Here is a 72,089-nt window from a genome sequence, read left to right on the forward strand (position 1 = left end):
ATCTGATCCAGTGGTGGTGAACAGCTGCAATCTTGTTTTCTGCAGTTATTTTGGTCACGTTCTCCAATGTTCTACTCTGTGCAACACTGGTGCCAAGGAATTCACAATCAGTCAAGAGAGATTACGGTACCAGCTTGCTTCGAGGGGGTTAATAGAAGGCAAGAGTAATTTCACCAGGGTCAGTATCTTGACTTGTGTGTTGTCATGGCGAATCACCCCAGGAAGTTGTCAGTGCGTTGTTTCGGTTCTTCCCAACGCCCTCTGTGTTGTGTGTGAGGCATGCAGTTTCTAATTGATTCCACACCACTGGACCCCCTCAGCCAAGGCAATCCAGTCCCTCTGTGACCACCACTTACATATAAAACAGCTAATCAAGTCAAGGTTTCTCATTACGCCATCCTGCGCATTTGGCAGAAGATAGAGAACAATTCCTTTCTTACAATCCCTAGTATTTGTTGTGTTCCCAATAACAACCAAATAATGAGGTTATACAAAGTGTTCGGAGTCTTTTCTTTCAGTAACCTTGTTTTTCCATTGCAAAATATTTGTGAGGTTTAGGTTAATGTCCCACCTGCAAAGCAGCAGCAAACAGTTGTACACACACACACACACACACACACACACGCATGATTGTTCCCCCTGGGTAACCCATTTCAACTAGGATCTAGTATTTACCCAGTGCTCTGTATTTGGGCAATGAAGTTAAAATAGATATTTGGGCTCTACACTCCAAGAGGATTATAACAAAGATACCCAAAGATTAGGATTCGGTCAAACATTCCTTAACGTTTTTTTTTGTTGTAATCACTGGCCCATACTGAGCTCAGCACTTTAAGTTACTTGGTCCAAATACTTTCCCGCCCAATCGGCAGATAAATACAAGCTGTGCTCTCATTTATTTATGGTGAAAGTCAAGAGATACATAAACATAACCTAAAGGGTGACATTATGGAACTGCTTAATAAGATACTCTGGGCTCTGTTCATCAACGTTCTCTGACACACACACACACACACACACACACACACACACACACACACACACACACACACACATGACGTTCGCACAAGAAAGGACAGCAGGCTGAATGATCCACATATAATGCCCTGGGCTTTATTGTCTTATTTTCGTGAGAGTTGTCACATTTTTTCTTTTTTTGTTTAATTCTTTTCAGCCTCCAGGTGGGACAAGAAAACCTCAAGGATAAATCCTGCCATTGGACTGGGCATTCAGATTGACACAGACAAGAAGTACTACTTGTAGCACTGTCTTTGTGCCTCACTCTTCACAGAAGAGAGCACATAATTCCCAAGGGAAGGCACCCGATACTTGTGGTTTTTGGCCTTGCAGCCATCTGGAGATTATTTTCTTTTTCAAAAAAAGAGAGGAAAGGGTAGCCTTTTTGTCCCTTTAAGCATTTTTTTTTGTCAAAAAATTGGAATGATGAAACACTTACAGCAATTACTGCCATTCACCTCCCTTATCACCTATGCATGAACAAGTAACAAAAGAATGAAGTCTTTCAATACGAGAAGCTTACAATCTGTTTACCACAAGAACAGGAGAAAATACAAAAATAACTCAAATCTGTTTTACAAAACAAAAGTAGGGGGTGTTAAAAAATTAATTGAGGGGACTCCCATTGCATGAAAACCAGGGACCAAAAAAACCATACAAAAGCAGCATTAATAACCATCAAAAACATATAAAATAAAGATAGTGCTTTGAATCAGAAGCAGCAGAGGCTTCTGGGAAGAGACTTCATCCCTATTTTGTTACTTGTATGGGGACAATGTAGAGATTTACCTCCCGGGAGTGAACCAGAGCCAACCTCCACCTCCACCTCCAGCTCCCCGAAGAGTCTGTATGTATGTCACCATTTAATTCCATATGATCCACAGAGAATGGCAGGGACCCAAAGGGGGAACCTGCTTTGTGTTCACAATATACAAAATACCCAGGAGTCCGTAGCTACCTAACATTTACTACAGCACAGGAACCAATAAAGGTACAGTGTACAAATAAAAAAAGAAAATAAATCTGTAAACACAGCACAATAAATAGATAAAACAGCAGGCTCCGCACCATGCACATGTGATGAAACATTGTCTTGTCTATACAACTCTCACATCTCACACTCTGACCAGTTTGTCGCTTTTTTCTTTCTTTTCATTTTATTCCCAAGTGCAAAACATCACAAATGAACGGTTCTGTATTCAAGTAACGTATATACAAGGGGGTATTACAAATATGTAGTTACTGTACAGATACTAATTTGCAATAGTCATAATTTACAGATGTCAATTTACTCTTATTAACAGTAACAAAAAAACAAAACAAAAAACATTTAAAAAGCATGAGAGATGAGAATTGCAACCGAGTCCCCACAGTTGCCATGGAAATCTGTTCGTTGTCGAAGTCCCCGCCGTCCCTTTTGCATTCCCAATGCTACGATGCACAGCACCTACAGAGCACACTAAGAGCAGAGGGCTGGACCCCGGCCACTACGTCACCTCCATGGCCACTGTGTTGTCCGCTAGGCTGTTCAGAGCTGCTTTGTCTTGATCGTGATTATCCCTGGGAGGCAAACAGACAACGTTAACCTCTGACTGAGTCTCATCCAATAGACCAAGAAGCTTAGGCATGTATACGGTGAACACAATCCAGCTAAAAGGAACTACCAAGACAGAGCAGACCCATCATATTAATCGACCTGTTCTGTGTGAATATGGCCTCACCTGGACCCCATGTCCATAGAAGCTGCCGGGGTGACCTTGGGCATCTGACAGTTAGTGGTGGCGGCCAGCTTTAAGGCAGATGAGGGGACAACGCTGAGGGTCCTGGGTATGTGGCGCGTGCCCAGGGTGGTGGCGGTGGGCATGCTCAGACGGATGTTGTTCCCGATCAGGACCTGAGTGGTGGAGTTGGCGGCGATCCCGAGGTGCCCCAGCGGTGCGTGGGCGTTGGGAGTGGAGGCGAGTGCAGCGGTGGTCGGTGAAGGAGTGCTCGTGTTGGTGGAGGGCTGGAGGAACGTGGGGGCTGTGGTGGGGGTAGACTGGTTGGTGTGGTGGGAGGCAGAGGTGGTGCTGGTGAGGTGTAAGCCCTTATAGACGCCTGCAGGAGGGGGGGGAACAACAAACAAACAGACCTCCGCAGTCAGTACAATCTTACACACACGTTTCGTTTTGTCCCTTCGTTTTCATTTGTAGGTTAACCGCTGGGCAAATACAGCAAAGCGCTGCGCACCTGAACCCGGGAGGACCCCGTTGACTCCGCTCCCGAGCACCACTTCCTCCTTGGCCTTGAAGGCCATCAGCTGCTCCGTCGTCACCAGGGCGGAGGCGGCAAACTGGGCGCTGGCCTGGTCCAACGTCTTAGACACCAGACACTGGAGGAGGGACACGGACACGAGAGAGAACACATTGGACGACCGCTGAGCACATCCACCCGCTGGAGGTGAACAACAGACAGGGCAGCTGGGCGGTGGAGGTGGGTGTGTACAGGTGCTGACCTGGGGGTTGGGTGTTGTTGATACGTCGACGCCCTGCTGCTGCTGGAGGATCTGCTCCAACTGCTGTTTCTGCATGAGGGCCAGCTGCTCCTGGTGCTGCTGGTACTGCTCGGCTGTGAACACTGGAGAGACAGGAGCAGGGTCACACATACAGACACCACAACACACACCTGGACTACAGCAGCGGATGGATCTAAGGTACACCCGGTTGAGTTTACAGTGGGGTCTTCCTTCTACACAAACTCCTCGTTCCATCATCCTCGTTCCATCATTCAACAATGCAGACACCAACAACTAGACTAGACCTACTGGTGCTGGTTGCTATAACAACTAGACTAGACTTGCTGGTTGCTATAACAACTAGACTAGACCTACTGGTGCTGGTTGCTATAACAACTAGACTAGACTTGCTGGTTGCTATAACAACTAGACTAGAGCTACTGGTGCTGGTTGCTATAACAACTAGAATAGACCTACTGGTGCTGGTTGCTATAACAACTAGACTAGACCTACTGGTGCTGGTTGCTATAACAACTAGAATAGACCTACTGGTGCTGGTTGCTATAACAACTAGACTAGACCTACTGGTGCTGGTTGCTATAACAACTAGAATAGACCTACTGGTTGCTATAACAACTAGACTAGAGCTACTGGTGCTGGTTGCTATAACAACTAGAATAGACTTGCTGGTTGCTATAAGACTATGTAGCTAAACTGTGGCTTGTCTCCATTTCTCCACCCTTTTCCCTAAGTATGGGAATGGGAATGGGAATACAATTTGAAAGGGACTGGACTGGCATTAGAGCCATGTATATTGCATGGACCTATCCTATGCTGTTGAATCCATGTGAGGAAATGCACAAGTACATACTTCAGAATAAGGGTGGATAAATGGGTTGCAGCATAAGTCTCTGCTCAATCCAAAATTTGAACCCTGGTATGAATTATCTACATTAAAATAGCTTACTAAGACCTCAGGAATACAGCTTAACGTACTGGACTTAGACAACGTCATTCCCAAGCAAGATCTTACATCACAGATCTGATAAACACATAAAACCCCTGTGTAACCAGTTTTAAGATGCAGCTGTTCCTTCCCTTCCTCAACCTCTCAATCTATCCTCCCAAACAACCTCACTGTATCCTCCTAAACAACCTCTCAATGTATCCTCCCAAACAACCTCAATCTATCCTCCCAAACAACCTCTCAATCTATCCTCCCAAACAACCACAATCCATCCTCCCAAACAACCACAATGTATCCTCCCAAACAACCTCTCAATGTATCCTCCCAAACAACCACAATGTATCCTCCCAAACAACCTCTCAATGTATCCTCCCAAACAACCTCAATGTATCCTCCCAAACAACCTCAATGTATCATCCCAAACAACCTCTCAATGTATCCTCCTAAACAACCTCTCAATGTATCCTCCTAAACAACCTCTCAATGTATCCTCCCAAACAACCTCTCAATGTATCCTCCTAAACAACCTCTCAATGTATCCTCCCAAACAACCTCTCAATGTATCCTCCCAAACAACCTCTCAATGTATCCTCCTAAACAACCTCTCAATCCATCCTCCCAAACCACCTCTCAATGTATCCTCCTAAACAACCTCAATGTATCCTCCCAAACAACCTCTCAATGTATCCTCCCAAACAACCTCAATGTATCCTCCCAAACAACCTCTCAATCCATCCTCCCAAACAACCTCTCAATGTATCCTCCTAAACAACCTCTCAATGTATCCTCCCAAACAACCTCTCAATGTATCCTCCCAAACAACCTCTCAATGTATCCTCCTAAACAACCTCTCAATGTATCCTCCCAAACAACCTCTCAATGTATCCTCCCAAACAACCTCTCAATGTATCCTCCCAAACAACCTCACTGTATCCTCCCAAACAACCTCAATGTCTTCTCCCAAACAACCTCAATGTATCCTCCCAAACAACCTCAATGTATCCTCCCAAACAACCTCAATGTCTTCTCCCAAACAACCTCAATGTATCCTCCCAACCAACCTCCCAATGTATCCTCCCAAACAACCTCCCAATGTATTCTCCCAAACAACCTCAATGTATCCTCCCAAACAACCTCAATGTATCCTCCCAAACAACCTCAATCTATCCTCCCAAACAACCTCAATGTATCCTCCCAAACAACCTCAATGTATCCTCCCAAACAACCGCTCAATCTATCCTCCCAAACAACCTCTCAATGTATCCTCCCAAACAACCTCCAAATGTATCCTCCCAAACAACCTCAATGTCTTCTCCCAAACAACCTCAATGTATCCTCCCAAACAACCTCTCAATGTATCCTCCCAAACAACCTCTCAATGTATCCTCCCAAACAACCTCCCAATGTATCCTCCCAAACAACCTCACTGTATCCTCCCAAACAACCTCAATGTATCCTCCCAAACAACCTCCCAATGTATCCTCCCAAACAACCTCTCAATGTATCCTCCCAAACAACCTCAATGTATCCTCCCAAACAACCTTCCAATCTATCCTCCCAAACAACAACCTCTCAATGTATCCTCCTAAACAACCTCTCAATGTATCCTCCCAAACAACCTCAATGTATCCTCCCAAACAACCTCAATGTATCCTCCCAAACAACCTTCCAATCTATCCTCCCAAACAACAACCTCTCAATGTATCCTCCTAAACAACCTCTCAATGTATCCTCCCAAACAACCTCAATGTATCCTCCCAAACAACCTCCCAATGTATCCTCCCAAACAACCTCAATGTATCCTCCCAAACAGCCTCCCAATGCATCCTCCCAAACAACCTCAATGTCTTCTCCCAAACAACCTCAATGTATCCTCCCAAACAACCTCAATGTATCCTCCCAAACAACCTCAATGTATCCTCCCAAACAACCTCAATCCATCCTCCCAAACAACCTTCCAATCTATCCTCCCAAACAACCTCTCAATCCATCCTCCCAAACAACCTTCCAATCTATCCTCCCAAACAACCTCTCAATGTATCCTCCCAAACAACCTCTCAATGTATCCTCCCAAACAACCTCTCAATGTATCCTCCCAAACAACCTCTCAATGTATCCTCCCAAACAACCTCAATGTATCCTGCAAACAGGTTCAGATCTTTCTGCTATACAATTGAACAGAACTTAGACCATGACATAAAAGGTAGAGATCTCCTGATTGAGACACTGCTCCGCTCCATCTCTCCTCCTTCATAGAGCTCAGCTTCCAGGCAGTTGCAGCATGTTTAGCATTCAGCAAAGCTCTTCTACGACCACTGACCATGACACGAATCAAGTGCTCCATATGAATCTATTTATGCAACACCATTTCTAATCGACTCCCTAAGTCGGAGGGGGGTGAGGATTAATGTATTCTAATAAGGAAACAGCCTATGAATGCAGAATGCTCATTTGGTTTACAGCTAGTGGAGGCAGTCTGGAGGGACCTCTACCTTTGGACGCCTCATGAGGATGGGATACAATTGCAGCTTTAGCTAAAGAGGTAGCCCTCCAAGACATGTCTCCCTCCTTCACAGACATGCAGGCACACACATACACACAAAATCAATGAAACAATGCTAGCTCACAATTTCACGCATGAGGACATTTTCCAATTACATCCCTCTCCACACTCGCACACACAAATTCTGCTTTTCACACCAAAACCTTTAATGCTCCGCCAGAAAAAAACAACAACAACTGCCATTTGAAAGACAACGCTCTGAAGAGGTCACACCAACCACCTTTCCTGCCAACCTCTTATCTTGCTAATTTCCAAAGGGACAACCCTGCACGTTGTAAAAACCCCTAGTGCACAGACAACGAAGTGCGCTCACCGGTTACAGGGGTAGACCCGGTGCGGTTCTGGGAGAGTGTTCCACCGGCCAGCGTCCTGGGTTGTCCTGACGACGTCCGGTTAAATCCCCTAAATCCTCTGCGTGACATGTTACCTCCACCCAAGGGGTGATGGGATAGCGTCCGTGGTCTAAAGTGCCTCCAGCGGCAGGATTTAATGTTCAATAGAATCTCACTGAGGTCCACAGACGACTGGGAGGAGGGGGAAGGGGGGATGGGGTTGGTGCGGTCCGAGGTATTGGTTTCTGAGGTACTGGCAAAATTGCGGAGCGGAGAGCTTGGAGATGAGGCAAGTGGTTCAGGCTCAGGGTCTGAGTCCAGTCCGTGAAAAACGCTGTCCAGGTCTGTATGTGCTCTGTCCAACAAAACCCTGCAACACAATAAAGGACATGTTACAATCTAATCTATGCCCTTACAGAGATGGTCAAATAAGTCCAGGGAAATATTTTTGGAGCCGTGGGAATTAAGTTATCAAACATCGCAGTCCCGTAATAACATCACCATGAAATAGAATTCAAGCTATTCCCCAATATAACCTAGGAAAGTTTTAAGTTTATTGTTACGTCACATTCCACGAGTGTAACAGAGTAAAATTCTTCAGCTTCGGTTCCTGACATTGCATGGCAGGGCATAATAATTCAAGCATAAGGGGCTTGCTTCCAATCTTGTGAGAGCAACACTTTCATCCTCTCTATGACATATACGCCTCAGATACGCCAGCGTAAAGGTTTCTCATTATTTGACACACAAGCACTATTGATTGTATCAGAGGCCCAGGCTCACCTGCCCCCTCTGCCCGTCCGGCGCCGTGCTAGCCCTACGCAGCGCCTGGGCACGGTCAGGGACGTGAGGCAGTAGCGGAAGCGCGGGTCACCTAGCCCGCCCTCCGAGGGGCTGACCCAGGGCCAGTTGCCGCTCTGGTCCAGGCGAGACTGCGGGAGTGAAAGTGAGAGTGAGTAAGACAAAAGGGGGACTGCTCCGTCAGTGCATTGATCTGGCCAGCAGAGCGGGGAAGAGACACAGCCACTGCAGCCAGGTTGGCCCGACGGGCCGTGAGGCTAAAAATAGAACAGAGTCACAGGAGGGCACTCACAGCGTAGTACTGACAGCCGGCTTTCCTCCGGAATGCAAAGCAGCCATCTGGGTCATTCTCCTCCTCTGCCTCAGAGGAACCTGAATGGGTCTAAACACAGCGATGGGGGAGGGGCAGGTATGAGAATTGACAGAGGCAGCAGCAAAACAAAGTGTCCGGTTACAGCAATCATTTAAATGAAATCTACTTCGGTCACCAGCGACCATTACAAATCATTGCTAATCATCATCATCATCATCATCATCATCATCTTGGGTGTGTGGGTACCTGGGAGAAAGCTTCGTCGTCTGAGCTGGGGAAGTCATACTGGTTGAGGTCCTTGGGATTGAACACAGAGGGGCCTGAATGTTGAGGTGCAGAGAGAGGCGGGACTTTCTGCTTCTTTTCGTATTTCCTCTTCGTTCTGACCACCTCCGTCTTCTCAGGCTGGAAAGAGAAACCAAGTCCTTTAAACTACCGTCTATGTGATGAAGGGGATTTGGAGTCCTAAAGCCTCTCTCTTGATGCTGTGTGTGCTGACAACATTAAAGGGATGTTCGTGATAATTTTTTTCTTAGCCTACTTGTCGACTTACAACAAATGTACTTACTTACTAACCCTAATTGGCAGTCCATCGAAGCCAATTCATTGTTTTTTTAAGGTCAAAATTCAAGTCAAATTAACATTCCATCCATTACATTGTGGTGGAACTTTATTCAAAATCGAATTAAATTCGACAGACTGCCAACTCTTTTCTTATGATTAGTTAAGTGTCATGTGGCGTTTATTTGGATGCTTTTTAGACTGATAACTGTGTGTCTTGCAGTAAGTAGCAGTGAAGGCGCTCCATATGAATGACAGCACAGACAGGATCCAAAATAGTATCCATCGATCAACAGCACTGCTGGTAAGTACGATACGCAGATATGGTTAAAATATCCTGACCCATCCCTTTGAGTCATTGACATCCAGATGGAGGCAGGCTTCTGATGCTGCGGCCCAGACAGATGGTCCCCCTCCTCCCTCCCCACGGCCACTCCCTCTAAACACACTACTGGGGGTCAGTGAACTCTCCATCAACCCTCCAGAGTAAAAGGGGAGGGGTCAAATCAATGGCCGGAATGAATGCATAGGGTCCCTAGGGAGGGGCTCAGCATGCGGGCAGAGTTACATCAGTGGAAGAGGGGGTAGAACAACAGTGGAGTAAACAAGCTGGTTGAAAGGGACATGAAACAGATGGGCTCCTGTGGGAGAGGTGTGTGTGTGTGTGTGTGTGTGTGTGTGTGTGGGTGTGTGTGTGGGGGTGTGTGTGTGTGTGTGTGTGTGTGTGTGTGTGTGTGTGTGTGTGTGTGTGTGTGGGGGGGGGGGTAGCTGCAGGATCGGAGGCAGGTAAACAAGAGGGAGGTGACCGCTGTCACAGACGAGCGGTCAGTCAGTCTCACCTTAGTCTTGTACTCCTTCATCTCCATATGGTCTTGGTGTCTGTACTGGTTGCTGTTGGAAAGGGGAATGATGGGTATCGTGTAGACGGGCTTCACCAGGGCCCGCTGGGCCAGCGCCTCGGCCATTACCTCGCTACCAAAGTCAGGCATGCCGTTCCTGAGGAAGACAGGGAGAGGGAGGGCTCGTTTAGAAACCAGAAGTAGGCACAAAAGGTACAGTGGAGACAGTTACCGTCGTCATACCACCACCTGGGTCTCTCTGCCACTGAAAAAGCCATTTAGCAAGGGAGTGCCAAAAACATCTCAGGAATAGAATAAGCCAGAATCTGATAACAAGGGGAAATTGAAATGTCACTACAAATCAAAAGAAAATAAGTCCAATTTAAGCTTGCAGTGACAGCTACTTTCAGAGGAAATCTATTCCATTCAGATGTCATGTTTAGATAGTGGACCCCACTGGGGAACAGCAGAAAAATCGAACCAGAGCTAAAAAAAACACCTTATCATCCAGAAATTTAAAAATGCAACAGCGCAGCTTATTGTTGTTTACAGGCCAGGCTGGGGTTTGAATGGGAAAGCTGGTGAACACATTTCTGTGACCTTGCCGCACAAATAAGGTGAACTTTAATTGCTAATGCACGGAGAACAACAGACAAAACAATGCCCCCAATTACCAGGAGCAGCAGAGCGTGACTCCATAAAATATATATGGATCTCCACTCACTGCAATTACACAGCCCGTCTCCTAATGGGAGTCTCCTTGGGCTTTAAGGTTGACAACTACCACCACGGGCCTAATCAGCCCAGCCACACGTCCACAACCGTCTGTCTGAGCATTCAGAATCAAATCCCAATGACAGCTGCAGCCATTAACCTGCTAATTTACTGAGGAAATTAAACCCATCATCCATTCATTCATTCACATCTACCACTTTACACAAATCCTCCTCAACCCAAACGGCCAGAGAGAGAGAGAGAGAACTTTCCAGGCCTTCTCACCTCTTCTCTACGATTTCAAGTGTGAGGTGCAGGAGCTCCCTCTTGCTCTTCTCCCTCCTCTTGATCATCTCCAGGATGGTGACGGCTCGGCTCAGGTCCCTGCGTAGCTTCAGCATCTTCTCGTACGACGCCTCGTCGTTCTTGCGGTTCTGAGAAATTACATTTGAGGGCACAGACACTTCCTCTTATTCAACAGTACCGCAACAACAGGACCAACGTGTCAATGCGGTATGGATGTGGAAGGTTGTAGGAGCGTAGACCTTCCGCCCCCCAGTCCACCGTGCCCTGTTCCCCCAGCTCACCTTTCGGGTCTGCATCTTCTCCGTCCTCCTGCGGAAGGCCACGTAGGGGTCGCTTGTGCTGGAGCCGTCCCGTTTCTCCTGCTTCACAGTGGGGATGAGGGAGGCGCTCTTGCAGTTTTTCCTCTTGCGGGTCCAGTAGTCAAAAACCTCCTTGATTAGCTCATCGTCCTCTTTCAGCAGCAGCTTGGCCTCCTGGAGGTTCACAAGCTTGGGACAGGAAAATCCACATTCAATCCAACCATTCTCCAGTTCTCAAGTACTACAGCCAGTACCATATGCAGCCCCGCTATACACTCATACATCATGTCAGCTAAAGGGTTCAGCTGGTTAATGAATGACACATTCACAGACTAGCCTCCCCCCCCCCCTAGGTTCTGAGAGAAGTCCTCAGTATTGTTGTGGCAAACTACCTGCTGGCCACTGCCTTTCTCCAGACGATCGATCATCTCCTCAAACTGCAGAGAGTTGATCTCTATCTTCTTCTGCAGCTTACTCACAAACGACTCGTCGTCTGAATCCAGGTCGTAGTCCGGCTGCTCTGTATCCAAACTGAAAGCTGCAAGAGAGAGGAGAAGGCCTATTAACATCTAGATTTTGAGGATAAAAGCACGATCTTGTATGTTGAAAACACAACACGTAAAATGTGGTAAAACAGGAAGTACAGGGTGATAGACTTGTGTTTTAATTTCAGACTGGTATTTTGATTGGGATCCTGTTTGCAATGATTATAGGCTACAAACAATTTCCACTACCATTTGACTAAAATATTCAAGGTTCTTCCCAAAAGAATGTAAAAGGGGTATTTCAGCAGGTCATCTCGCCAGGGCACACTCCGAGAGCTGTTAAACCATTCTAACTTCGTAACGGCAGTCAAACAAAAGTCATCACACCTTTTCTCTACTGAAACTCTCATGAGAATACATGACAACGCAGAGAAGCAAGGGGAAATGTTTCAGCTGTATTCTGACATGAATAAGTGCATCTGTTTTGATAAGTGTAAATGTTCAAAGATTAGGGATGCCCCGATCGATCTGCGAGCAATTGGAATCAGATGATATTCAGTAAAAATATGAGATCGGGGAAATCCGATAATGCTTTATAGACGCCGATCGCGACAACCGATCCATGACGCAAATAACGTGAGCCAATTCATTCTTAGAATGAACGGCACCTGTCACTAAAGCTACAAACACAGCATTGAACGGCGTGGACCTCAATTCTCTGGCCGTCTTCCTCTTATCCGAAATGTCCGTAAGATACATCGCATCAAGGTAGACTGTAAAGCTTTCTATTCATTCCCCACGAACTCAGAGACTCACCGGGCACAGACAAGAAAGGTGCCGGTGGTGGTAGTGAAAATTCAGCCATCCTCGTCGCCAATGTTATATTCCAGAGGCATGAAAGAATTGAGGTCCCCTTCGAGTGAGCGTGTGGTTTGCAAGTTCACCAGTCACAGTCACATATGACAGTAACAATTGTCAAATACTGCAAAACCTATAGCCTGGGCATTTATTTGCTTTAACCACAGAGTGCATACGAGGCGTATTGGATACAGGCTATTATTGAAGACCAGCAGTAACCCCTGTGGCTGTTGCCAAACCACTGCTCTAATACGCAACATGACTGACTGAGATGAATATCCATTAACATTATAAGCCTACATCATAAATCAGCCTACTCCAGATTCACGTTGGATAGATATGGTCATTTATTATCGTTCCCATACAAGACTGCCATAAACAATCTGTCAGACTTGGGTCTAAACAAATACTGTAATGCCACAACAGTGGCTAAAAATCGAATGTGTCACTATAATCATCTGCTAATATCAACAAACAATCCATACGGTTAAACTATTTATTTTGACCCGGCTTTGATTAGGGAGAGGAGCTTATTTGCCGGCTATTAGTCCTATTGGAGACGGGCGACTATTGGAAGTGGTACGGTATGAATAATCAACTGAAATCTTTACATGAAATATTCCAACATATCACTCTTGAACATTGACTGAACCTAGCCAGCAGGCATCACTAAATGTATTAGCTTCTATATAAGACCATTTCATCATGTATCTAATGGGGAATTAAGCTACCACAAACAACTTCACATTTAAATAGATTGCCATAATCGGGGCGGCTGTGGCGGAGGAGGTAGAGCCGGCGTCTAATGATCGCAAGGTCGGCAGATCGGTGGTTCGAACCACGGCTGGCCACATGTCGAAGTGTCCTTGGGCAAGACACTGAAGCCCAAATTGCTCCCAGTGAGCGGGCCGGCACCTTGCATGGTAGCTTTCCGCCATTGGTGTGTGAATGGGTGTATGAATGGGTGAATGAGAGTATGTTGTAAAGCGCTTTGGATAAAGGCGCTATATACGTGCAGTCCATTTACCATAACACCATCCCATAAGCTATTGATGTCAAGACACCTAGATGGCAGGTTACTAATCTAAATATAGTCATGACGTAGCCACTTGTACACAGCTGGCTGCTAGTTAGCTTGTGCAGCTACACAACTGTGCTGCACTGAGCCAGTAGCTCAGAAGTAGGCAGTGTTTGCTAGCTCCACGGGGCATACATAATTAGGAAAACATTTCCATTACAAAATAAAAAACATTGCACCTTTTGATAAAAGTTGTGAAGTTCTCTTATGCTAGCCGGTGGCATACATTTCAACACTGACCATGGTTTGCCTTCCTCATAGTCAGCATTTTCTCTGGGATGTTTTCTCTTTAGATGTTTAAGGATAAACGTTGTGCTTTTATGGAACACCAGAACAACTTATTTCTAGGGATGCTCCGATCTGGATTTTTGGGGCCGATACCGATCACCGATTTTTTTCCTCAAGATCAACCGATACCGATACCGATTTATTTTAAAATACATAACTGTAGGCCTACTGACTGGATAGCCTACATATTTTGTGCTTTTTAGACAAAAGTTTTGATCCATTAGGCACCCAGCAAAAGCAGACCCATTTTTATGGCATAGTAAAAGTCTGGCCTATCACCCAGTTAGGGCCTGAAGCCCAAGTCAGTCGATATGGCTGTATAAAAGACATCATAAACGTGGCCTTCATGGTTTACATACTGTTACGTCCTCCTATGTTTTCTGTTCAGTTATCTGTCTTCCCCAGGAAAAGAAAAAAAAAAGAAAAAAAAAATCGGTTTTTGCGATCGGCCATTTTTGCCGATCACCGATCGAGTCATTTGGAGTGAAATCGGCCGATTTAAATCGGTGGCCGATAAATCGGAGCATCCCTACTTATTTCCATACTTCGAATGACTTTGGTCAGAGATATGGCGCTAGTCCCAAGTGGGGATACATTTCTGACCAATTATCACAGTTATGGATTAGTGTTGCTGACAGCTAGACTAGAGGCTAGTAATGCTAGGACAGAGACAAATTACGAGTATTTTTACAACAACTTCTAACAATCAAACACCCGCACCAAATGTTTCTATCACACTTCTGTGATATAAAAAACGAAAGGAAAAGTTGCCAATTGGTATACTTTTGGTGTCAGCCGAGTTTGTCTGGCTCTCCCATATGTGACCTGTCTAAAAAAAACTATGTTGGTCTCCTTATTGAAAATAAGCTCCAAATATAGGCTAATATTCGATTTATTCAAGTTAATCGATTAATTTTTGCAGCCTCATTTTCAACAGCTCTCTATGACCATGGAAATCCTGATCATAAACAAAGACATCCATCCCCAAGAGGAAAAACAACCGTTGACAATGTTTTGACTGGGATGACAATCAGCACAGTAGTACCGCAGATGCCAACTCTAGAAAGAAGCAGCTTGCACACTTGCCCTGCCCTCTCCTCTGGTTCTACATCTGGGCTCTTTAAAGAAACGGAGCAGGAAATGGGGATGCAAGATAGTCCCATGGGCCTATAAGGTTCATCCAGACAGAGTGCCCCACTCTCTCCATCAGTCTGTACCCTAGCGCTCTCTCCATCTCCCTGGCTGGACCCCCCCCTCTGATGGAGACGATTCAAATACTTTTAGACAGCAGGACACCTCTGGGATCACACTGCTGCTATCAGAGACACCCAAGGGGCTGCCACAATCACTTACACATAACTTGGGCACTGCAGAGTGCATGCACACGCACACACACACACACAACTGATACGCTGCTGCACTCAGACAACAGAGTGAAACCGATCTGCTAACTGAAGGCAGACACAGCGGGCAGAAACCTACAGAACAGCCTACTACTCACGCTGTATGTGAATGAGCTGCTTTGGCATCTTGAAGTCCCCTGGGTAGAGGGACTCGTAGTAGGCGATGTTGCTCTCTGCTTCCGGGACAGGGATCACCATGTTGTCGCGCTTCTCGCCATACACCTGCTGTGCCGAGATGGCCCGCTGAAGATGGTGCTCCTGTGGGGGAAAGATAAAAAAAGACATCCTTTACCTCTACTGTACAGAAAACATGTGAGGCAATAACTTACCACTCCACTAAGGTTGTTTAGCCTGTCTCAGCGGTATAGGATATTTAAGCTTTACATTCCATTAGGGTACAATTTAACTGAGGTCAGACGTTTTCATTGTTTGATTAACCAATCACATATACAATGGCAAATCACAACCGGACTCACCCTAGCATGCTTACTCCCATGAAGTGTAAGGCCGAAAAAGTAATTTCAGTAGCAGCAGATGGACTACTTAACCAAACTGGCTATCATCAGTTAACTAAGAGGACATTTCACACAGAGCAGGCATGTCACCCTACTCTGAGCCAAATGCATCAGCGTAGAGTAGTGAACGGAAAGCACAACAACTGTGAGTCTGCAATGTGTGCTCGTGCCATCTGCCCCAGTAAGCTAATCAACAAGTAGTGTGTGTAACAGCAAATAACTGCATTGTACATTCAAACAAAGCTGACGTGGCATGTTATAGATAGAAATGAGCTAAAGGAACTAAAGGAAAACGGGAAAGCACTCTTGCTCCAGTGCAGATCATTTATTGAAATGATACTCAGCAAAAGCTGTGCCTTGGTCAGGGATTCAAGGCAACTTGCTGCAGAGACAATTGATCTTTCTTTTGATTGATTGATATTTATACAAATTATTGAGGGTCCATCAGGCCAAAGTGTGTGATGAATACAACTTTGAGGGGCCATGCTGTAGTCATTGTAATGTCATTTTCTAATCATCCCATGGTATCTAAAAAGGCAAGGCTTGCTAATTCTTTAGCAGCCTACAATGTCTCTTAGGTGGACTGATGCAACATTTGTGCTTTCTATTTGCAGTTCGCTTACTTTGGCACAAACTTGGTAAAACTGTTAGAAATTCTACTAGGCGTTAGCAAACAGGTCGTTTTTCTAGAGTGCTGCAAAATACACTGATGGATCAAACAAGAACTTCAACTAGCCTACATCACTTTCTTACAGTTGTATCCTGCAGAGTCTTGGTGCGTTTTATATTTAAACCACCCCTGGAGGAAGTTTAGGTTAGGTTTATTTTATGTCAACATGGCTGCATATCTTTTTTGTGACATCATTTTATAGTGATATAATAAGTGAATAAATCAATAGTGAGTTTTCCCAACTGTATAGCTTTACAAAATACTGTTTACTGTCATATACCTCAATGGGAAGGTTGGACCAGCTATAGAAGTGAGAGGAACTCTCAAACACCCTCACAGTTCTGGGGGGCTGCATGTCTACTATTTACATGGATTGTACAGTAGAGTTGGTGGTGCCAGTCGGCCAGCAGTGGTGGAGGAGCGGAGTGAACGGGCAGGTGTATGGGGAGGCTGATCATTGCCTGCTCCCTTTGCTGCCGGGTAGGCGAGCAAACGTTTTTATTTATTTATTTATTTTTATTTTATGTTTTCTGAGTGGGGCAATCCCACTCATATTTTTCATTTTTATTGACAGTTACAGTGAAGATTTAGACAGGAAGGATGGGTGAGAGAGAGAGGAGGGATGACATGCAGGACCCTGCGGTTACATGGTCAGCGCTTAACCCGCTACGCCACCTAAGCGCCCCGCGAGCACAAGGGTCTTAACCTAATGCGAGCTGCTATCGGGAGCCAGTGAAGGGCCCGGAGGAGAGGGGAGAATTTGGGGAGGTTGAACACCAGACGGCCGGTAGCATTCTGGATAAGCTGCAGATGTCTTTTTATACATTTGACAAGTAAGCAAGCTAGCTAGCTATGATTGGAAATTAGTACCGTATATAGTATATATTAGTACAGTTCTGGAATTTATCACCACTTAGGTTGATGTGATGAGGCTTTGTTTGGCTAGTTAACTAGCCGACTTTGTAACATTAGCGTAGCGAATTACTCGTGAAATTAGCATGCTAGCAGCTGTAAATAGCCATGCCAAGATAAAAGCTAGCCTATAGCTGACTAGTGAGGCCGCATACCATAATGCTATTTAAGCAGGGGTGAAAGTGGTTTGAGTTTCTTACAGGAACTATAGGCTACTACCCCAACCTTCATCGTTTCATATAGTTCTCCTCCTGCCCCCAGCTTCATGCATCCCTGAACACACACATTGTGGTGTTGGTGTCGAAATTAGAAACACTTTAGGGCTGCCAAGTTTCACCAAAAGTTTGGAGTGAGAGTTTTTGGTGGTGGAGCGACCCAAAACTGTGCACGTTTTGGTAGCGGCGGCCCCTCTCTCCCACACAATTATTTGTGCTAGTTTCCTGCAATTTTAAAACCAGCACAAGAAATGAAAATAATTGGAACATTTGATAAAACAAGAGAAATTCAGATAATATATCGTAAGTCTTAATAAACAAATACAGTAGGCTACAGAGTCTAAAACAAAATTGGGCCTCATCAAGTGAACTCAACCCCTTGGTCAGCAGCAGAAAGACCATTGGTCATCATCTTATATACAGTGCATTGCTCATAGATGGCTATCATGTTATACAGTACATACCAGGGTTTTTCCTGGGTCAGAATCAAGCCTTGGAGGTTGATGTTGTGCGCGCGCAGTGCGCCCAAATTTTCTTTGAGGGACCCCCAATTGTTGTATTTGTATTGTAAATTGTAATTATTATTATTAATAATAATAATACGATGCGATGCGATTTGAAAGTACCAGTAGGCTACCAGATACGTATGCACATATTTTGCTACCAGGGTTGCCAGATGGAATTGACAATTTCCAGCCCAACCAGTCTAAAAGCTGCCGAATCCACCCGTCCAGTGTGACCAAAAGTAGCCCAATCTGGCAACACGGCTTGCTTATGGAAGCATATAGTGGACTAAGTTCAAATGTTAATGCAATTTGAGATTGCATTTGCATGTTCCACTTTTGCATGCATTCTTTCAGACAATATTCAAATTCAAATGCAATTCTAATGAGCGGATGTGTTTCCTAGAACATATAAATGCAATTGCTAATCACATTATTGCATTACAATTTGAATATTGACTCAAATAACGCAGGCAAAAGTGGCAAATGAATATGCTATTTTGGGATTGCATAGTCATTTTCACATTAGAATGAACATTTGAATTTCGTCAGCTACAAAGAGGATGTGTTTACTAGAACATGTAAATGCAATTGCGTATCACATTATTGCATTACAATTTGAATATTGACTCAAATAACGCAGGCAAAAGTGGCAAATGAATATGCTATTTTGGGATTGCATAGTAATTTTCACATTAGAATGAACTTTTGAATTTTGTCAGCTACAAAGCAGCGCATGACTTTGAAAATTAAATGTCAAATGGCTTTGCATTATCATTTTAATATTGACAGCGAATGTGCACATCAGGTACATGAAAATGCAAATCATTAGAATTGCATTTGAATATTATCTGAAAGAATGCATGCAAAAGTGGAACATGCAAATGCAATCTCAAATTGCATTAACATTTGAATTCTGTCCACTATATGCTTCCATACGGCGCGACTGTAATCCCGGTCGGACTGTCTGTGCCCAGTGCTGCCCACCCAACCACATCGCGTCGGGTCTACTGTAAAGCGGGTTAACGTGTCCTTTTCAAAGGTATTAAAATAGACGCAAGGAAACATAACGTCAACCATGTGTTTCCTTGTTGGAAATTATGGATCGTGAATCGTGATTGCTTCTGCACTCTGCAGCAATCGGATTTTGATTGACAGGCAGCTGCATCTCTTCCCCCAACGGCGTTCCGGCACAGAAAGTCTTGCCGGAACGCAGCACCGGACCGTTCCGGCCCACTTTCACCTATGTATTTAAGTCCGAGACGCTAATTTATTTAGGGGCATATTTATCTAGCCTACAGTGAATTTTACCTGAATCCAAGATGGCGGATACTGAAAATAAACTAATCCAGGATCAAAATGATGTGCAACGTGTGATTAAGTTTAAGCCTGGATTTAATAAACCTGGATTCATTTAAACCATGTTGGTGCAACCCAGCCTAACTGGGGAGGACTGACTGTTGGTTTAGTAAGAACTGCCCGGACAGGATGTCCATATCAGATATGGCATCTTAAAATAAACAAAGAATACAAATTAATGAGCCGCTTTAGCGTGATGAAAACCACATGGGCTGTCTGTCTGCTCATGTGACTGTTCAGCAAAGGCCAAATCAACCCCTCGGACCATGAGCTCAGCATGCAGCATTCGTACACAGTCCCTATGACACTGTGATGAACCCTGGGAAGTGAGAACTTGCATAAGGAAGCAATTAGAACATGGCCTGAGTCAGACTTCCCATTGCACGTTTCTTTGGATAACGTTTGGCTGAGAGCAACTCTAACCTGAACTGGCGTTGACCTGAGGATATCCTAATCATTCACAGCTGCTAGCCTCTCTGTGCATAGTGCAGAGGGCACTTCCATTACAAAGGGTTGTTGGATAAATGGGAGTTAATATTGTGAATGGGATAGCCAGGAATTGAAACAACTTTGAAATCACAAAGACTGCGTGCCAGGCGGTCATACAAGCAGCATTAGCTGAGGCTGGTGCAATTAGGTGGATAGTAAGCCCCCCATATTGCAATGACACTAGGCCTGAAGCCTATGACAGCCATGACAACACAGAAAGCCTGCTGTACAAAGCAGTAAATCAACATGCACCTGTGCAAGCAGTTTGCCTGTAGCCAAGCAGGACACTTGTCACAGGAGAGGTCCAGCAGCCGGGTTAGATCTCCAGACTACCGCCTTCACTGCTGGCCATGGTGACGCGGGTGAAAGGTGGCTACCCTTCTAATCCTGGATTTTCATCTTTCATACAAGCACATTAATTTACTTCTCAATTACGAGTCTGACTACTGGTAACCCATCAACAGAAATGAACCACCCTGATATCTCTCGACACAAAATGTGTCAGGTCCTTCAGCAGGTCTTGTACTTGTGCTGATAAATATGGCCTAAAATTAATATGTCAATATTTTATGACTTTGGGATAGACAATATACATGTTTATATTCCATATATTTCCGTATACGCTGCATTTAAAAATATATATATATTGACACCACCACCAGCAAAACTTTTGTTTGAAATAAGGAAACATACAATTAGCCTACTTTATTTCTATGAGTTTTGCCCTAACGATGTAGATAGTTGAAGCAAGCTCTGTTTTTAGAAACTCATAGCCTACAAAAAGTTGTGTCAGTTACATTGAGGTCTTTATTACTAACAGAACGCGAACACAATCCTGACAGCTGACGCAAAGACATTCTGAAATACTATAGGGCGCAGAGAAGATGTGCAACATCTCTCAGTGCACCAATGCTCCATTCAGTTCTCCCATGATCAAGTCATGCAATCAACTGCGCTCCTCTGAAACATGAATCAGCAGGGAGTGCATGGCCACGGCTCCAGAAGGTCTATGCAAATTAGTTTGGCTTTTCCAAATGTTCACATAAATAATGAAATGCCCGGAAAAACAATAGGAAAATGGTCTAAAACTCACGATACAGCTCATGGCCATTTCATGCATACTCGATATCCCACCCAGGACTCAGCCAGTCCGCTAGTACATGACAACGGGATCCCAAATAGAGGGAGACACACTACCCCAACCCTATTCCCTTGCATTTAAACCAAAGGCAATATATCCAATCCACATATCCAATGCTCTAGTAGGCTTAGTTCAACAAAAAGTAGGCCTCAGATTTAGCCTCCAGCAGCCATTCTTTAGAATATGGTAGATGGTAAGCCTAGGTAGTATGTCTGTTACAGGTAACATGTTCACTTTCAGAGGTAAGCAGATGCACAAAAGAGGTCACACTATAGGCTACATTAAGTTGCTCCTAGACAAATGTAGTAACAAATGACTCCAGCAACAACACTATGAAGATGCTGTTACAGCTTGGTTTGTGTTACACAAGTAGATTAGGAACTGCACCTTATTCCAGCTGTGCAACAAAACACACTGCTCAACTCTATAGGCCATGTAACTACCCACCTATTGAAGGTAAAAACGTTTTGCTGTAAATCATTATCTGTCAACATTATGGTGTGGACGTTTAGTGCAATGGCAAATGGACTGCACTTACATAGCGCCTTATTCCAAAGTGCTTTACAGTGGCCTCTCACTCAGTCACACACCAATGGCGGCAGCCTAACATGCATGGCACCGGCCTGCTCATTGGAAGCAATTCGGGGATCAGTGTCTTGCCCAAGGACACTTCGACTAGTGGCCAGCCGGGGATCAAACCGCCAAACTTGTTATCATTATACACCAGCTCGACCTCCTGAGTCACAGCTGCCCCCAGTAGTGTCAATCTAGACAGCAGCAGTTACCTCACAGCAAAGGTGGAATAAATTGTGGTTTGTGGCCGATGCATCTGCGCCTACTAGTATGAAACATTAAATTGTTATGTGCTAGGCCACTACATCACTCCAATGTGAAGTGCAATGTCCAATGTGATGTTCTTCCAAAGAAAGTAATGTTCCTCTTGAGGGGTTACAAAACTCAGTGTATGAGCTTCGATGTCCATAGGCTTCCACTCACTCACCCTCCATACTTCAGATCATTCATTTCACACACAGAGAAGAAACATTTGCTAAAAAAAAAGAGCAATTATAGCAAATGCACAGAAAACACATAAATGGTTCTGGTCGAGCCACCTTAATTCAGTGACCCTGAGTTGATCCCAAATGTTATCAAAATAAGTCTACCTTCATGATTGAACCCCCACACACACAATCATGGTAGCACAACATAACCATCTTCACTCTAGAGCGTGAAGGGTCTAAGAGAGTCACATACTGCGTGTAATTCAACAAACTGCATAAAACATCAAAGCTCTCTGGTATGAAATATGTATGCTGTTGAGCTCGGCCTAGCATATATGATTTCAGATTTGCTCTCATTCAACCACTCCGAAATTGAGCAACTAGTGCTTGACCAGTGGCAGCAGGCGTCCTTCTAGTCCAGTCTGCTTCCCAGCCCACACAGGAGAGAGGATGTGGGTCAGGAAGCCATGCATATCACTTGAGCCCCTGTAGTAAAATAGCCTCCTTTATCTCCTCTGTCACTCTAGGCGGTTACATAACAGAGCACAGGCGGGGGGAGAGGGCTGCTGGGATCCTGCTGACTGCACCCATGTCTGTCTCTCCCTCCCTCCCACTGTTTGGGTTCCCTGACGCATCACAGCACAGAGGGACGCCCTCCCTGTGCTTAAGTGAGGTAAGGACAGTCCCGTTCACATCACCTTCTGGCAATTTAGCCGTAAGTCACCTCTATGTCTGTCTATGTAGTAGTAATACAAGTTACTCTAGAGACGACTGTAGTAACATGTTGTTGCATGGCTATTTAGGTAGACTAATTGTATGGTATGTATTTGAGCAGTTCATGGTACACTAACCACTCTAACAGCATAACCATTATGCTAATCAAAGCCATTGCTAATGCAGGCATAACAGCATGTGTAGGCCTAGCTACATGATGTTGTTACTGGATTCATTAGATTTTCTACACAGGTATGGGGGACTGGAAACGAAAGGGAAACATCTGAAAGGGAAACATCTGTTTGACAAACATCTGTTTGACACAACTTCTGCTGAAACATTGAAAAGACAGGTCATGACTGAGTTGTCTTTTATGATGCACTACTCAAATGTGTCTTGATCAGATGAAAGGTGATGAAGGGTGGTGGTGTAAGAGCATGTTCCCTTTTTTTATTTATTTTTTTACTTCTAATGCACTTCAAACGGCCTTTTATTTAATTTCTCTGATATGATAAGACATGTGCATTAGAACATTTCATTTCCTTGTATATAAATAGGGCTAGGTCTAATTAACATTGGACCAATCTGTCGAAATGTCATAACCACGTTAACAAACCCATCAGGACTGTCTGAGACGGTGGCTGTAAGTACAGTATCTTGGTTCAAAGGGGTCACAAATGAGACACATGCTCAAAAACTTTGCCGTGGTTTGTTTTGGATTATAATCAAAACTGGGTCACAGTTATTTTCGTCAGGTCCCTTGACACAGCAGACTTAATTAAACGTGTACACACCCACACCCACACCACACACGTCTTTCACATCACATTCATAGGTAGCTAGCTAGCTACTTAATGTCCTTTCACAGATAACTTCACTGCTTCTATGATGGTCACATCGAACAATGTAGCTAGTAGTATGCTAGCAAACTGTATCCAACAAAACATGGCCTTGAAACGTGTCACAATCTAGCTGTGAGTTCACTTTGGTTGGATCTGACAGTAACAGTAGCTCATAGTAGCAGCTATACTACTGATACGAGATGGAGCTGAACTACATGGATGACCGGTGAGCGAGCAAGTTAAATGGCCAATACAGCATAGCAATATACTATGCATAGCATAAGTATGCATGGAGACATCTGTGCAAACTACTCGCTTGCATACAAGCATACGAAGCTAGTCAGTGAAAAGATAGCACACGCGCGCACATGACATGTTTCTCTCGAGCTGTCATTTCGCGTATTTCGCTGTCACAACACACCGAGGAGGTGTCGGCTCAGTGTCGCCCCCTGGCGAACGTTCGTGGCCAGTGCACCGCTCCCAGGCCCATCCCCAACTATCTTTTACCCAAAGAGAAAGTCCACAAAATGGTGGACGCCAAACGAGTCACGTGACTCCCTTTGTGCTTTTCATCGTAATTTCAAGCGATACGACCGCCGACAACACGGTTTATGAATCCAATATCGCACCGATACACCCTCACAATTACGTTCACGGTCAAATCGCCATGTGAAATGGAGAATTCGTCGCGATCTATCGTGTACACGGGAAAACAGACATGGCGTCCATTTTGTGCAACCGTGCGCAGGCAAAGATAGAGGCGAGCACCCCCCCCGTATTGTGCTAAAATATGGCAACAATTTCCAGAGTAGCGGTAAAACATACCGATTCCTCCTCCTTTTCCATCCCCGTTGGCATTTGCGGCACTGCCCGGTTGATCGAGGCGTATTCGTGCAGGTCTGGCAAGTCCTCGCAGCGGAAGACGGGCAGGGGCTTGGTAGCGTCCAGCGCCCGTGCCCGAAACGACAGTTTACTCATTTTATATATGTAAGATGCAGCATAAACCTATCCGATCTCCTAAGGAATAGCGACAGATCTAATGTGAGCTCTCATGGGTGGATCTGTGGCGTTTCTCCAGTAGAAAACTGTTGATAACAGGACAGGTCTGAACGGAGCCGGGGCAGGCCCGGGTCTTGGTCGCTCTCTTTCGGTCTCTTTTCTCCGAGGCTCCGCTCTCCCTCCCTGGATCAGTGCGCCATGGCAAACATGGCGGACATTACAAACTCAGGCAGCTCTCCGTTCAGCTCCTCGCGGCCCCGCCCCCCGATCACACCACAGCCATTCCCACACGGTCTCGGGCGCGTGCGCGGTGCTCGCGGTGCTGTGAGAAGGGGTGTGTACTTCACACGCTCTCCTCTCCCCCCCTGCGTAGCTGAGTGGACTGGAGAGAGGATGGATAGTGGTAGCGATACCAGGGGACGAGATCATGAATAAGTCTCTATATATTAAGCCTACATGTCCTATAACCGGCAGACCTGGTGCATTTATGCATGTATGTATTTTGCACAGACCTGGTGCATTTATGCATGCATGTATTTTGCACAGACCTGGTGCATTTATGCATGTATGTATTTTGCACAGACCTGGTGCATTTATGCATGTATGTATTTTGCACAGACCTGGTGCATTTATGCATGGTTGTATTTTGCACAGACCTGGTGCATTTATGCATGGATGTATTTTGCACTTCACCAAAAGTAAACCATAGAAACAACTCTGATCTTATCTGCGACCTCAAGATGCCGATGCATTAACATCCATATTTTTAACAAAAAAATTACAATATTATTCATAACTGAGTAAAGATGTGGAATTAGTCTATTAAATGAAGAAAAGTAAACTACGACATAAGAAATAACAAAAAAGCATTACTGGCCTACTGACATTTTGTCCATTTGTAAGTGAATGGCGCTCTCTTGTGGCCGTAACGTGTAATAACTCTTGATAAACATAGCCATGATTAACGTCAACCGTGCTGGTCTGGCAAAACAGAAGTTAGCGAACTTCCAAGTTCCCACTGACATGAAATAAAGCATATATAGTCAGCCATATACACATATAAATAATGCTACTATTTTAAACATCTGAAGTGCATATTACGAAATGAATCAATCAATCAACTAGACAGGGTAGTGGTGGTCTAGTAGTGGATAGTGAGTTGGACTTGTGATCGGAAGGTTGTGAGTTCAAATCCCGCCTGAAACCACACCACTACTAGTGTGCCCTTGACTAAGGCACTTAGCCCTCAGTTACTCCAGGGGGAATGTCCCTGTAATTCGTAATTGTAAATCGCTTTGGATTAAAAGCGTCTGCTAAATGGCAAAATTATTAATTATTAAAAATTATTATAAATGTCCTGTTCCAACGACAATACATACAGAGAGCTGAGCAACTTGGCAGTAAGATAATTAAAACAACAGCTTACCTGTATTTAGGGGGTTAATGAGTCCCAACATCAATGAGAGGGCATGATCCAAACGGAGAGTACACATGTTCATGTTAATCATCCATTTCGGGAAGATGACTCTGCGGACACCTGTAAGGCAGAACACATAGGTAGTAAAGACAACGAATAAAAGCCAAAAGGCAGGGTGGTATTTTCTCTTTCTCTCAGGTGCAATGCATTCTCCTGTTGGCTCAGCTGTCTGTGGTATTAGGTCTTAATAAACCAGTGGAGGCTTTAAAAATAAGCTAAAGACCCACCTGTTTTGCGTTGTCTACATGTCATAGGCTGTTTTTTTGTGCTGTTGTAATTTATGTGTGTTTTGAAATTGAAATAGTTGTTTTTAAAATTTGTTTAAATTTGTTGTTTGTACCTATTATATTTGTGGTGCGAAATTGTGTGTGTTTTTAAATTGAAATAGCTGTTTTTATATTGTTTAAAATGTGTTGTTTTTTACCTATTGTACTTGTAAAGCACTTTGACGTAAAGTGCTATATAAATAAAGTTATTATTATCATTATTATACTGAAAAATAGGTATTACCCCCCCCCCCCCCCCCCTTATGATATACTGTAGCCAAGCCACATCTACGGTCCCCCCTCTTGAAAATGATGCAATAATCAAAACTGATATGATATTGTACAAATGAATAGCCATAGGTACATTTCATGTCGATCAGTGAACTAACACATTAGGTCAATAGCGCCACCACCACCACCACCACAGACTGATCACACACAAACCCACAACAAGTATGTTAAGAAACAGTGATCAAGTCAAATACAATTCCTGACGTTTGGCCAGATAAGACATTCCTGATCCAACTTTATTAAAACACCTCGATTATCTATTACCTAGAATGTAATACCCAGAATTACGTCATGTGCGAGGAGAACAACGGGAACACGGTACATTGAGGAAGTGAAGCACAAGGATGCACATTGACATTTTATAACAATCTGAGCATTTAGATTTGACATATCGTGACGTTAGAATTATAAGGTTCTATCTCCATTTTTGTCAAAATTGAGTTTTTTTTACATAATCTGATCCATTAGGTGTTTATTAATGCCTGTGTGGTGTTATTTTTTTAAATGTTGACATTTTTTAGTAAGTAATTCATAAAATACAAAGGTTCCATCTCACAAAACATAATGGAATGTAAAAACTTTGACGCTCAATATCTCTGAACTGCCCTAAACGGAGATAGAACCTTATCATTCTAACGTCACGATATAGCAGCCTGCCTTTCAAATGGTGTGGGGGCCATCGAGCCTCCAAACTAGCCAGCTGACAAACAAAACGCGATATATTTGATAGTCAATTATAGGATTACGGATCTCAAATCTTGTTATTACATTTTCGCCACAACAACAACAAGCAAACAAACAAATGCATCGTTTGACCGTAAGGAAATTAAGAACTAACAGTCGCGAACTTCCTAAGCAAACAGAGGGGGAGGGGGGTGGTCGCACGAATACTACCCTCTCTGCTAAGCTAACTAGCTTACAAAGATACTCCAAACTTGTCAAGACTTAAATAATTACAACACAACGATGTTTCATTAGATCAGCACTAACTCCACAGTGTGAAAGGGGGTCGGTCACACACGGTTCCCAAAGTGCAACTCACCAGTTAATCCATCAGGGAGGGCGATGACAGTTCTTGTCGACATGACGAATAAAGCAGCTAGCATAACTAGCATAGCCATGTAGCTTAGCTAACCAACGAGCCATCATCGTAGATATAAGACAGTTATTGTCCCCCTGGTTTCCTCTCAAATGATGTTTGTCGATTCACTCGTTGATTCTTAAAAGTAGATACTAGAAAAGCTAGAAAATTCGCAGTTGGTTAGCTGTTAGGAAAAATTTAGTTTGTCGAAAAGCATTGAGGCTGACCAAGTCAGACGTTCAGAATGGGGTTAACAACTTTGCGATGGCAGAACCAGACGGTTCGTGATTGGCCAGCGAGTGGCACCCAATCACCTGTGGAGAGCTCGCGGATGAGCTCATTCTTGTGTTGTTGCTCGATCCCAGTTTAGCAAAAGTGGAGATCAGAGATCATTACATTTCTGTTATAATTCTGTTGTGTAGATTGTTGTACGAATGTAATTTAATCAGTGGAATTTTATCAAATAATGTCCTAAATTCAATGTATTTAAAATAAAAAATGCAATGTATTTAAAATCAACTTCCTTTAATGTGTTCATTAAAGTACTCAAGAAATTGCTAGAACAAATGAATTTAGTACCAGTATGTATTTTATGTATGTATTTTAATCAATGGATGTGACAAGAACAATATATTAAGAGTAAAGATAGGGGAGCCAAAGTCAAACTCACCATCCATACAATCTTTGGGTAAGCAGATATATTGTACAAGTAGCCTATTGTTGGAAGAGTCTGTGCAGTAGCCATAGTGCAGAGATCAGATTCAGTGCAGTAAAGATATCCCTACATATAGGCTACTGTTGCAGTGTTATGCAACATTCCCTCTCTCTCTTCCCAGGGGAAAGGGGGAGGGCTAGTTTGCCTCTCTCCCTGTACCTGCACATAAGCCTTCATGTGTAAAACTCCCTGCTGCATTCGGCTATGTCTGCTATGGGATGGGCTGACACTGTGATTTGCAGCCCACATTGCCCATACCAGACACACCTGAGAGGAAATATTGGAGGAGGAATATTAAATTATCCTCTAATCCACCTCCTCCTCCTCTTGGCTGTAAGAGCTCTGCCCGCCTGCATAGTATCACCTAGAAGAGGCTTGTACAGCTGGGATTATTAATATCACGTTACTAATCAGTCAGTAAGGTCAACAGCAGCCGTCTGTGTAGGCCTGTATGAGAAACTCTAGAAGGGATTCACATAATCATGTAAATATCCAAAACTACAGAGCACAGGAGTGAATCTTTCCTTATAACGTTGTGCTTCTAAGATACTGGAGGAGCCTCAGCCACCAGCTTTCAGGACAACACATAGCGCTATTGTTTGTGTTTTTTGTAATTCTACAATGGTGATTGATTCTACAATAGCTTTACACCGATGGTAAATACTGGACATCATGTGATCACAAACATATGCCTCTTTAGCACAGCCCTGTGGTTGACACTTCCCTTCATATGCACAGATTGTATCTGAAATCAGCTGATTCTCATCTAGAGGGCAGTGCAGACCTGTGTAATAGCTTTTGATATACTGTAATGTACCTCTTTTCATGGTCCAAATCTAGTATGTTTCACATTTCTTCAAGAAATACAGCACAGCAAGCTTGATCAAAGCTTGATCAAATATCTAGACATAGTACACAATGAGGATTCTAACATGTTGGTTTATAGATCATAATCATTATAAATAAAGACTACCTAGCCTATATAATGGACAGTCATCTGATCATTTAGTGAAATGCATTTATTTGCCAACACAACAAATCTAGTCCACCATGTATGTGTCTGTGTGTACGAATGCATGTGTGTGTGCTTGTGCATGTGCATGCATGTGTGGAGATAAGGCTAGAAAAAAGGGCCACAGATAAACCCACAGACCAATCAATCAAAGGAAAACAAGTCAGACATTTACATCCTTTCCCAGCTATCCAAACAAATACACCTGACTTAATGCACATGAAACAATCCTCTGATCATAGTTGATTAATGCAATGTACACACATCCTCCTTCACTTACTATTGAGTTGTTTGATTTGTTGTTGATACAGTTCTATTTGTATGTTAATGGATGGATTATATTTTTGGTTTAAGGGTTAGGGTGTTACTGAGCTTTATACTTTGGGTTTACAATGTGACAGCACTCTTGTATATTGGATTATCACCCTGCAATGGAACAGAGGCATATGTCAGTTCATATCATTTAGGCCGTTCCTATTACAATTCTATCACAGATAGTAAAATGGATCATACATGTGTATTCTCCACCAGTATTACTTTAAATAAAATGATAGTGTATAGCGAAAGTGAGAAGGCAGGACTCACTCTGTCCAAGCGCATCTTCCCTAGATCTTTCTGGAAGCGGGCAAACTCTCTCCTGTCATGGATGGTAGTGACCAGTTTCCGGAGCAGCAGTGAAGCCACACCCAGCAGTATGATAGAGCCCGACACCACTGTGGTGATCAGAACCATATCAGGACCTGATGGGCACGCTGGGAGATAGAGATGAAAGTCAAACATGGCTACTGGGGAAGCCTGCGGGACAGTAGGGGAGACCGGAGGGAAAAGTGTCAGATTTTACTTGAGGCGTTTTTAAAGAGAGGGCATGAGAGTAATGTCTCCAACAAAAATAGGTACACATATTTCAGGATGTGTTGCATCCCTGGGAATAATCACTTTGGATGTAAAATAAACCGTTTTCAAAATAGTGGTCTCTTGGCGCAACTTGCCCCCAAGGAGGGGTGAGTTGTGCCATGGGAGAAGATACATTGGGGTAAATTGTGCCACTGATTATGTTAAAGTAAAACTGACCATTTTCATTGCATAATGCTATATCAAAGCAAGACAAATTCAATACCAAATGACTTCTTAAAGGTTTATTTAAAGATGATGTTTACAACTTTAATAAAGGACAATTTTCTTAAACAAGGCCTAGCCTATTGTATAGTGGGTAAAACGGCTCTAGAACTCTGGGAACTTCACTCAGAGTTTTCTGGATTAACAAAGCTGAAGGAAATCAGATTTTACTGGGACAAAAAAAAACTATCACAGAAACTAAATTTCCCATAATTACTCTCTCTTCAAGAGTAGTCCCATCAAACATTCTTCTTGGCCTGGTTTCGGTCTCTTTCAGGCACAAAACCGTGACTGTGTGTAAAAGGCTTTGAGAGGTTGGTGAAAGGATGGAATGAAATATGTACAGTAGATACCCTGTCAAATACATGAGATGTCCTAAGTAGGCCTACATAATTACCATTTCCCGAACAAAATCAAGTTAAAAATAAAGAACATAATCGATTGCAATTCTCACAGAATGAGGCTACTACTCAACATACCACTTGGCAATGCTGCAATTTACTTTAACAAGACCTATTTACATTTTTGAGAACAAAATCAAGTTCAAAATGAAGACCTAATCGACTGCAATTCTCTTCACGGATCCGGGCTACTACTCAAAATCCCACTTGTCACCGTCGCAGGGGAATATGAACTTCTGCTCCCTTCTGGCTGTCAAGTTTTTGCGGTGTGGGTAGTTTCTTGAGCACATGACCTCTAGGGATGAGTCCTTCATCATTCTCTCTGAATGCGAAGATGGGCTTTCCCTCCACAGAATTCTTATGACTTGGCCTTAGAAACTTTGCACTTTCTTCTGAGCTACTATATAGACAACCGTTTTCCTCTTCGTTTTGGTTTGTTTTCTTCTCTTTTTAATAATTTCTCTTCTCCTTTTCAGCCTTTTTATTTTCTCTGTCATCGGTGTGTTGGTCAAGATTTTTGTTTTTACTTTCTTCCTTTTCATTCTAGGTTTACTTGCTGTGGCTTTAGGGAAGGGAAGTATCTCTTCTGGGGACACATACCCCAAATGGGCAGGAGAACCAGTTGCATCTGACGAGTGTTCAGGATTCGGTTCAGACAGAGTAGCAGGTGGCTCCCCTGGGTCTGGAACTGCTGATGAGCACTCAGGACTACTGAGCATGAGTTGATGGTACAGGCAGGTCGGCACTGAGGGACGGCCCCTCTGGGTTTGGCCTGTCTGTGACAGTGGGAATATTCCCGTCAATCTGAATCCTGAGATGATGTTCCTTTGTGTCATTGCAGACATGAATGCTTCATTCACAAGTTCTGGAGTATCATATATTGTTGCGGTTCTACCAGGGTCTGTACGCATCCAACCATCCATTGCTCTATTGTAGTTGGTCTTCAGCGGTCCATAGACTGTTTTGTCTAAGGGTTGTAAGCGGTGGGAGGTGTGAGGTGGCAGAGTGAGCATGACCACACCGTTTTCCTTTGAAGTTGTCACAGCCCTTCAGTGAGATGTGAGATTCGTGATTGTCAAGAATCAGCAGGACTGGGTGATCAATTGAGCAGTTTGTGTGACGTATGAAGTGCTCCAGGAACACGACGAAGGCTTCTTCCACCTCTACACAGCAGTCGTGCTGCCCGATCACGTCTCTTCACAACACTGGCTCCCCGCGGGTGGAATGAGCTCCCCACGGCTGTCAGAACTGCAGAGTCACTACCCATCTTCCGTCGTAGACTGAAGACCCATCTCTTCAGGTTACACCTTAACTGCTCCTCCTGAGACATCTTCTGCCCCTCAGCACTACAGTACGTCTCCTAAAGACACCCGCTTTCCCCTCTACTGTGTCCCTAAAAACTTCTATTGCTCCCCTTATACTGTTTCTGTTTTTTCAGTGTAAAAAAAAAAAAAACTAGGTTTAGAAGGTGATAGGAGAAGGTTTTTCCTGCTATCAATGGCCCTGGGCCTGAGCTGGATTACTCTTCCTGCTACGAATGGTGGACTGATGATTCACATGCTTAGTATTCAAATGTATTGATTGTAAGTCGCTTTGGAACAAGGCGTCTGCTAAATGCCAAAAATGTAAATGTAAATGTTCTTCATTCATCCATCCAGATTTTGTTGAATGACCTATGGATCCTGCTGGTGATCCATTGAGGAAGTGGTCTTTGAAGCGGACACGGGGAAAGATGAACATGGGTGGGGCTGCATTCCCAGTTGCATTTACTGCACAGGCGACAGTGACCAGCTCCCCTCTTTCAGCTGACGTCACTGAACCTACTTGCTTCTTCCCCCTCCCTGTTACAATCTGCCTGGGTGTCTGCACTGCTGTAACACCAGTGTTGTCCATGTTGTAGATCATGTGTGGTGGGAAGCTATACCTGAAATGAGAAAAAAAAAATTGTGATGTTAATCAGAGAAGCTTAAAGCCGTTTGAGGTTGGAGATTTAGTCAATTAATGTGGTAGGCCTAGTCTATACATCATAATATTACCTGTCCATGACTGAAGTGAGGTTATCAAAGAACTCCGCCATGTTGTGCCTATTAAAGGCAGTGGCTCTTCCAAGAGATGTTGCTTTGGGAGTTGGGCATGACAGATGGTGGCATGCCCTAAACACTGTGAACCAATCAGGTCCTAGAAAAGGTTAAGCGTTGATTAGTACATAGGCTATCTTTTTATCCGTTATTGAACTATATTGCATTTTACAATTAGATTTACGTAACACATTAAAGCAATAATAAGCTCTGAATAAGTGCCCAATTTTGTGTGCGCTTTTATATGCTATCCGCATGGTGATGGTGGGCTTTTCCTGGGTAAATAATCTTCTTAATATTCCACATTCTTTTCTCTAATCTGCTTTTTCACCTCTGATCCAGCTTGCAGGGACATCAATGTCAACTCAAATGCTAGTTCACAGCATTTCATGGCACTTATACCGTGAAACATTGCAGCTAGCCATTTTATGTGGTCTGCAAGCTCTGTCTCCATTTTTTCATTGAAGACTTGGTTGGAATGTCCTGTACTCTTATACCCTGTTCTTGTTACTTCTACTATTTTTTTCTTCTCCATATATCTCATACTAACCCTAACCCATATATCTCTTCATCTGCAGATCCAAAGTCATCCTGCAGATGTTCATCTCTCGCTGCTCTCTCCAAATCCACAAGAGGAATTGAAGCCCTCTCTCTCTTCCGTTTATAAACACGTGGCATGATGGTTTTTGTTTTAGTTTTGTAACCATTTACCTTACAGCAGTTTAGAGCTAACATCATGCAGCATAGCCTCATATTGTAGCTTACTAAAGCACTAACACATGTGTGAATTGTTTTCAAACTTGTCTATACTTGTTCAGACACAACAATAAAAAAAAACTTTAACATAAGAAATTCAGTTTGGACAGCAAAAAAACATTTTTTTATTTTTTTTTACTTAAATGTGCTTACCGTTTGTGCCATGTGCCTCTCTTCTTTGCAGGGTAAAATGGATGACTTCCAAAAAAGTATTGGTAGGCAGAATTAGCATTAGAATTAAGACCCTGTATGGGGTGAACCATGAAAGGTGGGGTGGTGGACGGCCTTCCTGTAGCTGTACAGGGTGCAGGCGTTAGGGCAGGAGGGGCAGAGCTCACAGGTAGGGCCCTGAAAGCCACTGTCCTGGCAGATACCGCCACCACAGCTACAGAAGCCCCTGCCAGCACAGACAAGACCACTGTGGGACAGACACGACTCCATGTTGAGCGGGCACTCACATGCACTGCCACTGAAACCTGGGAAACACTGACACACTCCACACACACACCTGCCCCGCCCTGACACACATAAACACTGACACACTCCACACACACACCTGCCCCGCCCTGACACACATAAACACTGAGCATTATTGAAATATTGTATACTGTATGTATATTGCTCATGACCTACCTATGTAAATAATGGTATTTGAGATAGCATAGCACCAATACCATTACCTACCTCCACATGGCACGCCTTGGTATTGATCACAGCGGAGGTCATTGCACTCACAGTACCGCCCATAGAAGGCATGGGTGGGGTTCTTATGGATTTTCTGGCACACACACTTTCCATAAACACACTCCCCGGGCCCCACTGCAGTCCTCGAGGCATTGTCACAGTCTGACACACCTGACACATCGCCTTTGCTCAACTCAACACATTCACAAAACGTGCCAACACGCCCCTCTTTGCAACTGTTAGAAAGATCATGCTGTTATGGGGTGTGATTTTCGTAGGATTGGTGCTGACATCAGAATCTCACCTGCATGCTCCACACTCAAGGGTCCCATTGCCATGATGAGTGACATTTTCCCTCTGACATGGACAGTCACATATGGGCTTCAGCAGGGCCGCCACCTCGTCACTGTAACCATGGTAACCATGGGGCTTAATGACCACACAGGACGTTCCTGTACCAGCCACACATGGAGGGGCAGTGATGGTTACATTAAACCTCACCTAGAGGAAGATATGAAAAGATCCTGGATAAAATGTAATTCCCCCCTGAGCCAATCATAATCATCATTACCGTTATTGTCATCAAAATGGGCTGCTAGATAGGAAAACTCCTGCATACACTTACGCTAACCACACATGCCACGCACATGCCACACACATGCCACACACACACACACACACACACACACACACACACACACACACACACACACCTGGTCTCTGGTCCTTACAGTGGGAGCTATACTCTATGTGGAAGCCTGCAGTGAGCTCACTGTTGTCCATAACAACCTCGAAGCTCAGGGCCTAGGGTCAATACCAGAGTTAAACCTGTTTAGCCGACGAGGTGTCAGCAACTTTAGAAATCCAAGGCTGATGACCTGTGTCGGAAGGGAGTTTCTGCCTTGCTTACATTATATGCCTCCTCAACTATAATCTGCAGAATGTTGTGGGAGTTGTTGGAAAGTGTATAGTTGTGAGAGTTGTTGGGAAGTCCATAGAGAGGTATAATGAAGATAGAATTGTTATGTGGTACATGATGATCATTAATCGTCTGCGGTGTCAAATTATGGACGGATTTCAATTAAGGAGTAAAGTACCTCATACAGGTGTGTTACATCTTCAGTTACTTAATATGATCTGGATGTTTTTCTTTCTGAACTTCTCAGTAAGGTGAGCCACAGAAGGGTAGTCCTGATAAAAAGTTACTCATACAGTAATTATGCACTCATACAGACTAGCCTACAGCTGCAATCACTGAATCAATGTTCTTTCTCTCCATCTACCCTCCAGTGTGTCCCTACTCACCCCTCTCTCTATATGAGACAGACATTCAATTTCCTCCCCAGAAGAGCGATAAATAAATCTAATTTAGAGGTAGTGAGAGGCATCCGCATTTCACACATCCATTATCCAGCCTGGGTGGCCATTTATCCCAACAGAAATAGATTTATACTGTATCCATATTCACTCATATTCACTCCAACCAACTGACAATCTGTCTGGTGGGTCGGGTCATGTAACACTCTCAGTAGTAGTACAAGGATGCTTGATACGGAAACACACACTGAAACACACACACACACACACACACACACACACACACACGCACACGCACGCACGCACACACACACACACACACACACACACACACACACACACAAACGCACATGCACACACACACACACACACACACGCACACGCATGCGCACACGCCCACACACACACGCATACACTCACGCACCCGCACACGTATACACACACACACACACACACACACACACACACACACGCACGCACGCACGCACGCACACGCTCACGCACACACACACACACACACACACACACACACACACACACACACACACACACACACAAATGCGCACGCACACGCATACACACACACACACACACACACACACACACACACACACACACACACAGATTAAGAGATAGATACAATGCTCTGACAGGATTACTCCAGCCGCTCCAGCTGTTTGACGTCAGGGTGTGACTGTCAGTATCCTCTGTAACAGGGAAATGTTATTGACCTTTAAATCACTGCCTTTAACTTCTGTCTACTGAAGCCTGTACAGCCATCTATTTCCTCTCAATGTTACTTAAGACTGAGGACACAATCCAATCACACCTGTGTTGCGGTATTTATATCATGGTCAAACTAACTATCACACAATGTTTGTGGGTAATGATAGAAAAACCCTGCCACCACAGGTAGATTATTTTCAAATGCTAACAGATATCAATGTAAAAAAAGTATATGCTTGTGTGTGTGTGCACACGTACAGTTTGTCTATATGTGTGTGTTTGTGTGTGTGTGTGTGTGTGTTTGTGTGTGCGTGCTTCTGTGTGTGATATACATCACTAGTGCCAACCTTTCATTATTGGAATGCTATACAGGGGAGCCAGACTCTTTCTATTCAGGGGATCCAGGATAGAGCAGCCGTACCTGGAAATCACCTCTTGTGTACACAATACACATTATTCTCACGGTAGCATTTCCCATCATTGGGCAGTACAATCCCACCCAGTTTCCCATCTCCAGCAAAGTGGAAGCCAGCGTCTGTGGAGAACACAAGCAGACGGGTGACGTTCCTCCAGCCAATGTGTTCCTGCAGAGGGAGGGAGAGCCATACATAAAACTCTTCAGTCAATAACCCACAAATAAATTGTCTGGTTGTCTGGTAATCAGACTGAACCATGATAGACGATGACACCTGGCAAGACCTGGTAGCAGCATGTAAATGTGTCAAGATCAAGCTAACAACACCGCTCAATTTATAATCACATTCATGAGATTCATGATTTACTGTACGTTCTATTTTCAGATTTATACTAGATTAAAAGACCACTAAAGAAGAGTCTGGCAGCTGGGTCTTTATATACGAACCTTAATGCAGTCAAGATAGAGTTACACCATATCTTCAGGCCCCATATCTTTAGGCCTAAAATAACCCTCTATTGTCTATGGGCCTTCCACCTCTTACTGATACTCAACCAAACAAAACAAGATGAACACTTAAAAGCTGCAGCTCTACTTCCCACTGTGCCCGTCCACTTTACTTCACACATGGCTGCCTGCATTAAAGCATCTAGGCCCCCCTCTGGAGAATCCAGGTTTCCTGAGATCTGCTGCCTCCCCACCAACTCAGTGAAGAGGCTTCCGTTGGCTGTAAGCCCCCAGGATGTGATGGTGGGCGAAGGGAGGGCCAGGGCTGGGTCCTCTTACACAGGTTCTGGAGCATCTCCTCTGTGGTGCTGGTATACGGCATTACTGTCTTATCCACAAACGCACCAAAGCCTTCAGATTGAGAATGAATGAAATACCTTTAAAACGATGATGATTGCATTATTCTAGGATATGATGGAATTGCAACCCGCGCTGCTATTTATATGCAATAATTTTATTTTATACAGAGAGAAACTACCAGTGCGCCGCACGACTCGGAGACGGCTGAGGACCGCTTTGCGGTGACTATTTTAAATTCTGAAATATAATAACGGCTATGTTTTTGACCAGACCGACGAGGGCAGAGAGGAGAGCCCGGGAGAGCCGAGCTCGAGAGACTGAGGTGCGGATAACCCCGAACCTACCGGAGAGAGGTACGGAGTAGCGTACCCCCTGGACTACGGAGGGCGCGGCGGAGCTTCGCCCTACACCCCCGGATCAACCGACCCACCCTGACACCAGCCGGAGAGCCCCTCCAGTGGAGGGGTCCTCCTCATTGATCCTTTTTTGACTTGAACATTATGTTAGTGCCTGAGCCTTTGATTCCTGATCATCTAACCCACTAAATAGATAAAGCCATTTCCAAGTCAAAACTTGAGTCTTTAGCTACAACCCAAGAGGAGCTGGCTGTGACCCTTAAGGGAACCACTACTGACTACCCAAACAGACCCACCAGGGCGCAGGTGCAGCAGTAGCCTACTCTCTGTGTGCTGGAGCTGGGTGATGTCATGGGCTTGGTGTCTCTGGTCCTGGCCTGGGTGCGACCAGGAGGTGACCTGGTGGTTTGCCAGAAGGACAGTGGAGCCCCCTTGCATCTTCAACATGCTCCGCTAGACAGCCCCTCTTCAACAGGGCACTAGCCGCTGCTCCCATGTACTCTCTCCCGCTTCTACTCTTCATATGAAAGGACGGTAGAACACAGAGCATAACATGTGTATATCATAAGAAAACATATGTTTTTATGACACTGAATTACAATAATTCAAATCAGAGCATTGAAAGGCCCTTATCTCCTCGGTACACCAGGCACAGCATGGTCCGGAGGCCAAACACTCCTCCACAGGTCTTGACTCTTTGACCTTATGACATTCATGATCCCTGTAGCCTGGGAGGAGGATATAACAACCAACACAACCTTTCAATACTGCCAACTAGATCTAAATCTGCAATGATGCTGTGCTGTCCGTTACTTTTTCTTTATCCTTGAACGAGCGTGGTCCGATTTTGATGACATATCCTGTTAAATATATCCGTTACTTTTTCTTTATCCTTGAACGAGCGTGGTCCGATTTTGATGACATATCCTGTTAAAGTCAGACGCTAACTTATTGATGATAATACATTTCCAACTGCCCTATAAGTAAACTGTACACCTGAAGAAATGTTTACAGTGGCATTGTACTTTTGGTGCATGTCTGCAGGCGAGATATAAACACATTTACATTGGGACACTATTGGTGTAATCCTGTTTACAATGGAAAAGGAAACTTGTGAAATGGGAAAGAATGATGAGACACTTACTTTTATTGCACCGACAATGAGAAAAGTATTGATTTACCTTGATTTGCCATAACATTGTCCTGGAAACATAATAACAGGACAGCAACAAAAAGCACAGTCATCTGCAAAAAAAATACACTCTGAGAAATGTTGAGTTATTGATTCCTTTCATTTAATTCAGGGGATAGAAAGGGGATAAAGAGTTAAGGGAGATGATAACAATAAAACCAATGGATAGGGACGGAAGACCAGCTCTTACCTCTGGGCTGTGAGTCCTGGTGGTGGTGGAGGAGGTAGATGTGGAAATGGAGGGGGGGGGTGTCTCTCTTAACATCCAATCCCAGCTTTCATCTCTCCTGTATTGGGGTGGGACGACCATCACACCCTCCTTCTCTACGGACAGGACATGGCCCACAGTACGCGCCCCCCATCTCTGACCTGCTTCTAACTGCAGTCACTCAGGGTATCCAATGGAAAATGATTCAGGGTGCTGAGCCCCAAATTATCTTTCTGAGAGAACGGACTCCTCGCTGCTAGTGAAGTCCCTACTTCTATTTAGCGATGTTACATACAGAGCTATGATGGGATCCTAGTTCAGGTTCCAGGTTTTATGAGGAGGTGTTAGTTTGGGATAAAGAAATAGAGGAAATTCCCATGGGTTTTGCTGAAAATCCGACCAAAATGCTCCAAACCAGCAGTTCCCACTCTATAATGGTGGGAATATAAACGGAAACAACAAATGTAAAGCGATCCGCTTCTAAAGGTTGCCATATTTGTACCCAGCTGGTGGGATGGGTGATTTGATAGTCTTTTAGAACTAGTTCTCAGAGCGATGAGTAAACAAACAAACAAACCAAGGAATTAAGACAATATCCCTCATTGTGCAGCACCACAGACAAGAGTTTTAAAAGAGATAAATCAACATACACTCTCAGTAATGAGCTGACCAACATTTGCGAATGACAGCTGGCTTGATCTGTGGGCTTATGTGGTTTATTACAGACATAATACCTATGGGATGAAATCAAATCCTCTTGGAGAGGGAAAATAAATGCTCCATTATTTCCTGATTCTCAGATACTGAATGTCTACCCAGTAATTTCCTCTCTAAGGCACTAAACACACTAATGGCGTGAAAAAAGAGCAATTCAGGGCAGTCACTTTCAGTTATGCATTCGTCTGCCTGCCTGTTTACCCTGGGTCTGGTGCACTCTAACACCCTCTTGTGGAAAACTAGCTCAGCTCAACTGTGTTACTCCATAAGAACCCAACAGATAAGCTTGTTTTACAATTACATTGTTTGTAAACAATGTAATTGTAAACACACAATGTATAGATTCAAAACATAGTTAAAACTGTCATTTTGATCTCATAGCACTTTGTTGTTGTTTGAATCCCAGATTGCCCCTTTAAAATATGCCAAAACAAGATGTTTGTGATATTCATATGCTGCTAAATTTAACATATGGTTATTATTCATCTTAATCCCTTTGGACTTTATCCATATATTCATGAATTTCAACATTCATTCAATAGGCTATTCATATTCATTTATTTATTTTCCATATTACAGATAAGGGGGGGGGGGGGGGGGTACAGTACATATATACAGTGCCTTCGGAAAGTATTCAGACCCCTTCACTTTTTTCACATTTTGTTGTGTTATAGAGTACATTAAAATGTAAATACAGAAATACCTCATGTACATAAGTATTCAGACCTTTCAGACCACTAGCTAAAATGCTAAAATGTCATCAACAAAATTCAGACCTTTCAGACCACTAGCTAAAATGCTAAAATGTCATCAACAAATCACCCATTAAGTTGAATTAAGTCCATCTTAATGCAAGGATAATAGTTCAAGAAGATTCAATTACACACTGTGTGGATCAGGCTGTTGAAATTGAACAAATGGAGAGGAACAAAACTGCTCAGGAATGCGACCCTGAGGCCTGGGGAGACTTACACACATCTACAAAGTTGAATGGTAGAGAGGAAAAAGCACATCATCTCAGTCACTCTACAAAATTGGTCTATAACAAAGTTTTGTTATACTAAAAAAAGATCTCATATCTATAATTGTGTTTGCAACAATGAATTCAAGTGATACAGCAAAGAAAGTGGCTGGAAATGTGTTTATTTGATTTTACGACAAAGCATTACGTTTAGTGCAAATCCAGCACATGCAACGTTGTTTCTGCACCATCTCTCGTGTGAAGAATAATTAATTAATTAACTTCCGATCACAAGTCCAACTCACTATCCACTAGACCACCACTACCCCGGTATAGAATAGTGGTAGCTGCATCACGTTATGGGTCTGTTTGTCACCGGCAGGGACTGGGGGGTTTGTCAAGAGAAAATTAAGAGACTTGCTGAGTTGGTAGTGACATCCTCATCTACACAGTGTGTAAGAAAAATATGAATTCCAAAATTACATTAACTATTATCCTTGCATTAAGATGGACCCAATTCAACTTATTCAGTGATTAGTTGATGACATTTGAGCATTTTAGCTCATTTTAAGAGGGTTTGAATACTTGAGAATTGTACATGAGGTGTTTCTGTATTTCAATTGAAATTCAGTGATAGGCACTGAATGCCCTCCAAAAGTTATATCACCTTCCCTTCCCATAAGGGCAAAATGAATAAAGTGAGTGAGACAGCAACACATATTTAGCCGAGGGCATTAATCATCCATATTAGTACAAAATAGAAGGAAAATCATGAATACAATTTGTGATAATGCTAGATGAAGTGGAGCTATATTCGATCTTTTATTATACTTCTCATCCTTATTTGCATTTTAATGCACTCTAACACTTAGATTTTCTTCTAAACCTGCTCCTAGAACTGTAATTTTAAGAAACTCTTCAGGTGCTTACAACAGCCAATAAATGTAGTGAAACACTATTGACCCCCACACTGTCAATAGTTTCAAATAGGATTAATTTGTCTTCCATCAAAGTAATTTACCACATTAGCACACTTGAGACATGACAGATGTACATGACTTGGACATACATCTCCAATCCTACTACAGTACATGCAAAAAAATGCATTGCCTCTCTACTCTACTGTTGTTATTATACTAACAGTATAAAAGTATATTTTCTATGTTCCGTGAAGCAAAGTCTGATCATCACTAGGAGTTGGCGGTCTTGAGGGAGTCTCAGAGGGAAGAGATACTTGTGTGTGAGCATGGGACTGTACCTGGCGCATGGTAACAATATGGGCTATGAGCCACAGACATGATAGGAGGCTGTGACTGGGGGTGCTCTGAGCTATTGAACACTGACACGGTCTGAGCATGAGCAGCTGTCCCCCGGCTTGGTGGTAGTGTTGCCCCCAGGATGAACCTGTGTTTGGGGCTGGTGAACGGCTCTCTGTGACTGGGTCATGTCTTGGGGTTCTGGCTGCTGTCTCTGGCCCTGGTTCCTCTCCAGTAGCAGCTCTCTAGTGGCACTGGAGCTCATCACCGTGGCGCTGGGGCATCGTGAGGAGGAGGAGGAGGTGCGTGACGCCCGCTGCCGGAGGTTCTGGGAGATGGAGCGGTGCAAGTTCTTCATGGAGGAGCTGGCTGCCATGGTGACCACCCAGGGGTGGCGGAGAGCCTCCTGGGCGGACAGACGGGCTGTGGGATCCACCGCCAGCATGCACTCGATGAAGTTCTTGGCCAGGTTGGACACTGAGGGCCAGGGCTGTGTGAGAGGAGAAGGAGAGGGTGATCAGCCACACTCACCTCCACATATTTAATTCTGGAGACTGAAGAAATACATTTTGTATTGGAACCAAATGTCTTCATAGCCTATTCAATCAAAATCAGATCTAAGATTTGAATAAGGCCGCAAGACTATATATATTATGATATCTGTTTTCTACTGCCCTCACATGCAGAATTACATACAATGCACCACGAAATGTCACTGGGGAAAGAACCTGGCCTGGGCTGAATAAATATGAGACCCCAAAATGACAGAACAGATATTGACGTACATATGGGAGACAGACTGTTTTCAGCTTCACAATAAAACCCCACACACATACTGTATGTGATAGGGTCTGATGAAAAGTCCCCAAGTAGGGCAAGGTCATTTCAAATGATGTGTCATACATTGAAATCTGAAACAAGTTGAAGAAGTTATGCATATTTGAATGTTGATACCGCCCAAGTAAGTAATTCACCCTCAAAGTTTCCACAGCTACTTTTCACAGGCAGGTAATGGGTGGGAACAATAGCTGGTTAACTCCCAACTACTCCCCCAAGACAACCACTCCCCCACTACCTGTCATCTGTCAGTGGGGTTGTCAGCTAACTCTCAGGAAACAAACTTCCAGGGCTGACATGTTTAAATTGCTAAATAATCATAATAATTCAAGATTCATGATTTTTTTGTCAGATTCAAATACACAGAATACTGAACTTTGTAACCAGGAGACTGAGACTTATCAAATCATTAAGAGTATTTATTTACTTCTTGCAAGAAGGAGAGATTGTCCGGCCAACAAAACAGAGGTCTCATTCATGATGGCTCGACGGGGCAGTCCCTGTTGATTACTTTTATAGGTTTACAACATCACGTGAGCAGTTTGTCCTGGGGTTGGCCATAGAAGGTTCAACTGTCGGTCAAAATAGACATAACTATGTCCTCTATAAACTATGCTCCTCGTAAACCTTCTGCTTATCAGTAGTCGTAAAACACGTAAAAAAACACATGAGAGTATGTTGACTTCCATTCTTGCCATTCATATTGTTATATTATTATATTACCGGTATATATCATATTGTTATTGTATTAAAGACATTTTCCCCATATTTTGGATTGCCATGTGTAACAAAAGTTTATTACATTCCATTATACAAGTACAATTCTTATGGCTTCAGTTTCAGTCGACATTGCAGCAGCAAGAGAAAACTAAATGGCAATGGAAAAAATGGCAAAAGGAAAGGATACAATTGAGCAATACAATAATAGAATAATAAAACATAATAATGTTGTGTCCGTGTGTATGAATTTATCATTATAGTCCATAATGCATCTAGTGGGACTTTGGTTCCCATCTCATCTCATCCCATCTGGGCATCAAAGCTGTAATAAAAATAGAAGACAGTACATTTAAAATGATCTAATTAGCACTTCTATGTTATGAACATAGTAGTATTTCGTAAAACTGGTGTGTTGGTAACAGTGGACAAAACAAGAATGGTAGTGATGGATAACTATGCAATATATAGTATGTGCAGAGATAGTATTGTAAACATCTGTTTAGTTTAGAGGTGTATACAGTTATGAGCTGATGTACAGTTAGGTAGCTTGTACAGTGATGTAGTTTATGTTCAGAATCTAATGTGCAGAAGTATAAAAGAAGCTATATCAGGAGATATGTGCAAAGGTAGTACTGTAAATATCAGTAGTGCAAAGGTTATATAGTGATCACATTAACCAGGGATGTGCAGCCATCATAGTATTGTAGTAATCATAGTAGTACAATGACAAATACCTGAAGTGCTGGTGATTCTCATCAAGGTCTCATCTCTTAGAACCTCTCACCTCGTCTTCCTGTAAGACACATTTCAGGTCAGAGGTGTGGACTCTTAAATAGTGTGGGCTTGCATGCTTTCCACTCAGACTCTCATGAATAATGTACTGTCCTTGAAGACATCCTGTATACATACTGCATATAACAAAGTAGGGTAGTGAAATCATTTGAATCCACCATTCATTTCAAAAGCATTTACATTTTCTACCTCTAACAAAGCTACACACACACACACACACACACACACACACACACACACACACACACACACACACACACACAATAACTTGTGTCCGTTTGTACACAACACACAAAACCACCGTCAGCTCTCTAACAAAGCTAGCTATCTATCTAACAAGCTAACACCTGCTTGGCTAGCCTAGAAGGCTTACACACAGCTTAGTAAATAACACATAGCTCACACTTACCAAAAACAAAGCAGAAGATATGTCGACAGACCACAGTCCCGTGAATAGTAGGTTGATAGACAAAACTTTCCTTGTGGATAAAGTCATTGATGGTAGCGTCCGTCTTATCAACAAACAGACACACGGTTATGTGATGTGGGTTAGTTGAAATGAAGGGGATATGCCCCCAGGCAAATACGAATACTACCCCCCACCCAAGTTTGCTAACAAAGTGTAGGTATTTAGTGAATGTAAAACTGTTGATTATGATATTGAGTGGGTTCATCGCTTCAATTTTCGTCACATGCACATTTTTTTTCTCACAATTCCCAACATGTGGACTTTTTCACCAAGCCATGACACATTCATGAGGTCTTTGGGTTCTTGGTTAATTCAAATGTCAAACTATCCCCTTGTCTACAAACAAATGTCATGGAGTCTTTGAAATCAACAATGCAATGCATCTTTCAATGGCACAGAAGACTATATAGTAATGCATTTAGACATTCATTATCCTTCTGGCCTTTTGTCACAGAGACAATGATGCTCGGGCTAGGGCTTTCTCCAGTTCTGTGACATTTCAGTTACCTCTATATTCAATCAAATATTGCATATGCTGATGTTAACATATTATTTTGTTATCAGATTTGAGTTGCATCCTCAAAATGGGTCTTGGCAAATTGCATTGGCTTGGCAGGTGAAATCATTGTGTAATAGATACATTTTTAAATACCGTAATACCACAAGAACAGGATCTACTTGTTACCGGAACAAACCACTCCCTGTGACAACCAAGACAGATGAACCCATATCAATGTCATGCAAAAGGTAAAGCTATTATTAATAGGCTTGCTATAACGCATTCAAATATATAAATCCCTCTGTAGTAGTCATGTGGAGTAGCAAAGTTTACCTTTAATTCCTCTCCTCTCTTTACATGTTCTTAAAGTTTAGAATATGTATAGTCTAATCATTGGTACCCGTTGAATAAATAAGTGTGATCTTTCAAAACAATCTGAATTACTGTCTTTGTACACCAAGGAATGATTACGTTGAGTCAGTGCTGAGAGGAGAATAATCACTTTAATCAGCTTCATCTCACATCTCTTTCAAATGCAAAAATATCCCTATAATCAACCATCTCATTGTGAAACTGTTTCTCTAACAACTTGTTGAAGAATAAGCACTTAAAACTTCGAGAAATAGCATGAATGTTTTTCATCCTCATTTCTACTTTGCACAAGCTGAATATCACACTATTGGGAGGCCCCGCTCTCCATTTTAATCCAGAAATGCATTTCTCATTTTTTTTTGTCTCTCATCCAGTAATGACAATTAATCAAGCATGAAATTGACAATTGCAAGACTGTTGCCAGGGAGAGGAATTCAAAGAGGCAGGTTTCACTCATACACACAGGGCACTTGACTAGAGAGAGAGAGGGTCTTCAGTGCAGTAGAGTACGGCACTAGCACCATAAACATACTCCTCACAGCCTCTTACATTGTGTTATTTCACACTTTAAAGGAACATCATCCTCTCTTCGTCTAGATGGAGAACATGTATTTACTTGAGTTTCCTAACTAGAGACCAATCTGTCTTTCCTATTCAGAATGTTCCGATTATTTCTTATTACTATCTTGAAATATACTACATTTACATCTCATCTTGGTGCATGAACTGGTTATTTCAAATAATCCAGGTTCTGACTGGATCTTTAAACCCTCTTCCACACCACTATTGACATTCCAGAGCAAAACAAGTTCCAACTCTGTTGTCTTTTTTCGAAGTGGGGGCCACCTGAACAAGTTTATTTTCTCTTTATTTTGTACATTTCTCACGTCAAAAAACACAGCGGCTTTATTAGGTTTGGAGGAAGGGGCGAGAGTGGGCCCATACATCACTGTTGGGGAGCAAGTCAGTTTATGGGGGAGAGGTATTGGGCGAGGACACGTCATAAGAGGAGGAAAACCTACAGGGTCTGGTTTATTGAGCCACATCTTGTTAGAGTGTGGATGTGAGGCATCAGTGGTCTCTAGCTCTGTTGGTGCCATCTGACATCCTTACCTGACATCCCATAATTACAACAAATGAAGGAAAACGCCAGAGGCTAGGATTACTCTAATGTGATTGTGTGGATGATACACTCTTGAATAATGTACAACTTGCACACAAGCTTCCGAGCCAGTGCTAACAATTTATTCTCCATGTTAGAAGAAGAAGTTGAAAATGGATAAAGGGTTCCTTAAATGTTTCACTATAATCAAGACCAATGGGTGTACTCTGATTGTAGCCGAATAGTACAAGAAGCTGAAAGTAAATCACAAGTAAAATAATCAGAACATCAATATTCAGACGTGTACCAAATTGAAATGTCATGTGCAATACAGAGAGTCTAAATGGACTGCTAAATTCATTCACAAGAGCTTCACTAGGTGGCAGACTGGACTAACCATTACATTGATGAATGGCTCCCGTTGCTATCTTAAATGCATATGTTTGTGCTTATCAATATGTGTCTTTTATTATGTATTGTTCAAATGTAGGAAAATCACTATGCAGTGCGGTAGAAGGACACTGTAGTTCACAATGAACTCATCGAAGGTTTCAGGCTTAATTGTACACAGCAGGCACACACACACACACACACACACACACACACACACGATGAGATTCTCAGATTAAGCGTGAGAAACACTCTATCCTGTGTGCTGTGAACAGGTTTAGTGATAAGGCGCAAAAGCCTGCAGGCTACCTCCTCAGCCCTCAATCCCCCCTCCCTCCCTCACTCCCTCCTTCCCTCCTTCCCTCATCCTCTTCTACACAGTATAGTTCAGGGTTAGGGTATATGTATGAGAGTGAGGCTCTACTACACAGCCTCATGGTAATGATGTCATGCCTGTGGGGTGCTGTGGGGGGGGGGGGGGGGGGGAGGAGGAGGAGGAGGAGGAGGAGGGGGCGCCACAGGCGGTCTACATAACCGAGCAGGTCTCACCTCTCTGTCACCATTTGGCCCCCTGTTGACATGAGACTATCATTCTACCGTTTCCTCCCCTGCATTTGCTGGCTCCTCTGCTTGCTCTATTCAAGGACTTGTGTGACTAATGTGTGGACCATTGAGACTTTGGGCACGCCAGTCAACTGCTGTGCATTGATCGAGGTGAAAGCATTCAAAGAAAGGTCCTTAAAGACGACATGCTCGTATATTTTGTGGTATGGTATTATTTAGTATGTGATGAGTCTGTGTGCAGTCTCTCATTAATGGACACATAGCTGTCATCTCATAAACATCGCCATCTGAATGTGTGTGTGTGTGTGTGTGTGTGTTTGTGTGTGTGTGTGTGTGTGTGTGTGTGTGTGTGTGTGTGTGTGTGTGTGTGTGTGTGTGCGTGTGTGTGTTTTCACATACGTGTGTGAGGGAGACGGTCTCCCTGGTTGCAAAGTACAGTGAACAGGGGTCAACCACACCTGTCAACATTTGATTGATGTGCAATCCATCAATGACAGAGCCCTGCATTGCTGTCTATTGAGACACCCTGTAAGTGATAACTTTATTCTTTATAGTCTGTATATGAACATAAGAAATGGATGGGGAGGGACTTAAAGCACTCGTGATATAATCATGATATACAGTAGCTTGACTAGGAAAAACACTGGACCCTTGCTAAAGGCTACAACTAAAACTCAAATAGACAGTAAAGCCTCCTTATATTATTCTAAGTTCTACTATAAGTGAAACCTGTAATAATAAAGGCATATTGCAGCCACTGTGCTCTTGGTGGTCAGTGTTAAGCAGTAAACACAGATATAATAGGCCAAGGCCTATGTAAGGCAGGCTCTTATATGTGAGACTGAAATGTCAGGCTGCATCCAACAGAATCGGGCCACGATTTAAACCCAGCGAATAATCCAGGATTGGGTGTAATCAGCATGAAAGGACAGACCCAAGCTCACCACCGAGGGCTGTTAAAAATATCCAGTTCAGTTACACAGCAAGGAGAGCAGATAAACAACAGGAAGGCCTTATTCCCCCTTAACACATTTTCAAAGAGCCAACTCAAACACAAACTGGAGACACCAAAACAACCGTATATATTCAAGTGCATTACTGTTCTGAGAAGATCAATGGAACTAATACCACTCAGTTGGACTGCAGTTTTTTGTGAATCATTTTAATTAGTGTCTGTGTGTGTGTGTGTGTGTGTGTGTGTGTAAAAAACTCACGTCTCTGTGGAAGCTGTACCTCCCTCTCAGGATGGCCCTGTAGAGTCGTGGGCGGCTGTCGTCCTCAAATGGCATGGACCCGCTGAGCAGGATGTAGGTAATGACACCCAGGGCCCACATATCTACCGCATCGCTGTAGGGTCTCCTTAGCACCACCTCAGGGGCCATGTACTCTGGAGTCCCGCAGGTGGTCCTCAAGGACCAGTCCACTCCACCACCACCACCTCTGTCCCCTTCATCCTCTCCTCCTCCACTCCTGTCACACTCTCCTGGGTCTCTGTTGTTCCCGAAGCTGGCCAGCCCAAAGTCCGTCACCAACAGCCTGGAGTCCGGTCCAGGGTGGTAGTAGAGGAGATTCTCTGGTTTGAGGTCCCTGTGGGCGATGCCCAGAGAGTGGAGGTAGCCCACCCCGGCTAGCGCCATCCGCAGAGCCTGCGTGGCGTTGCGCTCGGTGAAGTGGCCCTTGGAGATGACGCGGTCCAATAGCTCTCCGCCCGTGGCCAGCTCCAGCACCATGTAGACCCGCTGGGGAGACTGGAGCACCTCCACCAGCTGCACCACGTTGCAGTGGCTCACCCTCCGCAGGACCGCCAGCTCCGAGTCGCACACCTGGCGCCCCTCCGTCGCCGCCACCTCCATCATCTTGATGGCGAAGGGCTGGCGCGTGGCCCTGTGCTCCACTCGCACCACCCGACTGAAGCTGCCGTGGCCGATCAGGGCCTTGATGTCATACCTGAGATAGACAAGTTGTTTGAGAGAACTTTGCACATCTTAGGTTGCTCCAGGTTCTCAGAGCTCACTGCTGAGGGCATTGAGAGGGTTGGTTTCCTATATGGCCAGTGAATAAATCCTATATACAGTGCAATGCGAATGCGAATGAATATTAGAGGTACACTGGCGGCTCCCCATCAAATTTAGAATTCAATTCAAGGTTCTGGTCATCACTTACAGAGCCCTTCATGGTCAGGCACCTGCATACATCTGTGACCTACTGCGTCCTTACAGCCCCAGTAGGTCTCTCAGGTCCTCTGACCAGGGTTTGTTGGTTGCCCCCCGTGCCAGATTAAAAACCAAGGGTGATCGAGCATTCCAAACCGTGGCTCCCAAACTTTGGAATGCTCTTCCCTTGGATCTTAGATCAGCGGTCTCGGTTGAAGCTTTTCCTGTATAGACAGGCTTTTGGCTAACCCCAAAAGCCTGTCTTTCTGTGTCTTGTTAATATTGTTGTACACTTGTTATTTGTTACTTGTTCTTATTTTCACTTGTTTACCTATTTCTTTTAGCCTGGTATAACTTTTGCTCTTTTATTATGTTCTTATATATGAAGCACTTTGTGACCCCTGGTCTGGGATAGGTGCTATAGAAATAAACTTGACTTACTTACTTACTAGAGGTGAATATTACTCTCATGCTACACTAGCAACTATTTTAGCTATGTATACCATACATTTATACAATTTCTTCCTGGCCATGATAAAAGGCTTCTTTGTTCTTTTTATTGGTAAAATAAATATCTGTCTTAGAAAGTAAAACAATTGTTGAGCCAAATAACAAAGACAGTGTAATGAACTATGAACGTCGTCATCAGCAGCATCAAATAGGCAATAACTTGGTCCATTGTGCATAGACATTTAGAAAAATAGAAACATCGGCATTAACATAAAGCAGTTTTTTGAGCATTAGCGGTTAGTCTGTAGCCTACATTAAGCACCCTAGTCACACTTACCTTGCTGTCACTCTGGGATCAAACTTGGTCCTATACTTGGTGACTTTGTTCTGCCTCTGCCCATCCTTGAAGACCAGGTCAGGTGGCTGTTGGGTGCCTGATGACGATGTACCTCCACCACTGAAGACACTCCATAGGTCCTTCTGCTTCCTTTGAGATTGATGTGGCTCATCAAACTGTTTGTGTTTGGAACTGTAGCCCACAACCGATTTGACGAAGCTCACATAGCTGTTTTTGGAGGGCTCTGTCAGAACCTTGCTGGTCCCGCAGCCCATTAATAAATTCCAACTAAATAGAAGGCATCACTACTTTCTAGGGAAAGGTTTCAACTGCTTGACTTGTACGGTAAAAAAAAACTTGCCTTAGGCTATACAAAAAATACTCAATAGTAGTTGGCTGTGGGTCATCAATGTCCAGTTTACACAAACACAAACAGCTGAATTCATGCAGGCAGTCAACTAGCCTAAGCAGTCCCAAGCCAGAGGAGGTATGGTAGGGAGACAGATGAGGCGACAGGTGTTTCGGAGTGTGTGAATGGATTGACTGACATCACTTGGCTCCTCCCACACAGGTGCACAGGATGCACTTCCAGGCCAAGGCCAGGTGCCAAAAATGTCATGTCAGTATGAATTGTTTTGATTGTTTTTGAAGCTTTGAAGATTAACCATGGTCTCCCATGCATGGTGCACAGTGTCAACAGAGGAATGTAATATAGCCTCTCATGTGATGCTTTGTGAATGAGTAAACCTGCTCTCTACATCTATGATATTGGGTGAATGTGTCCGTGTCAGCACACATACATGTCTCTGCACACATACTGTAATGTGCTGTTCTTCATTCGTGTACAGTCATTTGCTCGTTGGTGTCCATCCAGTCTGTATTAGTATGCCTGCATTAACCTGACACACCAATTCCCAGCCTGGTAAACAAGCGAATCATATCCCCCAGTCCTATGCTATTGGTGCCAAATTATTCACACACAAACAACATCTCCTCTCCCAAAAAATAATCTATCACTGGAATTAGATGGGATGACAGGTTGCTGTTGCTGTATTATTCACCTTGATTTATACAGCTGATACCAGCCATGCCTCCCTCTTCAATGCCTCGTTTTAAGATTCAAACGGTGTCACCAACCCTGAGAGAGAGTCAGAACATCCACTGCTGCTGTACAATAGATGGGCTGTGTGAAGAGGTTAGCTCTCTGTTTCTGCGTGTGTGTGTGTCTCTCTCTCTCTCTCTCTCTCTCTCTCTCTCTCTCTCTCTCTCTCTCTCTCTCTCTCTCTCTCTCTCTCTCTGTCTCTCTCACACACACACACACACACACACACACACACACACACACACAAGCCAACAGAGGATACACATCACATCAGCACTGAGGCGGTAAATCGTCCTTCAGAAGCCTTCCTCCGGGGAGTCAGCAGTTCAGTGTTATCGAACAGCTATCTGATTACTAAAAGGCTGTTCTCGGTTATAAATGAACCACAACATGTGTGTGGTATTGGTCATGCTGAAACCTTGCTACTAAAGCCATTATATAGTGCTATGAATCAGATTAAGGTGTAGAGGTGGTCAGGGCACATCTGCCTTTTGCCAGATATTTCATTACTGTTATGGTTTGGGGATGTAATACATGAAGGGTAGTGGATATAGTGGGGTTTAATGGCTGTATTACAATGAGGTGGTCAGAGGGAGACCCAGGGAGGACTCACTGAATTCCCATGTATTAGTAGCCAAGCCACTTCTTTTTAAAGGCAAGATCACAGAGGTTGTTGGTTTTCACCAGACTAGACTATCTTTCCATAGACAAAAAAACAGAGCAAACATCCAGAATGTGAAATGCACTGGAAGAAGATTGAAAACAAATGGTTTTACAGGTATTGAGAAAAAAAATCAAAAGTAGCTAGGCTTCTGAAAAGGTTAATAGTATTTCATATCAGAACCAGGAATGTCCATTGTGTGCTGCAGAACCTGCATTCATAGGATGCTGCCCTTGACACCCCCCCCAACCCCCCAACCCCCCCCCCCCTCCCCTCACACACACACATTTATTTTACAATTCCTGAGCACGGCTTCCTGTGCACACCAGATAAGAAATGTTTCCGCAGACACCACACATGGGTTGATAAAGTAATATTGATGTTGATCAATCTAAGATTTCTTTTACCATCCACGGGTGAGTCAAGCCCCTCATAACCTCCTTCGTCAGTCGCTAGCCTATGAATGAATGAATGAATGAATGAATGAACGAATGAATGAATGAATGGTCTTTATTGTCATTGATATAGTACAGGTACCAAACAACGATTTTTTTTTAAAACTAAAAACAAGAAGGGAAAAGAGCTGGTTTACATAAATAAAGGCTATGTACACTATCCACTATACTATACTATACACATAAAACACAACATATGCGGCATTATCCTACTGATTAATTAAAGCCATCCTTGATTAATTAGTGGAACAGCACACAGTAATTGTTGTTTTTTCCAGAAAGATAGAAGCGCTGGGGGGTTGAACAACAGAACACAGAGCATGTTTGCTTATTACAAGCTGTTGAGAGAGGAGGAAAGAGATCAATGCTTTGGATAACACTTGTTTTTCACACCAAGGCAGTTTGACCCAGCCCCCTTTTAATACAATCCTGGGGAATAGGGTCCACTTCCAGAAGCTATGCAGCAATAAAGGAAGGGTGCCGAGCAACAATGGTAGAGAAACAAAACTAATTACAGTGACAAGTGAGGCGGCCGCGAGGTTTGTCAGCGGAGGAGGAGGACCGTTATGTCTCCCAAAGGCAGGATCCTCAGGGACGGCTGACGGATACTCCAATTTTCTTTTGCGGGGAGACGGGCTGCACTGGCCAAGGAAGGACGGCAGACAAATTGTCTGTGACGTCTTGATTAAACAAATCATGAACATTGTGCAAGTTGGAAAAAATTGGATTCAGGTGTGCCGGATTCAGTCGCACGCCATGGTTAGGTGTCCGGCTATAGACTCATAGTGTAATTAATTAACATTGCTCCTAATTGCTTTTCATCAGTCAGAGTATTACTGAATGAATGGTCTTTATTGTCATTGCTACAGTACAGGTACCAAACAACGAAATTTGGGAGGGGTGGCTCCCCTGGTGCTAGGAAAGAAAAAAACAAACTAAAAAAACAAGAAGGGAAAGGCTATGTACACTATCCACTATACTATACTGTACAGATAAAACGACTAGGGTTGTCATATTGCACATAGTGTTATTGCACATTCATTTAAAGTGTCGCAGTTAGCAGGCTTGAAATGTACACATTTGTGCCTCAGCACTACACCTGATTTTTCAATCCAGCAGCTGCCATCAATCCGTCCAGACTGTCCAGGGCCCAGAACCTAGGTCTTTGCTGTGTTCAGGGCCTGGATGGCCCTGGGGTAGAAGCTGAGCTTCAGTCTGTTTGTTCTTGCGGCCATGGTCCTGTGCCGCCTTTTCGAGGGCAGCCTGTAAAGCATCTGAGGGAGAGAACAGTCTTTTAATGAGTCTTATTTGGAATTTGGACTTGAATGAATTGGAGTGACCACAAGGAGGAAGAATGATGAAATAGTTAATTTCTGTGTAATTGGAGTGATACACAAATTGTCTTTGTGCATCAGGGCATAATAACTGACATGTAAAGGCATCCTCTCAAAACTCATCCGTGAAATTGATTTTGGGCATGTAATTATTGGCAAACGTTATAATATATCTTCATACATTTACACTGTAAGGGAAACATGCATCCTTATTCTCAATTATTATCGTAAAAGTTGCCTGCAAACATGATCACACAGGACATCTGTTGTGTTTTCACAGGACAATTTAAACATCTTTGACAGTTTTTTGTTCAACCTATGGAGCCACATGCTCCAATAATCAAACCAGCCATTAAGTAAATGAAGCTGACTTTGCTCAATATGGTCTATCTTCATACTGAAGAATAGTCTGCTGTAATTTTAAATTATAACAAGTTATAAAGTTCTTGAATATCATTGAACTCATGGAAATGTAATATCTATATCACACCCATCAAGCCAAGGGCAAACATATTAAAACTGTGGATTTTTGCAGACATATAAGGACATTTTACTACTACATTTAATTTGAAAATGGCCTGTCAAATTACTTCCTCATTATTCTGTACCCTGAATAATTTCCAAATGACACAAAAAATGTACAAGGGTCCATAATTATGTGATTGATTTCTCAAGAATCAATGGGGTTTGTTGGTGTAGAGCGCTGTTGGAAATGATTAATCATCCTGATAGGAACTTAACAATAAATACATTGTTAAATATATCACAGCAACAAAATACTACAGAATGAGCCAATATCTCTGTAAAACAGCTCTTCAATAAGAAATATACACCCTTAAATATATCTAGCCTGGGTTTTTATTGTCTACTCCTGCTGTAGACTTTCATTTTCAAGTGAGTGAAATCATTGACACCCACTCAAATAGCTGTAGGGTGTTGACTCATTTTCAGTGTAGGATAATCACTCCAGGTTGAATATAATGATTGGGTGACACATCACTATGGAAAGTGAGGTGGAGAGTCATGGTTCTATCTCTGTCTTCTGCTCGTGTTAGTGTAGGCATAGTAGTACATCGTCATTCATCATGACTCCTCGGGTGACGTGGTTCAGCTTAACTATACTCTTCCAGTTATGGAAGGAGGTTCAGTTTGCATTTTTCCTTCTCAGTTGACTGCCACACAACATGATAATCACTTCAGTCTATTTTAGGGACTGATTAACCAGTTCATTGATAATTGATTAGATTGACACACAGTAAATCAATGAAGCTTCTTGAACTAATAGAGGCATTAGTATTTGTCTTAGTTCTAATACTACTGCTGACATTGATAGTCATGATACATGACAGGTGAGCGAAAGACAGAGGAAATGGAACTACCATTTTCAAAATCTCTTTCAATTTGGTTTCAGTCTATGAACATTCATACTCATCACATTCATACAAGCACAGACACGCACGCACACACGCACGCACGCACGCACACAATCTCTCTTCTCACAATCTCTCAACACCAACAGAGGCCGCAACCTTTCCAGAGCCAAAGCACAATTCATTTGATCTGTGGTTCCATGTGTCAAAGAGCAAATGCTAACCTTTGGCAATGACAGGACCATAGGGGAATGATGACATAGATAGAGGATCATCTCCAGCCATGGCCTCAGGTTAGAGTCATAGACAAACAGGAGAGTACTCATCCCTGTAAAGGATATTCTATTTCCATGGGTAGCCCCAACCTGCCTTGTGCTACAGTTGAACTAAATGGTTATTATTTTAGCAGGGAACATACTGTATAAAAACAGTTCCGAACTGTATGTGTGCCGTCTGCACAACGTGCTTTTGGGATTGTTAGCTATTCATTATGTTTCATCTGGCTTTTCATGGCTGGATGCTCGGTCTATTAGTTTAGCTGAGCATGGGGATCTTGCTCTTGTTTTTAACGTGATAACGTTTCCTTAAACATTTCCAGAAACAGACTGTGAGAAGTGGTGGTATTTTCACATTTGCACAGGGTATTATTGATTAGCTTTAGCCTTGAATATAAAGAAGCACTGACCCAGATATCACAACATCAGAACAACATTGTCTCACGCTCCTGGTGCCCTTAACCACACTACCACAGTCCATTCCAACCACAGTTTGAAGTTTGAGATACCTAGAATAGAATAGAATAGAATATACTTTATTGTCCTTGTACAGTTTCCTATACAATGAAATTGTACTATGCCTGAAGGTGCAAAAACAGAAAAACGACAAATATTACACACTTAGACAAATTAAAAAGCGAAAATGCTATAAAACAAGCTAAGAGACAATGAGGTCCGTGGTGTCATAAGTGCAAATAAAGACAACAATCTTAAGAAAATAAAAACAACTATAAAAGCAAGCTAAAAGACATGAGGTCAGTGGCGTTTTAATACTGTACAAATATATAAATGTATAAATAGTATAAATAGGCACTTACAATAGAATTATTGCACATTTCTATTACACTTTTTTTCCCTGAAGATGAACATTGTCTATGTCTTATGTCTATTGTTCAGTGTTCTGATGGCCCATGGATAGAAACTGTTGGACAGCCTGTTTGTTCTAGCCTTTATGCTCCTGTACCTCACTCCAGAGCGCATCAGGCTGAACAGGTGGTGACCAGGGTGGAGGTGGTCTTTAAGAATCCTTCCTGCTCTGGAGAAGCACCGAGAGTGTGGCACGTCATCCAGGGAGGGCAGGGGACAGCCGATTATTTTTTCCGCTGACTTCACCACTCTCTGCAGAACTATGCACCTGCTATGGGAATTGCAATCTGGTGTGCCCTCACCATGGGGTTAGTTATGATTCAGTTACCTGATATACTAGTAAGTAGTAAGATTAGATAGTAGTGGGCTAATGAAGTGGGCAATGTGGAGCCCCCTACATGTGGGTTAGCTATTAGCTAGGGGATTCAATAATGAAAAGGGGGAAACCCACACAACACTCTGGTGAGATAGGATGACACTGCAAACACAAGAGAGGGGACACTACACTCTGGTGATGTTGATATGGCACTGCAAACACAAGAGAGGGGACACTACACTCTGGTGATGTTGATATGCCACTGCAAAGGGGAAGGAAACTCCACTTAAAACCAATAGGTTTGCACACGTAAGACACACTCCCATAGAAACCCACCCACGGTGCTACCCTTCACTTCCCACCCCTCTACAGAGACCCAGAAAGCTACCGGAACAGGTGGAATGTTGGGGGGGGAAGACACACAGGACAGACAACACAGAGTAGAGTATGTGGGGTAGGCTCTCGCTCTCCGCACTACCCCACAAAAAGAAAAAAGAAATAAAGAAACAAAGAGTTTCTGGTTGCCTGGATACAGGACCTGCTGCCCGTGACGATCAGCATTGGCTCCACCTCCAACGATGCGCTCGAGAGAGGCTCTAGGCGGCAGTCCCACAATCAACCCAGGTCAGCTCAGCTCTGTCAGGACGCCTTTCGTTGGCAGCCCTGCGATTAGTCCAGGTCGGCTGGGCTCTACTAATACATCTCACGACAACAGCCCCATGGTCAGTCCAGGTCAGCTTGGCTCCACTAAAAAGTCTCTTATCGGCAGCTTGCATTCCGTGCTCAGACGCAGCCAGCCAGCCATCCACACAGACACAACGTCTCACTGGAACAGAGATCGCTCCATTCACACGTCGCCAACAGTCCATTCACACCAAACACAAGTAATCCTTTTCCTTTGTCCCTCCTCTATCTTCTCACCTAAACCCGGGGGTTCTTAAAGGGTACAACAGCCAATCCCATAGCTAGCCAGCTCAGCAGCTAACCCACTTCAGCTATGTCTAATCAACATGCCTGCAAACTTCCCATCTTATTACTGAGTCCCATTTCATCTCGTGACACTCACCCCCCCCCCCCTTTTCTATCATGACCTAAGCATCTCCCGATATCTAAGTGGGGGCCGTCGATTCTCCCCTCTGGGCCTACAGAGTTCTACTACAGAGACCTGCAGTTCACCCCCCTCCCCATCTAAGGGTGCAATCTCCTGTTCACCCCCCTCCCCAGCTAGGGGTGCAACCTCCTCACCTCTACCATTGCGGTCCCCTGGGGGAGTAGCAGGTGTGGCAGCTGGAATGACCATGCAGGACGCGGACTGGGTACCAGGCATAGTTGCGCCAGTCTGGTTTGGGGACCTGGTTGGGGAGCACGTCGTTTGGTCGCTCTCGACTTGGTGGCACTGCAGCCGGGGTTCCCTGGAAAGCCGGTGATTCCGGTGAATTGTCCGAACAGGTCCTCCTCCCTCTGGTCAGATGCGAAGGACAGGCAGTCCAGACCGGAGTGGTCCTAGAAAAACAAAAGGGTTCGGTTGCCATCGAGGGGCCAGCTCATCCTGGTCAGGCCGGCGGAAGTTCTTCAAGAGCATCCGCTCCCAGCCACCAGCGGAACGTCCTTGGCACGCTTGTCATACCACCCTTTGTCCCACTCCTGCTGGTGCTGGGTCCTGGCCTCGACCTGGCTGTAGGCCCGGCGGAACTGGTCACGGTGGTACCGGACCCATCCATCTAGGTCCAACCGTGGCCTAAAGGCCTCTGCGCCTGTAATCACATCGACAGGGAGACGGGCATGCCTGCCACACATGACAAAGAAAGGGGTGAGCTCAGTGCTATTTGTGCTCAGTATTGTTTTAGGCTTGAAGCAACATGGATAGGTGATCAGTCCTTTGTTGGTCTTCCCCCAAAGACCCCAGGAGAGGCCCCGTTGTCTTGAGGTCTGCAAAGGGTAGTGCAGATCTTTTTACATCTGTATAACTGACAAAACTGGGCCACAATCTCAGATTGGAAAGCAGCCCCCCGATCACTCAAGATTTGCTCGGGGCATCCCCAGTGTTGCACCACCCGCTGTCCAGAGGGCCATCACTGTGGTCGCGGCTGTCTGGTCTTTTGTCGGGACTGCCCACCCATATCTCCATATCTGGAAAAGAGATCTGTCATGACAAGTAGAAACATATCACCAGGTCGACCCAAGGAGATGTAATCAATGGCCATGGTTTCTAGGGGATAACTGGTGGTGATCGGCACTAGGAGTGCCCTTACCTCTGGCCCGAGTTTCCTCTGCACACACTGTGGACACTCCATAATCCAATGTCACACATCCGCTCCCAATCAGGGCTAGTAGAAACCCCCAACTTAGACCTGCTTCAGTCCGACCAGCACTCAAGTGGCCTAAAGAGGTATGGTACTTCTGTCTCCAGCCGGGTCCTCTCTCGACAGCCAGCTCCGGGCGTGGTCCCATCTCACCCCCAGCTTCCTAACTCGAATACACCTGCCCCTCAGTCATAGGGAGATGGGAGAGAAGATCAGCATTCACTCAGGAGGGCAGGCTTCAGTTGTTCCCCAGGCTCCAAGCCACAGGACGGCCCTTCTTTCCCAGGGTCGCCATGCCAGTCAGTACGCCGTAAACGCTCCCGCAATTAGTCCAGGTCGGGTTGGCTCCACTAGTACATCTCACGTCGACAGCCCCATGGTCAGTCCAGGTCAGCTCGGCTCCACCAGGAAGTCTCTTATCAGCAGCTCTCATTCCGTGCTCAGAGGCAGCCAGCCAGCCGCCCACACGGACACACCGGCTCACTAGAACAGAGGTCGCTCTAAGAGAACGACGTCGCCAACAGTCCATTCACACCAACACAAGTAATCCTTTTCCCCTGTCCCTCTTCTGTCTTCTAACCTAAACCCGGGGGTTCTTAAAGGGTACAACAGCCAATCCCATAGCTAACCTGCTCATCAGCTAACCCACTTCAGCTGTGTCTAATCAACATGCCTGCAAACTTTCCATCTTATCACTGGGTCCCATTTCATCTCGTGACACTAAACATCCCAAAAAAATTCATTTAACTGATCAATCATACTATATCCAATTAAGGCCCTGCTGTAACCAGTTCACAACCAGTGGAGCAGAGACAAAAAACAAGACTAATAATAAATGGTATGCCACACAGCCACATACTGTATATATGTAACCAGACGATGAAAATCAGTAATGTATCTCTTTTATTCGAAAAATAAAAATATAAATCTTTGACGTTCAGGGAGAGTAAAATATCTGATGCTCTGATAAAAGTTGTTGTGATTGATTACATGTGATGTAGAGCAATTAACAGAAATTAACAATTTGCATTTTAATAACATTATTATCATCAGTTAAATGAATTCATTAGTCTTGATTAGTTTGGTATCAGTATGACAAGTGCTGTTCAATAGTGCGTGGTGACACTAATAGAAGGGAAAAGGAGACTGCAGTGCTGATGTGACAGACAGCAGGAGAGATAGGGATGCTTTGGCTTGGAGGCTTTACAAATGATACTATAGCACAGTGCATATTGGAAACCCAAATGGGGAATAAAATAAGATATTGGATCTTCCCAATGTTCTTACTCACACACAGACATACTGACAAGGTCAGATCAGTAATGAGTGAAGACCAACGCAGGTCAGCAGCCAACATAATCAAATAGGTGAACCTGCGAAACACATAGAGGGGGTTACGTAATACAATATCAATCAAATGTGTCATTACTCTGAAAGTAGTCCATGGGCCGGGAGAAAGTGTAATCCCTGGTTCAGAGTTAAAATAGCCACTACTAACTTCAGCTACACAATGTTGAACAGTGGGGGAAATAAGTATTTGATCCCCTGCTGATTTTGTAAGTTTGCCCACTTACAAAGAAATGAACGCTCTATAATTATAATGGTAGGTTTCTTTTAACAGAGAGAGACTGAATATCAACCAAAAAATGCAGAAAAACACATTATAAAAAAAGGTATGAATTGATTTAGCATTTGATCGTATTTGATCCCCTAGCAAAACATGACTTAGAACTTGGAGGAGAAACCCTCGTTGGCAAGCACAGAGGTCAGACGTTTCTTGTAGTTGGTCACCAGGTTTGCGCACATCTCAGGAGGGATTTTGGTCCACTCCTCTTTGGCAGATCCTCTCCAAATCCTTAAGGTTTCGAGGCTGTCGCTTGGCAACTCGAATTTTTTCTGCTCCCTCCACAGATTTTCTATTGGATTAAGGTCCGGAGACTGGCTAGGCCACCGCGTGACCTTAATGTGCTTCTTCAGCCACTCCTTTGTTGCATTGGGCGTATGTTTTGGGTCATTGTCGTGCTGGAAGACCCATCCACAATATCATTTATTATGAAATATATTTCCACATCCTCACACTGTACTTTTCATCTCTCTCTCTCTTTTTTTTTATTTTTATTTTGTTTTTCAGATTTTATCCCTTTTTTCACCCAATTTGGTAGCCAATTGAACCCAACCTAGCATCCAATTATCCCCTGCCTATTGCGAGGGATCCGCCGCACAACCCCGCGGCCGGCAGTCCCAGAGGAGGCCGCCAGGCAGACTAGCTGACTGGCTCCTCGAGCCCAGCACCGTTATTCCAGCACCAGACGGGGGCGCTGTTGCGCGACGGATCCTTGTCCGGAACTACTCCTATACCCCCCTCGGGAGCGGCCGCCCAATATGCCGTTCCCCGTGTGTGCCCTGGCCATATCCGGGTCTGGCGAGCCGGGATACGAACCCCTGCCCCGGTGGGCACCATGCACTATCTCTCTCTCTTTCTATTTGTTTTAAAATTTGTATTCATAACTAAATCAAGTTTTTTTAACCGTCTGAACCTCCCCCCCATCTGGAACCATCCGACTATAAGGTGTAAAAAAAAACTCCAATTAGAGATAAACATTTAAAAGAACTCTGAGAGTGCACACACTGAATTAAGGTGCTTCCCCGGATGCCTGAGCTTAGCCAAACGGAGCCACACACTTATTCTCTATACTGATACCATCCATTAATTAATAGTTTACATGGGGAGATAAGACAACTGGAGCCTCGGATTACAATAAGGACCTTACATTTATGCAGGCAATGCCCTGGACAGCTAAACATGTATTTTTGTATTCCTGGGAAGTGCATAAACATGTATATGACCTCCAGCAACAGAAAGTGGAAGGAGTGCGTTTATTTCATTATACAACTGTTGCCCAGCTGCAGGACTGCTTTGATCATACACCATCAATCATAAGTCATAACTCATGCCTGCACAAGATGTCCCTGTAGTGTACTGTGTCTCAAATAATGGTCAATGCTAACAAACCTGGTGGTATGAATTTGCACCGGCGGTATGCTCCAGATTTATGACAATTTGACCCATTCATCATTTTACATCCATAAATGTGTTTACCTTGTACAGTAGTTCAGCATTGATGTTCATTTTGAGGGTAGACCCCTAACAATGCTTTCTAGGGAGATGCAGCAGTTTGATGCATATATGTACATTTCTCTTTATTGTGTTTGAATGTGTGTCTGCACAACTCTGACACTAATACTGTGATATGATGCAGTATGTGGGATGCTGTGACAATAGTTGGGTCTAAAAGTCTTTGCACATGACTGGTTGCATGTCTATAATATAGACACAGGCACAGACATGCACACGCTTCTACACACGACACACAATTGCATGTCCTCATATGAGGACATGCAATTGTGTGTCGTGTGTAGAAGCGTGTGCATGTCTGTGTCTGTGTCTTTGTCCGTGTCTGTGCGTCTCCTTGTGTGTCTGTGTGGGTGGACGGATATCTGATGCCTATCGGTACTGACCGGCCGTGCAGACAGAGAATCCTCTGAAAGGTTTGTCTTCACGGGAAGCACAGAGCTGGGAATACCTTTCCTCAAGATCAATAAACAGCTTAACCAAGTATTTCACATTCCATTCCTGGGGGATATTCTACACCGTGCAGGCTGAGAATCCTCCACGAGACCAGGTAGTTCCTACGTCTGTAAGAGAACCCCATTGACGTACAGAAGTGAAATCTAGATTCATTCGCACATTGTCCTTTATGTATATATCATTATTGACGTTTTAGGTGCTGCAGTCGGTGAGTCATGCACGCAACACAACACAACAAATAGATTTCACTGGGTGGGGAAATTGAAGGGATATGTTCACTACGACGACAGGAAATAACACAGATAATCATTTATTTCCGCAAGGGTTCTCTTTTGTCAGTGGATCAATTGTGCAAATGTGAGAATTCATCACAACAAATATAGTAGCATGTATAAGTATCACATCATCATATCACATCATACTTTTCAACCAGAGCCTGAATGAATGAATGAATGAATGAATGAATGAATGAATGAATGAATGGTCTTTATTGTCATTAATACAGTACAGGTACCATACAACGAAATTTGGGAGGGGGGGCTCCCCTGGTGCTAGGAAAAAAATACTAAAAACAAGAAGGGAAAAGAGCTGGTTTACATAAATAAAGGCTATGTACACTATCCACTATACTATACTATACAAATAAAACTGTGCTGTACTCTATGCTATGCTATACATATCCTAACATTTCCTATCTCTGAACCTTGTGTACCCGAGGGTTGTCATATTGCACATAGTGTTATTGCACATTCATTCACATCAAAGGAAAGCCCATAGGTAAAGAGCAACCTATTGAAAACAACGATTTTTTCAATTGATGTCAATCTCCTCAGGTGTTGAGAAATGTACATTTTCTGAGCTGCTTTAAACACACTGCTGGAGGGTGGAAGGACTAAGCTGTTGTCATGGTAAATGTTAGAATCCTCAATGACTCTCTGTGCTTTAATAAGATCTCCACCTCCTCCACAGTCTGGTCTTGACAGCCAACCAATAATCAGGTTATTTCACAGTTCTCCTCAGTCTCCACAACAAATTAGAATGCTTTATAAGCTGGCCTTTTCTCCACCTGTCAACTATGACTTCCCCCTAAGAATAGTTTTTTTCTGTTGACGCTCGAGTATTTAGCAGGAACAAATAAATATATTACAGGGTTTCTTTAATCAATGATTATAACTTAATCACCTGTAATCACCTAGATGGAGCTCTCTTTAATAATGTGCTCGTATGAAGGCTCTTTCATGGGAATGCTCAATGAGATGTTAAGTGTATTGTGATTATGATGAATGGCACTTTGCGACAGGTTTACTTATTTTGGGTACGAGGCACATCTAAACTCTCTTGTGAAACTGTTTAATGTGGAAGTACAGATAGGATACAGGATTACAAACTCAGTAGTTAAATAGGCATAGCACAATGAATATGGAATGTTGATACAGACGACAGTTGGGCTACAGATCCAGTTGACTGGGACTTTGCGCTGCTGTGTCTAGAGACAGACGACAGTTAGGCTACAAATCCAGTTGGTTAAAATACTGTCATCTGACGCTACCGGATCGAAGAGAAAGAGGTGATTGTTCGTTGTCAGCAGGTTTGAGTAAGTGCAAAAGAAAGAAACGGTAATGTTGATACTGGATTTTTGGTGCAAGGTCAGCCATGTTTGAACTTGAAAGCCAGTGAGAAGTACAGAAAGACTGTGTAAGGTAGGGAGATGAAATGGATAGGGAAAGGTATTCTGCTGATGAGAAGATGGATAGCGGTTACTAAGCGTTAAGGCAGAGGTTGTACATTGTTTCCCTTTTTTTACATTTATTTTTATTGTATTTTATCTTTATGTCTCTTTATGTTCTTATTCCTGTTGTGGTACAACAGCCATTCCCATAACTAGTTCGCTCATCAGCTAACCCACTTCAGCTGTGTCTAATCAACATGCCTGCAAACTTCCCATCCTATTACTGGGTCTCATTTCATCTGGTGACATCTCTTCAAAGAATTTGAGATGATTTGGAATTACATTTCAAAGTTAACTTAAGGTCCATTGACTTGTATTGTATTGGATTTTGTTTGAAATGCTAACAATTATCTGGTAGTTACAGTGCCCAGATAAACAGTAGCCAAAGTGTTTATTGAAGTGTGTCCTTGTCCATAGACTAATTTCAGGGTAAGGATTCAAGCATGTGATTTTGTCATTTTGGATGAACCATTCCATTGATTCTTGCAAATGAAAACCATTATAAACCACTGTGACAATCATTGAGTGCTGGGGGTGGTGACAACCCTAATAAAACCCTCAAATGATAACATGATAATAATAATAGTTTTATTGCCATGCAATCAACTTGTCAGTCAATTGTTGGAATTTGGTATTTTATGCTCTAGGCAAGGGGTCTGCCATAAACACCGACCCTGGAGCAATTAGGGGTTCAGTGCCTTGCTCAAGGACACCTCGACACGTGACCAGTCAGGGTACCGAACCGAACCAAGCTACCGACCCTGTGATCATTAGCTCTACCTCCTGAGCCACTACCACCTCTGGATATAATCTTACTGCCCTGCGGCAATACATATCAGTATTCACCCAGCTTAATAAGAAGGAATAATAATAATAATAATAATAATAATAATAATAATAATAATAATACATTTTATTTGATTGGTGCCTTTCTGGACACCCAAGGTCACCTTACAGTAATAAAAGTACAATTAATATCAAGGAGATAAAAAAAGAAGAAAAAAGACATGGAACATCATCAAACAGAGCAACAAGACATGGACAGTATAACAATACAACAAACAGCAAGACAGGGTATGAAACAGTAGGAGACGAACAGTAATAGGACATGTACAGCATAAAAACAGGGAGTAGCGAGTGGTAGTTTACAATACAAGGGAGAAGTGTCAGCTTGTAGTCAACAGGCCAGGTTTCACTTATTTCCAGACCCATTTGAAGGGAAAACAACATATATTTGACTAACATTATACTGTTAAACTGCTATATAATGAGTTGTTATACTCTGGCCACCTCCCCCATTAGCCTTGCCAATACTGCACACAGTGGATCTGAGGATTTGTGGGGTATGTGGGGTGACATTGAGAGAGTGTTTAACAAAGCCTGGGCTTTCATATGCAGGGGAGCGTGCCTTCGGTTACGCACCAAAAGTGCAATTTATAATCTATATGACAACTAACCCCAGCCGCTGCAAAAAAGCATCACTCAGAGAGCCCTCACTTTGCATATTGCGAGTCAAAAGCGTTTAATGGTAAGATGTAACTTTCCTCTCTTCCCATTGATCATGTGGCAGGCTACAATTCCCATGAGCAGTGTGTATTAAGGCCAGTGACAAGCGGAAAACATTACAAATGAGCTTTAACAAATTTGCGAGGCAGTGCCACCTCTTTGATGTATAGATAAGTGGATACTGGCTTCTCTCTCATCCTCACACTCACTCTCTTCTTTCTGTATCTCGTCTTTCTCTCTCTTTCTCTCTGTCTCTCTCTCTCTGTCTCTCTCTCTCTCTCTCACCCCCCTCTCTCTCTCTCTGTCTCTCTCTCTCTCACGCCCCCCCTCTCTCTCTCTCTGTCTCTCTCTCTCTCACGCTCCCCCCTCTTTCTCTCTCTGTCTCTCTCTCTCTCACGCCCCCCCTCTCTCTCTATCTCTCTCTCTCTCTCTATCTCTCTCTCTCTTTCTCTCTCTCTCTCTCTGTCTCTCTCTCTCTCTGTCTCTCTCTCTCACGCCCCCCCTCTCTTTCTCTCTGTCTCTCTCTCTCTGTCTCTCTCTCTCTCACGCCCCCCCCCTCTCTCTCTCTGTCTCTCTCTCTCTCTCACGCCCCCCCTCTCTCTCTCTGTCTCTCTCTCTCTCTCTTTCTCTCTCTGTCTCTCTCCCTCTCTCTCTCTCTCTCTCTCTCTCTTTCTCTCTCTCTCTCTCTCTCTCTCTCTTTCTCTCTCTCTCTCTCTCTCTCTCTCCATATATATATCTGTCTTACCCTCTTTTGGATTAACCAAAACTGATGCCTTGGAAAAATCCCTGTGATGAACGTGTCCTCGTTCTGATGAGGCGGAGGGCGAGTGCGTCATAAATCATGCCCTAGAGAGCGGGGCGGCGGAGGAAATTGTACAATGATAAATATTGAGAGGTGAAATGAGCAATAGTTTTGTCACAATGTGAAGTCGTCCGTTTCCCCCCGTTGCCATGAAATGTGGCTTTGTGATTGGGCCCAGGCAGAGCTGTGCAGCGCACCATAATTCAGTAGCAAACTGAGGATGTTTTTGAAGGCGTACAGTATGCGTTCATGGCACAGAGCCAGGTGATAAATTGTTATCCTAGGTGAAGATCGGATCCTTTTTACCCTGTTTTTGCCAGACTTGGGTAATTGAGAGGGAACATGCAAACAAAGCTAATGATTTTCCTCCCACTTTACATTTCCCCCTCTGGGCTTCCATCTGCATAGCTTAACTCATACATCTTACACTAAGTACAGCTCAATGCCTCCTGTCCCCCTCACAGATTGCAAGGCGGTGAAAGTTAAAATGTCAACTTTTCACTGACAAAAATAAAAGAGGGTGCCTATGTTGTGCCTGATTAACTCACGCTGTCTGAAACCCTCCATGGTAGATGTATTTAGGTGGTGTTTTGATTGCAGAGAAGAGATTGTCAAATTCACCTTTTTGAATTTCAATGGGATACAATATCTCATGTGAGTCAACGATGTGTTGGAGTAAAAATAATACCTCACTAAATCTCACCTATACTCACTACATCTCACATCCTCTTTATCCTCCACTACACCATCCTCCACTTCATTTACTCTCTGAGTGTGAAACTGGTATCATCTTTGTACAACGATTTTTTCGAAAATGTCAGAGTTTCCTAGTTCTGAACACACATGAATGACACCCTGTACTGAGGGCAGGGCAGGGCATTTTTTAAAAATTGAATAGAGCTACAACAATCCATCCACCACCAATGAGGTGCACCCGGGAACGGCAACCATTTGTAATCATAGAATAGTATGAGGGGCTTACAAATGTAAGTACTGTGCAACACCAGGGTTAGCGCCTTGGTTCTTTAGCGACCACTGGGTCTTTGCGTTAAGTACACTTTGTGGGGCATTGTCCCAACAATGTTTGTTGGTAGTCAGAGGAAGCTGATTTACTACAAACAGACCTTTGGTGGACTGATATAACACAAATCCATACACATTTTTCCAATTTGTTTGGAAATGTGTATGGATTTGTGTTATATCAGTCCACCAAAGGTCTGTTTGATGAAATATTGTCAGTTGAGATGGGATTGAATATAGGGGTGCGAGGGGGAGACGTGGAATAGCTTTCACAGAATGATCATACAAATCTCAAGCCAGGGGTGGTCCATAAACAAAGTTGTAACTGTCATGCAGTACTGGTCCCTCACATTTAGACCAGAACTGGCCCCCACATTTAGACCAGAACTGGCCCCCACATTTAGACCAGAACTGGCCCCCACATTTAGACCAGAACTGGCCCCCACATTTAGACCAGAACTGGCCCCCCACATTTAGACCAGAACTGGCCCCCACATTTAGACCAGAACTGGCCCCCACATTTAGACCAGAACTGGCCCCCCACATTTAGACCAGAACTGGCCCCCCACATTTAGACCAGAACTGGCCCCCCACATTTAGACCAGAACTGGCCCCCACATTTAGACCAAGAATGGCCCAGTGACTACGTACAATATCAGGGCCACATTCCTCTTAACAGAGCTGGCCCATTAGCAGAATGACAAGTCTAACCCAGGGCTAGCCTCCCACATTTGGACCAGGTCCGGCCCATATAATACTTGCCACAATTGAATGCTGACTGGGTAGTTGGAATGCCAGTGTCAGAAATGTCATGTGCCCTCTCATTGACTTTCCCTTGGTGCCTTGCCTGTTGCCTAGGACTTACAATGTTTTACCTCTGACTAAAGCCAGCAGTGGTTTTATGGGTTTTATGAAGCTTAGCTAATAACTCATATTTCCCTGCAGGCGATACCCATTTATTACAATAAATCACACATTAATTATACTAAAATCTTCTCCCTAAGTCTGTCTTAGTAATATGTTATAATTATTGGTTAGTATTTCCCTCATCCTACAACAGTGTACTGAAGATATCCCTTTGCATGCTATTATCACTTTATTCAATCACTTTTTATTACTTATTATTCAATTGTTGTTGCTGCTGTTGAGCATGGAGAAAATTCCCTAATTATGTCACTTTGTCTATTACAACTGTATGCAATATAAGTGACAAATAACATTTGATTTGATTTGATTTGATTTTGCAGTATTCCATTTGTGAACTATTGCCATCCTTGACCCCTGGTTCTGACCTGTCATAACAGCTACCATAGCAGAATGTGCCCTGAATATCCACACTGTAGGCTAACCCATACAACATATTCAGCAATGTTATCATTTACTATTTCCAGTTTTATGATAAGCTTTATCATGATCTAGAACAGCAACATGGCTCGGTCCTAGTCTTATCAATATTGACTTCACTAAGCTGAGTACATACTGGCTTGCTTGTATGTTCACAAGCCTCCTACATTGTGTGTTTTGTGTTTGTGAGTGTTCAAGTCTACTGAGCCCCCAGTGGAGAGGTCTGCTCGCTCCCTGTGACGCTTGGTGATTGTCCCCTTCAGGCCCAGCACTTTAACTCCACAGATGTGCCCCAACCCAGCGCCTGCTGTCTGTTCAGCCTCTCTACAGACTCACAGAGACACACACGCACACGCACACGCACACACACACACACACACACACGCACGCACACACGCACACACACACACACACACACTCCACTGACTAAGTCCATTTTACAGCATCAGATAGAGCAGTGGACCGCCTCAATGGACACTGGAACTAAACTCAGAGGCATCAGCTTTATTGCCTTCTCCTGCATTCTGCCTAAAAATGACAATTCATTTCTACTCAGTGTGTATCTGTTTTCACTGAATGGAAAATCCACATCACTATGTAATTCCTTGCATTTACACCGGCATTCTATTGGAGGGGCTTCAAATTCTAAAGTGCGTTCAACACAATTACATAATAACCACCACTGTAAACGTTAACTGGATAAAAAACAATTACATTGAATTAACTCTAATGAGACAAAGACAAATGAGGACTTCACAGGGATATGTTTAATAAAGACATAACGACCCCTTTTATTTGTACCAAGCATATTTTTTTTGTTCAAATGGGTTCTGGGAAGCTGGGACAACAGATAGCTGGACATGTCATCTTATTGATTGCTATGTGTTTTCATAAGCATACACTTACGGTAGGTGGAATGTTTGGTCGTGCATTTGAACGATCACACGAGGAGAGGCGTGGAGGATTGGCCTGACAAAAGGCATTATTACCCTGCCATAATTGGATGTGCCGGGCAGGAGGCTACAGTATCATGATTACATTTACAATATTTACAACGCAATAAACATTTCATTTCATCCCCTGTCCTTCATGCCTGTTCATTCCAGATAACACTGAGGTTAAACACAACATTAAATATAAATTGGCTCAAAGCAGAGCATATGGATGCCAGGATTGAAGAATCCCATTGAGATTGCTATTGCCTTACCTTTACGTCACTATGAACGATATTGGACTACGACTTGAATTAGCATTGAAATCAGGCGTGGGACAAAGCTAGCCTTAGAGGACTGTGCAGCCTCTGGGAGTCCTACTGTGGTTATCACATAACTCTGGAATTTGACAGACCACCCCAATTTACACAATTGGTTTGGAAAGTTTTATACTCCATGAGACCAATAATTGGTTTAACTTTGTCTAATACAGTTTTGTAGTGAAAGATGAAAGATCTTCCATACTACGGCAAATCTTCAATAACACCATGCCTAGTGTTGTGCTTTGTGTAGCCTACTCACCACACTGCATACGGTCGGCTATACAGTTTATTAGCACTGATGAGGATTCACTGGCGTGTGGAAATGAAGGGCTTCTGCCATGGAGGTTATACACTGCATTAGCATCTGCTGGGCCATACGATGGGAGATAAACCTTTAACCAGTATGATGCATCTTCATTAAAGGCACCACTTACTACCCCACAGCAACCTGCCAACCTCTCTGTGTGCCAGATGCTACGTTTAAGCATTGTATTTACAGATTAACACATTCGAAAACAAGAGAAGATGCCATTGTAGATGGCCATGAGAGAGAACAGCACCAAAGACATTTGGGAAAACAGGATGTCACTTGCGAGCAAAATGTAGACATCAATCTTGATTAAACAAAATGACATGCTAACATGGTAATTTACGTAAGGTTTAATGACATGCTGTAGCTCCAACATTGAACTGTGGTAACGAGCGCCTGTGGATGGCAACGAGGGTGAGCTGTGAGGAATGGGAATAGGAGAGGAAAAACCCCAGATGAGGAGGATGTGGTACATTAAAGTAAACCCCCATCACCTGCGTCGGCGTCTGGGGGGTTGATCAAGGAATATCTGGGCTGTCAGATGCCTTTTTCCAGATGTATCTCACACGACGGGCTTCTGTCTAATCATCCCCTTTTGTGATTGACATTTTACATGTCTGGTTGGGTGACTAATGCACACTGGCAGCCATCTCAAG

The 72,089-nt window shown here is 43.7% G+C and overlaps 2 protein-coding genes across 2 annotated transcripts; both read right to left on the reverse strand.

Moving 5' to 3' along the window:
* Positions 1 to 1,112: 1,112 nt before the first annotated feature.
* On the reverse strand, positions 1,113 to 24,657 carry epc1a (enhancer of polycomb homolog 1 a; the record flags this gene model as incomplete). Its single annotated transcript, XM_080543836.1, has 14 exons — positions 1,113 to 2,577; positions 2,739 to 3,114; positions 3,247 to 3,388; positions 3,512 to 3,633; positions 7,355 to 7,743; positions 8,157 to 8,305; positions 8,467 to 8,556; positions 8,734 to 8,892; positions 9,888 to 10,044; positions 10,887 to 11,035; positions 11,189 to 11,395; positions 11,599 to 11,744; positions 15,417 to 15,576; positions 24,505 to 24,657. The coding sequence occupies 14 exons, from the start codon at positions 24,655 to 24,657 to the stop codon at positions 2,505 to 2,507; spliced, it is 2,472 nt and encodes an 823-aa protein (XP_080399962.1). The 3' UTR covers positions 1,113 to 2,504.
* A 5,250-nt stretch (positions 24,658 to 29,907) lies between these two features.
* On the reverse strand, positions 29,908 to 51,470 carry LOC308169324 (serine/threonine-protein kinase H1-like; the record flags this gene model as incomplete). The annotated part of the gene is made up of 9 exons (XM_080544010.1): positions 29,908 to 29,946; positions 30,106 to 30,260; positions 34,132 to 34,268; positions 34,860 to 35,007; positions 35,269 to 35,359; positions 37,090 to 37,182; positions 42,599 to 43,000; positions 49,470 to 50,202; positions 51,196 to 51,470. The coding sequence occupies 9 exons, from the start codon at positions 51,468 to 51,470 to the stop codon at positions 29,908 to 29,910; spliced, it is 2,073 nt and encodes a 690-aa protein (XP_080400136.1).
* Between the last annotated feature and the right edge of the window lie 20,619 nt (positions 51,471 to 72,089).

Source organism: Nansenia antarctica (assembly GCF_963989245.1).
Source record: "Nansenia antarctica genome assembly, chromosome: 13".
Classification (NCBI taxonomy): Eukaryota; Metazoa; Chordata; class Actinopteri; order Argentiniformes; family Microstomatidae; genus Nansenia; species Nansenia antarctica.